General features: G+C 36.7%; 1 protein-coding gene and 1 pseudogene across 4 annotated transcripts; both read left to right on the forward strand.

The window, feature by feature from the left end:
* Positions 1 to 2859: 2859 nt before the first annotated feature.
* Positions 2860 to 10829, forward strand: Slitrk2 (SLIT and NTRK like family member 2). Of its 4 annotated transcripts, XM_036174214.1 has the most exons (4): positions 2860 to 3273; positions 6896 to 6946; positions 7045 to 7206; positions 7445 to 10829. In XM_036174214.1, the coding sequence occupies exon 4, from the start codon at positions 7476 to 7478 to the stop codon at positions 10014 to 10016; it is 2541 nt and encodes an 846-aa protein (XP_036030107.1). In that variant the 5' UTR covers positions 2860 to 3273; positions 6896 to 6946; positions 7045 to 7206; positions 7445 to 7475; the 3' UTR covers positions 10017 to 10829. The 4 variants fall into 4 exon arrangements, with proteins under 4 accessions (XP_036030107.1, XP_036030108.1, XP_036030106.1 ...); XM_036174215.1 differs by lacking the exon at positions 2860 to 3273 and having other exon boundaries at positions 6449 to 6946; positions 7045 to 7216; XM_036174213.1 differs by lacking the exon at positions 2860 to 3273 and having other exon boundaries at positions 6449 to 6946.
* A 64-nt stretch (positions 10830 to 10893) lies between these two features.
* LOC118573816 lies at positions 10894 to 60364 on the forward strand (annotated as a pseudogene).
* The last annotated feature ends 11725 nt before the right edge of the window (positions 60365 to 72089 follow it).

Here is a 72089-nt window from a genome sequence, read left to right on the forward strand (position 1 = left end):
TATTCATCCTGTCCTGATATCATAAGATGGTATCAATAGTTTTACACATGGAGAAACTGAAAGAGGTGCAGATCTTCCTATGGATCTATGATGAAGAAGTAATGAGGTGGGAAGTGAGCCCAGATCTTTGAGTTAAAGTACTTAGACATGTGCTTAATTAAAAGAAAAACTGCTTTGGGTGCTGGCACACTATTCAAAAAAGACAAAACCCATGCCAAAATAATTAGAATAATTGAACTGAGTTTTTAAAAATCTATACCTTCAAAAAAATCAGAAACCAAAGTCTAAAATAACCTTTAAATTTTAATCATTGGTATTAAGGGCATGCCCTCTTTATGTCACATTTCTTTATTTAGTAATTTGTCCTTTGGATCTCTTTTTTAAATGTTTGCTTCAAGGGAACAGTTTTCTCTGAAAAGGCAGTAATCTTAGAATTCATACTCTTCTTTCATTCTGTTTGTTTACCTGATGCTTTCTGGTTCTAGTGAAAAGATGGAGAAATAACATTCTCAGGTGAACTATATACTACACAGTAACTTGGTAGCATTTGCATACCTTAGAAACATGCTTTTTATCCATCGTAAATGAAATTTCTGCTTTTCTTCTAATACTCTTAAATTTATAAAAGTAGAGGCAAAATTTTATAGTATCTCTCCATTTTCTCACTTGATTTGCAAACAAGGATCTCTAATCCTTCAGTAAAATAAATCATCCAATAGGGAAAAAAACACACAAACATCAAGATACATTCATATTGCTTCTATATAGAAGCATTGATAATAATGTCATTTGTGTTAGTAAAATATCCATGTATGTTTTGTATTCTATTTTACTTAGAAACTTTCCACTAAAACAGAAACTTTTTAGAAAAGTCAGTATAAAGTAGCTTTTAAATAAATTTAAATTAATTTTTTCAAATGCTTCAATCTCTCTTCTATTATTATTTGTACAACTTTGACAAAATTTGGTATTGTTCATCATTTAGTGTGTATGTGCACATTCAGAGAAAACACTTCAAAATGGTACCTATCTACTTGAAAGTTTTCTGATGACAGTAAGTATAGTGTATTCTTTTTAATTTTATCTTACTGTCACTGTGGTCCCATGTGGAAAGGCAGGTTGTTAAATGCTTTCTGAAGGCTGGTAAGCATGTGAGAGTTGCTTATAGGGCTAATTAAAATAGATGCACTCCATCCATTACTTAGGCTTGCTAGATCCAATAAACATCAGTTTGTTTTTATTACTGGTACTATGTACTTCTCTAAATTTGAAGACTAGTTATAGCTTGTTTGTTTGCTTGCTTGCTTGCCTGCATGCGTATGTACGTGTGTGTGTGTGTGTGTGTGTGTGTGTGTGTGTGTGTGTGTGTTCCCTTTAACTAGAGACACACCACCCTTCTCAGAATAATCTCCCTTTTCTCTGATGGACTGTCTCATTATTTTACATCTGAAAATGGTCTCTTAGCTTAATATTTTGTAGTTGTTTAAGCACCCATTAAATAACTACAAGAAAGAGAGCAAGACAGAAAAGTAACAAAATAACTGCCCTCAATAATAATACAGTGTGCACCTACTTCCACTACAATCTTTAGCAAATACAACATTGAACTTTATATATATGGCATTTAAAAGAGGAATGTGTCCATGTAGCTTAAAACAGCATGTCCACATGCTATGTTCAAACATACGAAATTCCAAAATTGCTTATATGAATGACATGGAAATTTCAAAATATACTTTCTTAAAATTGGAATAAAAGGAACATTAATGATCCTTAGATCCAAGAGATAAAATTAGACAATTTGAACTATTACTAAAGTAAACTTTTCCTGTTCACACTATAAGATATTTAGTGATATTCTTTTTTGAAAGCCCAGCATTCTTAGGCAACCATTATAAAAAGAAAGCCAAAGAGAAGAGAAAGGAAAAAAGCACAAAAGAATTTCAAGAGGCAAGAGGTGGAAGTCAGTGCTATGTGAACCTGCTTTAAATGTATGGGCAATAACCTTGAAAGCAGATTAACCCTAAAGCAGATTCATTAGCTTCCTAGCTAGCTTTTGTTCTAATATTGCACCTCTCTCCTGGCATAATTTTCTGATTTTGACTTATTTTTCTGCTGTTCCCCACCAACCGTCTGGGTATTCTGACAGACTCTGAGAGAGTTTATGAAAAAGTCAGGAAGCTATGGGGATTTCATTTAGGGCCATCTCTTCTAGGATGAGGTGGCCACTGTTTTGGCACCAGCAAATTAACTCTATATTCTTTGATTAGAGGAAGTAATTGCAACTTTATCCAGAATGCTCTGGGAGAATTGAGAAGCAGCTGCAAGGAAGGTGGGTCTACAGGGAACTGTAGTGCTCCTTGTAAAATTCTCACCACCTTCTTGAACGATACTGACTCTTTGAACGAGTGTCTCCCTTTAATAGAATCAGCCCAGACTACCAATAAAGAGGAAGAAGAAATGAGGTAGGGGGGAAGCAAAGGAGAGGGCAAGAAAGAGGGCTGTGACAACCTCCTGAAGCATAAAAATAATCACTGTTAAGGCTGATCTGAAACAGTGCTAAGTCTTGCTTTTGTTCAAACATTTGCAGGAGTTTTCCTGAGCACTATATAATATGAAAATGCGTTGTTTACCAGCCTGAGAGGAGGTCCTTAAATATATGCAAGCGAACTCCAGTGATTGGGTGTTTACTAGTTAAGGGAGGCAGCAGCTAAGTGTCCAAATCAGATTGCTCACTGCTTTTTTTACTTGTCCATAACTTCCACCTAGGAGTCTTAGGGTCTTCTCAGATATGATATCAAGAAATCAAGCAAGTGTTATCCTTATTTCACTTGCAGCACAAGGTAGAGGCTGCAAGAGCTGGGCAGAGTTCCAGTAAAGAGGGCCGACAGGCAAGAGCGGTGCTCTGCAGAGCTTGTCAGATAATTGGAGCAGGCTCCTTTGTGGGCTGGTACATTCCCCCTCCGGAGTGCACAGCAGGGACATTTGATCTGCAGGGTGATTGATAAGTGCAGGAGAGGGGCGGCCATCCTTTTCTCCCTCCCTCTAATCTCTCCTTCCCTCCCTCCTTCCTGCCAGAAGTGCTGCTGTGTAGAGAGCTGCTCCAGCAAGGATCTGCCTGCCCTGGGGTGGGGGTGGAGGGCCACCGCCTGCTCTCCTCGCTGCTGTGCCACCGCACAGCCAGCCCGACTGGTACCCAGGGAGTGCTGGCTCCTGAGTCACAGATGCTGCGGGAGCCTCCGGAGAAGATCGCGGCAGCGCACTCTGCTCTCGGTAAGTTCAGAACACTCGGGAATACCATGACAAGGGGACCCGTGAGCAGGATTACTTTGGCCCAAAAGTGGGAAGGACCATGGAGTGGATAGACTCTACCCACCGTGGTCATCCTTTGCGAATCTCCCTCTCTCCTCGGTACCCTCTTGTTTTTTGCTCCTGACCTTCTGCGGGTGTGGTAGGGATCTGGGAATCTCATAACCAGGTGACCATCGCTGCAAGGGATGACCCATGCAAGATCTTCTGCTAGTAACATGCTCCATTTATTCGCAGTGCCCAAGCCCCATGGCAAGGGTAGGGTAAGTGGCCTTCGGAGTGGGGGTGGGGGGGTACGAGGTCACCCTCTCTCTGACATCTAGATGTTAGCCGCTAGGATGTATGAAAGATAAGACTACTCTAGGGGCTGGTGTGTAGTCCCTTTCCTTGCAAAGGGGAACTCCCTTAGAGCCTGAGTGTCTCCAGACCAGAGAACAGCATGGGTCAGACAGGAGGCTGGAGAAGAAGGCTGCCTGGCCTGCTGGACTTCTAAGCTGGCTCTGGCCATAAGGATTACAGGGATGAAGGTGGGCTCTGTGTTGCAGCCTGGCCCCTCCATGATCTGTGGAAAAAGCTTGGGCGATCCCAGCTCTAGCTGGTTAGTGACAAAGGAGGATGAGGCAGTGGAGTATGCACTTCAACTTTCCTCTCTTCAAGGAAGAGAACAAGCATTTTGCTTACTTAAGCATCTGCCCCTCCTGCTCCTGGATTTCCCAGTTCACCCCAACCTTTCCAGCTCCTTAAAAGCCCATCATTTTAGAGGTTCTTAGAGATATGCAGGACCAAATGAAACTTACTTAAAAGTGTCCATTAAGTTTGAGGCTCATTCACTTCCAGAAACAACTATGTTTCTGAAAGTGGCTCAGATACAGGCAGAAAATACAGTAACAGAGTAAATTAACTCTTGCAGAAAGGGAACCATGGAATGAAAACCAGGCACCTCAGGGTCCTTGGTATGGCTCACTACAGCTAGACTACCACCAGATTTCTTTTACTATGTAATAGTTAATAATTTCAAGACCCCCAAATCCCTCTACTTTCCCCTCCCCTCTCCTCTCCCCTTCTTTGCCTTTCCCTCTCCTCTCTCCTCTCCTGTCCTCTTGCTTCCCCTCCCCTCTCCTCTCCTCTTCTTTGCCTTTCCCTCTCCTCTCTCCTCTCCTGTCCTCTTGCTTCCCCTCCCCTCTCCTCTCCTCTATTCCCCTCTCCCCCTTTCCTCTCTTTCTCTTTCATTTCTAGCAAAACAATCCTGGTCTTCAAAGAGTCTATAGAGCATTATCTATATCTTTAAGATTTTACTGTATTTGAACACTAAAGCTAGTGATATTTATTATAGCAGTAAAATTGAGCACATTCCCTGTAAATGCCCCACTAAGTTTAGGTATGCAATTCTCTAATTCATATTAAGCAATATTGGGCTCTGAAGAATACACTGTTACTCGGAATCCCTAAGTTCTGTTTCTAATTTTAGTTTCTTGAAGTTAACCAAGTCAGCAGGTCACCTGGTCAAGGAAGGTCCTGATCTGTAAAATAAACCTGGTTTGTTAGGTTTTGTACAGCTTTGATATTAGCTTTTAAGTCAGTGAAATATCAACCAAATTAGTAAATGTTTGTTAAATGAAAGGCTGAGTGAATAAATCATATCTTCCTAGGAACAATGTACTTTAATATTTAGAAATGCACAGAAAAGTTTCCCTTTCTTATGAAAGGAGCCTAATTTTGCTCATAAGGAATCACTCTGCTTGAAAGTAATGATCCACCTGCAATAGAATGAGAGGCAATCCACATCTGCATTCCCCACTCCCAGGACAGCTATGCTAGTCCCATGATTGCTCTATGGCCCAGGGAAAGAAAATTAAGGCCCCAGCATGAATAAATCTTGCTAAAGTCCAAAGAGCATGAAGAGGGATCTTGAGGCATGGTCAAAGGCTTTTCCTGAAAGGAGGAAGAGAGCAGACAGAAAACCAGACAGAATGGGGCAGGAGATCATAGTGCCACAGGTGGCCTTATTGCTGAAGTTTATAAACTACCCCGATCATTCTGAGGGAGAAACTTGTATAAGCTACAGTCTTAAGACTTTAACTTAATAGGGAGACAAAAGGAGTAAAATGGGTGGGTTTCCACCCTCAGATCATTTATTTTGCCTGTGGCATTGCCTACCTTACATTTTGGCTAGGTAATGAGACTCTGGGTGAACTCTGCAGCAGATCTGAAGAGGCAGAGAAAGAAAGGTGAATTGTTTTGTGGAATAGACACATTTAATCAGTCCCTTTCATCACTGTTATTCTGGGTCCCAGCTCATGATTTCTTTTAGCCCTTTCTTCATTAGGAGTCAGTTCTCTGGCCCTGCATTCTTCCCTGCATTTTTGGTTTTGGTTTTGGTGGGTTTTTGTTTGGTTGGTTGGTTGGTTTTGTTTTTTTGTGGGAGGGTGGGGCAGCCTGGAGGGCTCAACATCTCTTGCCTTGGCTCCACTCCTAGCTGAGTCTCAGCCTGGCAATACTTTTCTGACACCCACTCCACTTCACTTTCCTCCAGGCAAAAAGCACACGTTTAAGCTTCATTATCTGGCTAAGTATAAACCTCAGGGGGAGAAGCATTTTATTTTTGTTTGGCTCAGTCTACCAGTTAACTTTTAGCTAGCTGGCTTTCCAGAGTCCAGGCAAATAGCTGTTTGGCTGGTCACCACCAAGAATGTAATTCCCTAAGCACTGAAACAGAGCTCTGTATATAAAGTATTGATCCCCTAGGAGAACTCTTCTCACTCCTCCTACACAGACACACTAGCGCAGGAACACTCCACTTTGCACTGAAAGCATCTCAGCTAGCAGTCTGTCTAGCTGGCATAAGTCCTGTAGCAAGAGGTACCACACACATACACACATTTAATTTCCTAGGCAGGTCTGGATCCCTCCTTGGGTATTTGCATGAGATCAGTCTTAATGGTCAGGTCACTGTCCTTAAGCAATGTGTAGGCAAGGAAGGGCAAGTGAAAGAGATCACTCTGACTGGTTTGGATTAGGGGAGTTTCAGTAAGGCCACCACTAATCAGAGCTGGGCCGCCTGCTTGAGAAACAAACTCCTGTTCAGAAGGAGCTTCTCTTGCCGCCAGCCCAGCTGGAGATAGACTAATTCTGAAACAACTGACGCAGCTGGGAATTGAGCTGTGCAAAGCCACTCTCTGGGAAGGGAAGCGTCTGCCCCACCCTCCCCCACCAAGCGCCCTGGATATTCTGCCCACATTCCTCTCTCCCGTGACGTCACCCTTAGTCCTGTCCTGGGGAGCCTGCAAAACCTCTCAAATTCAAACAGCTAGACGCACTGCTGCTGCTGCCACTGGACTGAAAGCGCGCGCCCAGGCTCCGCTGTGGCAACCACGGAAGCGACCCAGTCCACAAGACCTCCCTATGCAATCACATCCCCGGTTCCCTGCAGCGCAGCTCCTTTCTGCTCCAATCCTCCTCTTCCTCTCTGGCTGTCAGCGGGTGTCTGCGTACCCGCCCCCCATCAAATTAAATCAAGCAACAACAAGCAGAGCATCCCCCTGCAAGCGGCATCTCCTTTTACTTTGTTCTCCCTCTCTTCCTGAAGATGCAAAACTACTGGTGGACTGAAGAGGAGGGGAGTCCTATCTTCTGATGTGTGAGTACCCCCAACCCAGAGCTATCTTTGCCCTCCCACTCTATTCCCTCCGCCAGTCCCCTGGCTCTTAATTTTCCCACCCCCCTCTTTTAATGCAGTTTAAAAATAAAAGTAAAGCAATTTCTGCTGCAAGCCCAAGACGGGCAATCTGCCTGAAATTTCTTCAAAATACCCCAGGGGAAGAGGAGATGGGCCGGATTTAGTAGGACAACTGGATTACTAATGACTCTGTGGCTGGCTGTGACCCACCAGGAAATCAGGTGCAAGCATGTGTGTTCCAGGACGCGTTGTGTGGGTGGGCTTGGGGGAGTGGGTAGAGAAAAAAGAGTAGAAACTGCTTTGAAATACACAGTGATTTCGTTCTTCCTTGCTGCCCACCCCCTCACTCTCCCCCTCCCACCCGCCTCCTAGCTTTGCCATTTTAATCTAGCTTCCTTGTTTCTTTCTTCCCTGCATCCTGCTTTCTTCCCCTGTCCCTCACTCAATGTTTGCCTGTAGGTACCTGAGCTGACATCGAAGGTGCCTAAAGATGCTGAGCAGCATTTGGTTCCTCAGTGTGTTAACCATGGCCGGGATCTTACAGTCAGAGAGCCGCAAAACTGCCAAAGACATTTGCAAGATCCGTTGCCTGTGCGAAGAGAAGGAAAACGTACTGAATATTAACTGTGAAAACAAAGGATTTACAACTGTCAGCTTGCTCCAACCCCCCCAGTATCGCATCTATCAGCTGTTTCTCAATGGAAACCTCTTGACTAGACTGTATCCAAACGAATTTGTCAACTACTCAAATGCTGTGACTCTTCATCTAGGTAACAATGGGTTGCAGGAGATCCGACCTGGGGCATTTAGTGGTCTGAAGACTCTGAAGAGACTGCACCTCAATAACAACAAACTGGAGGTATTGAGAGAGGACACTTTTCTAGGCCTAGAGAGCCTGGAGTACCTCCAAGCTGACTACAATTACATCAGCACCATTGAGGCAGGGGCATTTAGCAAATTGAATAAGCTCAAAGTGCTCATCTTGAATGACAACCTTTTGCTGTCTCTGCCTAGTAATGTGTTTCGGTTTGTCCTGCTAACTCACTTAGACCTGCGGGGAAACAGGTTGAAAGTAATGCCTTTTGCTGGTGTCCTTGAACATATTGGAGGAATCATGGAAATTCAGCTGGAAGAAAACCCATGGAATTGCACCTGTGACCTACTTCCTCTCAAGGCATGGCTGGACACCATTACTGTTTTTGTCGGAGAGATTGTCTGTGAGACTCCTTTCAGGTTACATGGGAAAGATGTGACCCAGCTGACCAGACAAGACCTCTGTCCCAGAAAAAGCGCAAGTGGTGATTCTAGTCAGAGGAGCGGTCATCCAGACACTCAGGTTCAAAGGCTGTTCCCCACAGTGAACCCTGCTCTTAATCCCACCAAGGCCCCCAAAGCAAGCCGGCCACCCAAAATGAGAAATCGTCCAACTCCACGAGTGACTGTGTCAAAAGACCGGCAGAGCTTTGGCCCAATCATGGTGTACCAGACCAAGTCCCCTGTGGCCCTCACCTGTCCCAGCAGCTGTGTGTGTACCTCTCAGAGCTCAGACAATGGTTTAAATGTTAATTGCCAAGAAAGGAAGTTCACTAACATCTCTGACCTGCAGCCCAAACCTACTAGTCCAAAGAAACTCTACCTAACAGGCAACTATCTCCAAACAGTATATAAAAATGACCTCTTAGAATACAGTTCGCTGGATTTGTTGCATTTAGGAAACAACAGAATTGCAGTCATTCAGGAAGGTGCCTTTACAAACCTGACCAGTTTACGCAGACTTTATCTAAATGGCAATTACCTTGAAGTGCTGTATCCTTCTATGTTTGATGGACTGCAGAGCTTGCAGTATCTCTATTTAGAGTATAATGTCATTAAGGAGATTAAGCCACTGACCTTTGATGCTTTAATTAACCTCCAGCTCCTGTTTCTGAATAACAACCTGCTGAGGTCCTTACCTGATAATATATTTGGGGGCACAGCCCTCACCAGGCTGAATCTGAGAAACAATCATTTTTCACACCTGCCTGTAAAAGGGGTTCTGGATCAGCTTCCTGCTTTTATTCAGATAGATCTTCAAGAGAACCCATGGGACTGTACCTGTGACATCATGGGACTAAAGGACTGGACTGAACATGCCAATTCTCCTGTCATCATCAATGAGGTGACTTGTGAATCTCCCGCTAAGCATGCAGGGGAGATACTGAAATTCCTGGGAAGGGAGGCTATTTGTCCAGATAATCCTAACTTGTCAGGTGGGACTATTTTATCAATGAATCACAACACAGACACACCAAGGTCACTTAGTGTGTCTCCTAGTTCTTACCCTGAACTACACACTGAAGTTCCACTTTCTGTCTTAATTTTAGGATTGCTTGTTGTTTTTATCCTGTCTGTCTGTTTTGGGGCGGGGTTATTCGTCTTTGTTCTGAAACGTCGAAAGGGAGTGCCAACTGTTCCCAGGAGTGCCAACAATTTAGATGTAAGTTCTTTCCAGTTACAATATGGGTCTTACAATACCGAAACAAATGATAAAACTGATGGTCATGTCTATAATTACATCCCCCCACCTGTGGGTCAGATGTGCCAAAACCCTATCTACATGCAAAAAGAAGGAGACCCAGTAGCCTATTACAGAAACCTGCAGGACTTCAGCTATGGCAACCTGGAGGAGAAAAAAGAAGAGCCAGCAACACTTGCTTACACAATAAGTGCCACTGAGTTACTAGAAAAGCAGGCCACACCAAGAGAGCCTGAGCTACTGTATCAGAATATTGCTGAGCGAGTTAAGGAACTCCCCAGTGCAGGCCTACTCCACTATAACTTTTGTACCTTACCTAAAAGGCAGTTTGCCCCCTCATATGAATCTCGACGCCAAAACCAAGACAGAATCAATAAAACCGTTTTATATGGGACTCCCAGAAAATGCTTTGTGGGGCAGTCAAAGCCAGACCACCCTTCACTGCAAGCTAAGCCACAATCAGAACCAGACTACCTCGAAGTTCTGGAAAAACAAACTGCAATCAGTCAGCTGTGAAGGGAAATCACTTACTGCCCTATAGCATCAAAGGATGCGATCCAAACTGCTGGAAGCACTGCATTTGCTTTTGTTGTGTCCTTCCTACCCCAGTGCTAATGGGACACTGAAAGCGCTTGGGAAAAGGGGTGAAGCAATGATATTCCTTTAAATTATTTTTCTCTTCATCTCCCACCTCCACCCACACTTCTTAGGAACCATCAGTGAACATGAATGTTTCTACATTGCATTTTTTCATGTATATTATTTAGGTTTTGCGTCTGTTTTCTTTCTTTTCTTTTTCCCGTGTGGGTAGTTGAAAGAAACGGTAGTGAATGAAGGAATAGTAAGTAAAGTTTTCAAATAATAATATTTTGTAGAAGATCTCCAAAGATCTTTTGGGACTACAATTTCTTTTGTAAATAATGATCTATGTTATCGTCATCTTCAGTTACCAAGTATAGGCCTGGGCATTGCTACTTTGTGTTAAAGTGCCTTTGCACTTAAGTATATTACTTAAATGTTTCTTTTAGCTTTGAAAATTAAAAGTATTTTAATGTGTTGTATTTTTAAAATAGAAATCAATGTAAAATAGATCTATTTGTCAGCTATATTAAGCCAACATACAATTTGCTTGAGTTATAGAAACCAGCCTGTCATCAGATGATTCTAGCTTAGGACATTATAGACTTAAATGTAAAATATTTCCTTTCTTCTGGGTTCGTTATAAGTGATTTTATTTAAGTCAAGAAAGATGGATTTAACAGTGGACTAGAGGTAATAATCCACCTCTGTCGGGATCAGCAATTCATTAATAAAATATATTTAACCCAATATCAGAGTGAATTGAACAATTAATAACCTTCTGTAAATCATTATTTTACACTAACATGTTCAATGTTTTAGATTATTTTCCTAATTAAGAGTACATTACACAACTTGTAGTATATTTTTTCTGCATCAAATTAGATATTTTTATATATTTAAATGAAAATCTGTATTTCTAACTTTTTAATTGAAATTAATATTTTTTCTGCCTATTGCAACATTTTCTATAAACACATACCAGTAGAGGCCGCCACACACCTCATTTAACCAAGACACAAGAGCCATTAAATACCTTGAAGGAAGACTTCAAAGGTAAGATGAAAACTTTCCACATCACTTCTCTGCAAATTCAAGACAGCAGAGATAAAACTGCATATGTTACATTTTATTTCTTTGAATATCAAAAATTAGACCTAAAATTCTTTTCAATTTTCACATTTTCTGACAAAGCTAGATTTTCCTCTTGATTTTAATTGAAGCGTTAATGAGGTGCTATCAAATCATGTCCTATTTGCATCTCCAAATCCATTAATAGTTACATAAACCACAGCTTTAAGCGTCTTTTTTTCCTTCTGCCTTCTTGGGGCATGCTTTACTTGAAAATTTTCTTGTTAGCCTGAGCAAATCTTTCATTTTGGTTTTAGCAGTCAATTATTTTAACTAACCAACTCTACATAACATTTATGAAGTCTTATTAGACTGTAAGTAATTTTTAGATGCAAACATTATTGTATGATTTAAACAAACAGCCTTTCTTTACAACAAAAAATAGTTTTGTTTTGTCTATTGTAAATCCTTATGCAACTGGGATGGTGATCTGCATATAAAGTAGTCCAGCTTTTCAATTCCTTATTAAAGCAAGTGATGGTGTCTGAAAGAAGCACACTGTTTCCTTTTCATAAATAGGTTACTGCACATAATAATCCTTTATTATCATGTGGAGATTGAAGTGGATAACTTACTTTTAAAGCTTTTAAATGACTAATAGTACATTACTACTATTAACAAATCATGTTATAGCCTTTCAATTAGAAATTACTTAAATTCAAATCATTTGGATTAATAATTAATGGTGCAAAGTGGACTTTTTAAATAACAGAAGATAATTGTGTCCACATATAAAAGTAAAGGACACTGACTGACTTGTATGTTCACTGTTGGCTTAAAAGTCAAAATTGCCATTTAAATCTATTAACTCACAATTGAAAATGATGGGTCAATGTGATCTACACATACGCTAATCATGAAATTTTACATTTCATACCAAAGGAGCTAGAGTACTTGAATTAATTGGACATGGAGATAGCTCCTGGAAAAACCACCTCATCTTTGAGTGATTATATATATATAATATATATAATATATATATATATATATATATATATATATATATATATATATATATATAGTTTTTAAAGTTGCTTTTATTTGGTATAATGCTCAATACATAATACCAAGGCAGATATTTGGCAAAGTCATTATGAAGGTAAATCAGCATCTATCATATTAAGGATAGTTTTTAGGCTTTAACTGTGAATTGATCTGTTAATGACATGATAGTACTTCAGTGTTTGTTCTTATTCTCCTGAAAGAAAAACACCCATATTAGTAACAAAATCAGTTTATTAATTTTAATGAAATAAACTTTACTTCTCATTCATTTTCATGATTTTTAAAGAGGCCTCCTGGAAGAACTCAAATCCATAAACTTTTAGCTCAATAATTACTATTTACTTCAATATTTTCATGTTTCTAGATTTTTCTTTATTTATATTGATTTTTAAACTCAAGTCTTTCAGGTGCGATCCAAATGGTTTCATTTAAATGTACAATAGCACACCTTGTGTTTTAATCTTTCTGTCAAATGCAAGCATAAACACTTCAAGTTTAATTAACTTATTGGCATTTCCACTGGTTATATTCTGATTTTCTTTATAATCTCAAGCACTTTCAAACCAATTTCACTTTAAGATTTTTATTTTTAACTCCTCCAGATTGATTTTTAAAAAATTTCCCTTACTATTTTATAATCACCTTGTAATGAGTGTGAGCCTAGCAAGAATGGTTCCAGACAAGGTAATGACATTCTTAGGATACTGGCTGGAACAAAACTAGATGCCTGGCCCTACAAATATCAAACAGCAATTACTCAAGATTGCATTGCTTAATTAGTTGCTTTCATGGATTCTGCATATACCAGTGGGTAAATTTGTACAAAATTCTCAAAAATTGTGTTCCTCAACCTTGACACCATTGCCAAGAATATTTGGTATGGACATATCCCAACCTGTGTGCCTTCTTTCCTCAGGCATTTGGTGAGTAAGAAAAAGACTCTTCAATGTCCTCTTTGTCCTCTGACTTATAAGGTGACTTAATTTTTCTAAATAATTCTGTATCATAAAGGGCTCAACATTTTACAAATTTTTAAAATACATGTAATGAATCAGAGAGATTCTGCCATTTCTCAAATCCTTAAAACTTTATGATAGTATACATTCCAGAAGAATACTAGATTGAATGCTAGAGTGAACAATTCCTTCCAGATGTTTCTCTTACACAATTTGTTTCATCATTCATTCATTCATATATTCATTCATTCAGGCACTCATCATCTTGAGTATTCTCTTCCCTGGTGCCTGAATCTAGTGTGTGCTGAGGGGCCACAGATACATATTAGACAGGATCTCTAAATGCCTCACTCCAAGCCTTCACTCCTTCTCCCACTGTTACTAAATGCCCTTCTCCCCACAGATCTCCCAAATTTGGCAAGGAGCTTAGTACACAATAAAAGAGAGCTTTATCTTATTGAAAATCACCCCCAGGTAAGCAGTGGGGACAGTAATGCAACACAGGTTTAGTAAAATATTGGACTGATAAATCATAAATAGACTGGTTACAATGTAAGTGCTATTAACATATCTTTGAATGATGTACTTAAAAGGGGAAAAATCCCACTAACATAAAATAAATCACAGCAGATTTAGGCCCAGTGTTATTGCCTAATATAGCTATATATTTGTGCTATCTACATCTACTTTGTAAAGTTGAATACCAAAATTGTAAATGTAAAAACACGGATACACTTCAATTTTATAGAACATTCATGTTTTACAGGCAATATTTATTTTCTATTTTAGTGGCTTAAAGGATAATGTTTCAGCTCACATGCCTTTTTGCAACACAATGATAAGAGAATTATGTAAGAGAGATTGAAGTACTTTGTATAGGTCTACTTTACTCCTTATAATGGTTGTGTAAAAAGTAGTGTGTAAATTGAAGTTTTATAAACCAAATTTTATTTTAAGTGCATCAAGGGAGCTTCCATTTAAATGAAAGGTGGGAATTCCCTTATGAGGCAAAAAAAAAAAAAAAACAAAACAACGTTTTATAATGCAAACAATCACTCTGTTTTATATGTTTGGATTTTCAATATCAACTTTGCTTAAAACCAAGCTCACATGCATAATAAGAGTATGTTTTGTCAGTGTTACTTGTGCTATCCATTTCTTGGTTGCTAAGGGCATATACTTGAAAGTCTGCTGCACTTTACTGTTAATAAGCTATCTACAATTTTGTGATGGCACAATAGCATTCATGAACATCTGGACTAGCAAGCCCATTTCAATTGAATTGAACACAGGACTTTTGCTCAGCAGCATCTCCCCTCCCAAGACCTTATTTCCTTAGAGGGTAGATTAACTCTTGTATTCACATCCTATAAAGTGCTTAGAGATACAAGTTTTATAAAAAAAAATATGTTACTATGTAAACATACTGAATTGCATGTGTGTTAGAAATTTTTAGCAGTATTTTAGCTTGACAGTATCTGTACAAATTCTGTTAGACTTAGCTGCAAATAATTGTCCTCAAGTTACTGTAATAAATGGCAAATGAAACAACTTATTATGTAAATAGACTCTAGTGCCAAATAGTGACATTGGTTAAGAAAATAAATGACATATTTTGGGCTGTTAATAGGCAAAATGAAATACTGAAAGTGTGATGAAATGATATTGTATTTTATTTGATAAGCTAAATAAGCTGTGTTTAGTTATTTTATGCTGTAGTTAGCTTTCAGTTAATAAATAAATATTCACTATTCACTAAAAACACACATTTTGAATTAGTAAGAAAAGTTTTTGAAATCTCTTCTTTTTTCTTTTCTTTTCTTTTCTTTTTTTTTTTTTTTTTTGAGACAAGGTTCTAGTTGACCTGGAACTTGCTTTTAGACATAGCTGGCCTCAAATTCACAGAGATCTACCTGCCTATTCCTCCTGAGTACCGGAATTAAAAGGCTTGCACCACCACACCCAGCCCTAGTTTTTTGGAATCTTGAGAAGAATTAATGACAAATGAGTGAGCTGTCCTCTTTGCCTTGGTATATTATATGCTGTCCCAGTGCTGGGAAATGAACATTTTTATTCTTTAAGTGATAATGTGTTTCATGTTCGATATAATATTTCTCCATGAGTATTTGTTAGTATCATACTTGAAAAGTAAAAGCAAACAATAATAACAAAACAATTCAGATACATGTCTCTCTAGGAGCTTAAACACTATTTACTGACTTTCCAGTCCCCATATCCAACACATACACTTCTACATTGAAATCTATTTTTTGCTGTATTTTTTCTAATGCTATACATGATCTGACAAATTCATATTTTATAAAATAAAAGAATGAGTGACATACACATAGAAATGCTATTAATTGTATTCCTTAAAATGAGATGAAGATAAATGAGGAGATAGGAAGAGAGATATTAATTTGTTCCGGTGATTATGGTGCTATTTTGAAAGTGGCTACCTTGGCTAAAGTCTCAGCATATCTTCCATATATTCTTCATCAACAACTGTATAACAGCCAAGAATTTGAGTTTGCTGTGCAGGGTATGACGACTTAAAGACAGATTAATTACCTTCTGTTGAGGTTGTTAATATATGTACATTATAGCCTGATTATACATATACCATTTACAGGGTAGCTGAAACAATTGAAACATCCACATTTGAAAGTTTTTTGTTAAAGGATGAAAACTGGTGTTAGCACAGATTATCCAGTCACTGGTAAATATCAGGAAAAATATGTAAGTATCCATTAACAAGTCCATATGTGACAGTTGAAACAGAAGTAAGGTTATCAAGATAGATTTAGTTATTTCTGAATCTGGGCTGAAGTGTATTTGATTTATGTTTTCCTGGGAAACAGCTCTGTAAACAGTTCACATCATTTTTATTAATTTCATGTTAAAATATTATTTTACATTTGCAATAATATTTGACATATAAAGCAACTTTGTCCTGGTTATCTGTCAGATTATTAACTGGAATTTTGGGACATTTTATTCATGACAGAATGTTGATAAAAACTAGTAATCTAAGGTAGCTTCTAGCTCACAAACTGACTACCAGACAGGAAGCATTAGATAAATGAATTCTTAATGAATTCCCTCTGAAGTTAAGCCTCTTTTTCTTTTATATTGTTATGACTTGATGATAAAAATTGATTTATTAGCCAGGCAGTGGTGGCGCACTCCTTTAATCCCAGCGCTCGAGAGACAGAGGCAGGAGGATCTCTGTGAGTTCGAGGCCAGCCTGGTCTACCAATTGAGTTCCAGGAAAAGTGCAAAGCTACACAGAGAAACCCTGTCTTGAAAAAAAACTTGATTTATTAAATGGTTGGCATGCTGCTTCTCATATGGAGACTGAAAAAAAAAAGGTTGACACTCAAAGAATCTGATTTCATAGTTTAGTAACAATGGATGATTGGCTGTTTTAGGAACTTGTAGATATTCAGTTGTAACATGTAACACACTCACATACACATACACATGCCCTACATGAGTATAGAAGAATAGCTAGGCAAATAGGCAGCAAAAATTTTCAAACATTTATATAAAGAGAGGTTTTAGTAATGTATGATTTTGTCCATTGAATCCAGTGATACCATTCTAGAGAGCAAAGTAACTTTAATGATCATAGGGCTGCTCTGTTACTGCCTGTTGGAAATGAGTGATTATGAGTTGAGTAAAAATCCACTCTATGAGATTGAATGATAAAGTTTTCCAAAGTTTGACTGACTACCTTCTTAAGTCTTCCAGATAGGCAAGGGACTATTTGGAGTCAAGCCTGTATCAAATACCAATTCTTTCAGAATAAGGTGGTTTCACAAAATGTTATTTATATAGAATAATAACCTACAGGGAAATCATTTCCCAGAAATGATTCCTATGATTTGAGATCCTAATGATGAATTGCTAAACAGTCTTATTAATAAAAAACCCAGAGCCAAATATTGGGGTGAAAACTGAGACATCAGAGGAATAGAACAAGCCACAGCCAACCTCATTTTACCAACTCCTCAGCATCTAGAGAGAGCTACTTCCTGTATACTCACCCCTATATACCTTCTTGTGCCCTGCCACCTTACTTACTCTCTCCTCCCAGATACATCACTTCCTTTTTCTGCCCTGTTCTATCACTTCCTGTCTGTTTGTACAGACCTACAGACTTCTATGGTTTAACTAGCACTGGAATTAAAGGCTTGTACCACCATGCCTGGCTCTGTTCCCAGTGTGGCCTTGAACTCACTGATAGATCTCTGTCTCTCAAATGCTAGGATTAAAGGCATGTGCTACCACTGCCAAACCTCTACATTTAATATAGTGGCTGGCTTTTTCCTCTGATCCCCAGATAAGCTTCACTGGGGTGAACAAATAAAATATCACCACATCCTAATCTTAAAAAGACCATATAGTTGCCAGGACAAATCATAGTTCTCATTGGATCTCAACTTTCCAGTCAGAAGAATAATGGATTGGACAAATTTAATGAATATCTTATACTTTGTTATTTTATGATCTAGGCCACCAGAAAATGTTTGATACAGTTGAAATAAGGAAGGACATTCAGACAATTACTATGAAAATCTCTTACCTTACTTTCTTTTTTCAGTACTCCTTTTGGATATAATCCTAATCTTATTTTGTCTCTTCAGGACTGAAATGCATAATTTACATGGAATTGTTCCCCTAAATTTGATTTAAAAAGTTTAAACACTTTTTAAAACGTCTTTATTTGGGGGTTGGGTATTATGAGTTTTCCACATACCTATTTTTTAAGGGGATTATCTTTTCTGTTGAATGATTTTAGCTATTCTATGTGGTGACTAAGCAAATTAAAATTTGAATCCATCTAGGAAGACCACATATCACATATAAGGGAAAACAGTATTTTATCCACTGACTTGTTCATCATCTCACACTTTTAGTCAACACTGTCAAATTTCTTATCAAGAAAGAAACTGATGGACCTTTGGATAAATCAGTTGAGCTTGAGAAATTCATTGATTCATTCCAATGAGCAAAGCGCTTTTGATAAGAACTGGTATAGGGCTTATTGATCATAAATTTCAGTCATAGTTTTAATGCTAGGCCAGTGTGCGCCTATCTTGCCAAATAGATTTTAATGGAAACAAACAAACAAACAAACAAAAAACACCTCAACTTTGTAATGTCCTGCTGTCATATGTTTTGCAAGAGAAGAAAAAGAAAAAAAATCCCTTCAGAATGTTCTATTTTCCAGAGGTGATTGAGAGTCTGATTGAAAACATTAGTTAATCAAAGAAAAATACAATACTTGGCTCAAAATTTCCTTCTGCCTTTCTAAAGAATGTTAATAAAAGGAAGTAAAGTTTCTTTGTCCCCTCCAAATTCAACTTCCAAACTAAAATGAAAAGAATACAACTTAGATATTAACTATTTAATCTCAGTATGATTACATTTAAAGTATCTAACTTTCACATTTACAACCATTATTTTAACACTGTATTATTTAGATTTTGTTTTTAGGAAGTTCAGTTCTACTGTACAAACATGAAATATGAAGATTTAAGATAAGTTAATAATTCTTCCCTTTACAGATTAAAGTGGGACAAAGCCTTGTCTGTCTTTTTCTTCCTGTCAGATTTCCTGAGTTTCTCACCAGAAGAAACTTACCAGAGTATAAAAATAATTCATAATACAGTCACAAGTTTCTCCTGTCACCTGTGCAAGAGAAAACTTTTGGACCCCTGGCCTGGAGACAAGTATTTTCAATATATTAAGACAAGATTCTGTCTTGATTTCTCTTTTAAATCATGCTGAGAAGAATGTGATGACAGTAAGAGGTCCATTCAGCTTCCTATTCTTAAAGCCCCCAATGATAATCAGATTAAGCCATTTAAAATTACTCATTAGGCAAAATTGGAATATATTTTAATTCATTAAGGTATTAAATTATTCTCAAGGCTGAAACATTATATTTAATAAAAAATGTTTTAATAAATTTAAATTTAATTTAATTTAATTAATAATCAAATATCACACCTGTTCTACAATACAAAAAAAGTTAAATGCCCTAAAAATTTTAATTCTCCTTTTGTTTTTAATAACCTTTAAAGATTCTCTTTTGTATATGCTTATTGCAGCTCTTACATATTCTAACTGGGATAAATTTATTTACATGAAGAGTATATGTAATTGCTGGTAGCCCTTATGTGGTACCAGATTGTCTCTAAAAATAAGATTTATGGAGCACTTACTATGTGCTGAACACTCAAAGAAATGTTGGTGCACATCTTAAACAAATCTACAGGTGTTTCTGAAGGCCAAGTGTGTACACCGGGACAAAAGATGCTGGATCTAATGGAAAAGTCATAAGCTACCAAATCTGCTTTAAGGTCACCAAGATATCAGGAAAAAAACAAGATATATGTTTGAAATAAGACTTAATGCTTAATACCATCAGGGAATTTATAACAAAATAGGACAGGTGATTTATGTATCTTCAAGAAGAATATAAGAGGTTAGGATCAAAACAGAAAAAGATTAATAAGGACTGGACTAGTATTTTTTTTGGGGGGGGAAGACTTTTGGAACAGAGGGATACTTGAAAGAGTTTAAAGTTTAAAAGGCTTGGAGAATTATTAAGCTTGAAAATGAAGACATCAGGGAACATATATCAAAAAGTGAAAATAATGGTAAGAAAGGCCTAATTTATCTTTTGATGGTTCTGAAAGGAAGAGGAGATTTGAACTCAATTCCATAAATCGTGGAAAGCATATTAAATAAAAACAAAGATTATGGATTGATTAATATTTTCATGAGGCCTGATAAAGTATTTCATGTGTATTTCTAAAATTAACTTTTGTAATTACTGAATAAGATTTATGGCATTATAGCACTGACCACAGTGACGTAATGAGTATGGATAAAGGCCAACTAGTTGAGTGAGAGTCAGCACAAGGATGATATATGTTAAAGATTAGGCACTGAAGAGGCAGTACATAGAAATTTAAAATTCAGCTCTGTCACTCACCAGTTCTGTGTTCTTGAACAGGTCACTTAGCCTCTCTGGACCCAATTTTCTTCATCTGAAACAAGTAACAATGATCATCTTCCCCTTAGAGAATCATTATATGGATCATTAAGTTACTATTTGGAAAATAAAATATTTGTAATACAAAATTAAATGTGACAAAAGTGTCACTTGAAACCATTTTTAATTGGATTTCAACTATTTTCTAATTTACTACTGTGTCTTACTGCTTTAATGGAGAATTAGTGAATCATCCGGAGGAAAAGAGTGGGCTACACATTTGAGTAGAGAGGACACTGTGGGCCAGGAATTGTTGTGACCATTTAGAACTAAGGGAGTGAGTCTCTGCAATTAGCGTGTAGAAAGAAGGTGAAGGTGAGAGATCCTACTTGTACATTCAACCATTGGCTGGGCTGTCTACAAACTGAGCACACAGATTTATCTTTTAGAGTACCATATTTAGTAACATGTTCATCAGTGTTATCATCAGAACATATTTAGCATGATAATATTCAGACTCCAAGGGAAAGGCATAAGGTAATATGTTTAAAGAGAAATTTGTAACATGTTAGCTCTGAGAATAGTAATCTAAGGCCATCTGGAGAGGAATTACAGGCTTCTCTGATATTCACAAAGACCAGCTGGGTCTGAGATGGTTTAATGCTGACTTCCTTAATATGCAACTTATACATACCACACACAAGGGCTCAAATTTAGATGTTTTCTGCACCTAGTTTAATGTACTGCGGCCCTGGTAGTCAGTAGGATTATCATTATTTTAATAAAACAGAAACTCATCATATAGCCCAGGTTAGCATTGAACTTATGGCAATCCTCTTGACTCTGCTTTGTAAATGATGGGATTATAAGTTTATGCTACCTCTATGAATCATTTTTGAAGAAGGGATTCTGTTTTGTTTTTGTTTTCAATCTTGAACCAAGAATTCTATGTTATATAACCCCTGCTGGGTCCATGGCACCAGTGACTCAACTGACCTGAAACACATTATTACCTAAGGCAGAACTATTTCTAATAGTTCAACTATTTCATGACTACCCTGCAACCCTTATTTATGTGACTACCTGTATCTTAGTACATTGTCCTCTCCTATGAGATATTGAAGAAAATGGAATTGTGGATGCTTTGGCTTTTAGGCAGTTTTAATTTACATTTTACACAGCCTTTTTCAGGAATTCAGAGTGTATATACATAAGGAAAACCAAAGTCTCCAGTGCTAAATCTGTGAGAGTCGGAAAGGTGACACATGTCTATTTGGTTCATAGCCTGTTGTCATCTCTACTGTACATTGCTGATGAAAGTAGCGAGGCACTTTTGCAATGTGAGAAGAGTAATTAGGTTTCTGTAGGGTAGGGGAAATGACTTGGAATGGCTTGAGCATATTTCTTAAGGGGACACTTATGGACTTAAAACAAAGCAAAACAACCTGTCTACCCTCCCTACTCCCTAAGAACAATGTCAAGCTATTTCACTTACAAGTACTTCCATAGAAAGAAAGGAAAAAGGGGTATTTTTTAAAACATTAATATTATGAATAAAGAGAAACCTTTTAAAAAGAAGGGAGCTTAGAAAAGTTGACACAGTAATTTAGAGCAGGGGTGGAAATGATGAAATCTTGATTCACAGGATTAGTATATTTTAATTACATTCTATTGCATAATTGTAAATGAAATTATTTCAAAAAGCCTTTGAGAATTTCTATTGAATGGCACCTAGATAAGCTTTCATAGTTATTCATAGCAAAGCTCCTTAAATAGTAAATTAGAAAGGTCACATCATGACACTTTGTACAAGCAAAAACTCCCCTGACACCCATGCAGAGATTTTGATCGAGCATGTGTCAGCCATATAGGAGTTCATTGTCAAACATCATAGCTGCCTTTGAAGCCCAGAGCATTCAGTACCTAGAAGCCCTAGACTATATTAGTCTCTTTTTTATATCTGACCCACTGACTAAAGGCCTCACTCAGAATGCAAACAAATGAGTTATACTGAGAACATTGTTTTTATTGGTATATTTGGTCTTTTAGGTCTAAAAACACATCAGTTATTGAAGGTCTATGAAAATACTGGTGGGACCAAAAAGTTTAGACTTTCTTTGGCTCAACACCAGGGCTTATGTTCATATTTTAAAATAAAAATACTTAGCACACTGCCTACTGATTATTAACCTAATAAAATCACAATAATATCAAGAAGCACAAAAGCCCTAAGACTATGGGAGAGGAGGACCCTGACACTCACTGGGCTGGCTGCTTTGTTACCAGAAGCAGGAAAGGTGTGGGGAGTTGAACACCAGATTTCTCATTCTGTTTGAAAACTGGTCAGATGGCTACAGATTTAGAAACTCTTGTTCAATAACAACTAAATGATGCTGAATCACAATAGAGAGCCACTTCATGACTTGAAAATTTGTAGCATTACTTTTTTGTACCATGTTAATTATTATAATAACTCTAATATTATTGAACTGTATTTATTAGACAATCAAACCTACTGATTTTAGACATAACATTTACAAACTTTAAATAATGACTTAGGCCTCAGGGATAATCCTTTTTATAGACAAAGAATTTTTATACTTTTAGTTATCCCAAGGACTGGTAGATTAAAACATATATATATATATATATCCGGAGACCCACATCTAAGTACCAGACCGAACTCTTGGAGTTCAGATGAAGAGAGGGAACAGGGATTATATGAGCAAGAGGGATCAAGATCATGATGGTGAAATCTACAGAAACAACTAAACCAAACTTGTAGGAACTCATGAACTTCAGACCAACAGTGGTGGAACCTACATGGGACCAGACTAGGCCCTCAGCATAAGGGAGACAGCTGTATAGCTTGGTCTGTTTGAGGGGCCTCTGGCAGTGGGATCAGGAGCTATCCCTGGTGCATGAACTGGCTTTTTAGAGCCCATTACCTATGGCAGAATGTCTTGCTCAGCCTTGATGCAGGGGGAGGGGCTTGGTTTTGCCTCAACTAAATGTATCAGGCTTTGTTAACTCCCCATGGCAGGGCTTATTCTTTTGGAGGAGTGTACAGGGGTTGGGGGTAAGAGAAAAGGGAGGAGCTTGAAGAGGGATGGGAGGGGAAACTGTGGTTGGTATGCAAAATGAATAAAACATTAAAAAAACCCAAAAAACAAAATACAAAAAAGAACAAACAAAACAACAAAAAAGAGAGTATGTCCTTAGATCAGAACTGTATAACATGCTGTTTATATATGTATCTTTGATATGAGTATATTTATAAATATATACATATATAAATCTTTTATATATCTTATATATTTTTTGCACACAAATACACACATACATGTATTATATCTTTGACTCATTCATTTTCTTGATTTGTTTTATCCTTGAATCCCCTTTTTCTTTCAGAATCCCACACTTCAAATAAGACCAGAGGTATTATCTCTGCTGTCTCTGGTCCCTATGTAAGAAAGATACTTTCTTGTTTGCTTTCCTATATGACAGTATGTCCTTGGACCAGCAAATAGAGACCATTACAGAAGACCACAACTGGACAAAATACAGAGAACAATGGATCATGGGATGCCCAGCTCCAGTGAATAAATGTGGAGCGTAGCTCCTTCATCTATGGCTCAAGGAACATCCCTGAAAATGAGAATGAATGAATTTTGGGACATTTGCAGTGAAAGTCTCTCATAGAAATATGCATAGGGGCTGGAGAAATGGCTCAGTGGTTAACAACAATGGTTGCTCTTCCAGAGGACTTCGGTTCAAAGCCCAGCACCCATGGAAGTTTATAACAATCAGTAACTCCAGTTCCAGAGGTTCTGACATGGTCTTCTGGCCTCTGCAGAGCATCAGAAATGTGTTTGGTGTACAAACATACATGCATAGAAAATGTCCAAACCTATAGCATAAAAAAATGAATAAATAAAATGGACATAAGCAAGACCAGAACAATGACAATAACACCAGGCTAACACATAATGGGAAAAAAAAAACAACTGTACAAGGTCCCATCCCAAGAGAGAGTACAGCGGGCATATAATGACAAAAAGCAAGGATAAAGAAGATAATACATAAGGCACAGAAGCAAAAAAAAAATATGAAGAATCATATCAAACAAATAAAAATTACAGTAAATATGTATGTATTAAACTCAATCCTTTGAAAATAGGGGCTCTGTGAGTTCAAGGCCAGCCTGGTCTACAAAGGGAGTTCCAGCACAGCTAGGGCTGTTTCACAGAGAAACCCTGTCTCAAACAACAAACAAACCAGAAAATAGGAGCTTTCAGGTGTGTGTGTGTGTATGTGTGTGTGTGTGTGTGTGTGTGTGTGTGTGTGTGTGTGTGTATTTTAATAATAATCCAGCTGTATTTTATTGAAAAACACATTTCCATGCCAGTAAGGCACTCTAAGATTCAAACTTATGGGAGACAATGAGAAAATAATGAATGTTACAGTAAAAGACATAGGAAAAAGGCAGGTGTGTTGACAGTGATACAACGGAAAACTTAAAATGAAAGAACTAAACTAGAGAGTGTTTCTTTTATTTTTAATTAATTTTTTTAAATTTCAACTTTTAATTCTGATGAAGTAAACTAGCCAAAATGCTAAAGCATGTATAACTCATTCTTACAAGTTTTTTGTTTAAAAAAATTTTGTTTTCATTTTACATACTATTGCCAGTCTCCCTCCCTCCCCTTCTTCCACCCCCACATCCCCCATTATATCCCCCATTCACTCCTCAGAGGGATTAAGGCCTCCCTTGGTTAGTCAACAAAGTCTGGTATACCAAGTTGAGGCAAGGCCTAGCCCCACCTGGCTGCATCAAGGTTAAGCAAGATATCCCACCATAGGGAATGGGCTCCAAAAAGCCAGTTAATGTACCTGTGATAAATCCTAATCTCACTACCTGGGGCCCTACAAACAGATCAAGCCACACCACTGTCACCCACATTCAGATGACCAGGTTCGTCTCATGCAGGTTCCCCAGGTGTCAGTCCAGAGTCCATGAGCTTCCACTAGCATGGGTCGGCTGTCTCTGTGGTTTTCCCCATCATGATCTTGACCACCCCCCTCTACACCTGCCTTGCCCATATGATCCCTCCTACCTCTCTTCAACTGCTCTCCAGGAGCTCAGCCCAGTCCTTGGCTGTTGATCACTGCATCTGCTTCCATCAGTTACTAGATGTAGGTTCTATGATGACAATGAGGGTAGCCACTAATCTGATTACAGGGAAAGGCCAGTTCAGGCACCCTCTCCACTATTGTTAGGAGTCTTAGCAGGTGTCATCTTTGTGGAATCCCGGGAATTTCCATAACATCAGGTTTATCCCTTGCCCATAATTGCTCCCTCTATCAAGATATCTCTTTCATTGCTCTTCCTCTCTGTCCCTCCCTCAGCTCTACCATCCCATTCCCTCATGTTCTCATCCTCCATCCACTTCTGTTGGCCCCCCCATCCACAGTTTTCTCATGGAGATCTCTTTTGTTTCCCTTTCCTGGGGCTCTCCATGCATGTCCCTCCTTCTTAGAGTCCTCCTTTTTACCTAGCTTCTCTGTGGTTGTGGATTGTATCCTATATAACCTTCTCTTAATCTACAGATATTTTAAAAATGTAAATAAAATATTTTTATTTAATTAATTAATTTATTTTTGCCTATGGTAAACACTAGCAAGACCAGATGGGGAAAAGATAATTAAAATATGGATTATCACTTTATTGTCCTTAGGGATAAAGAAAAGGCCTTTTCACTCATAGCTATTATACACAGTGACATTTTCTCAACATTTCCATTCATAATGTTTTCTGTAGTGTAACATTTGTTTTCCAAAGGTTTAAGTTAATGCCCACTGATAGAAAATTACATGTCCACACGGTTGGACTTGCCCGGCGGACCGCCTAACTATTTCTGGTGTAGAATAGCCATCTCCGGGTCAGACATCTCGCGGGACCGGGACTCTGTGGCCTTATGTGGTTGCGTAAAGCACGCACACAGCCATTTAATCTACGCGCATGCGTGGAGTACACACAGGAGTCCCTGTATGCATGCGTGGCCCAACCTTTAAAAAGCTGGTGCCATCTTACATGAGTCCCCTTCTCTCCTCACCCACATGAGTGTTTCACGCAGGCCTGTCACCTCTGTCCTCTAATAAAACTCTTCCTTGGTCTTGTTGTGTTTGGGATGTGTTCCTAGCGCCGCATAACTAACAACGTGTGTGTGTGTGTGTGTGTGTGTGTGTGTGTGTGTGTGTGTGTGTGATACTTTCTCACTTACTATATTTTTTTTCACCCAGGCCTCTGGTAAACTTAAGAGGCCTCATTATACTATATGAAAATAAAGTGAATCCCAAATGTAAAAGAACTGTTTTGAATGCTGACTTAATTCTACAGATTAAAATAACTAACTCATTAACTAATTCATTCATTTATATAACAAACACTTGTTAAACACTATGTGAAACTCTGACTCTACTCCTCATAGAGTTCAGACTCCAGGTGTGCAGAAAGTCATGCATGAAACAAATCTTAATGAAGAGCTGTAAATGTTATAAAAGAAAGCTATGCAGGGTTCACTGAAAATAGAAAAAAAGTGGTCACTAGTTCCATTGAAAGATCTAGTAAAATGCATACAATGTTAGACCTAGAAGTGTGAGTAGAATTGTATTAACTGTAAATATTGGATAAAATAATAGATTGAAAGCAATTTATAGGGCAGACTTGAAGTCAATAATGGATAACAGGGCTTCAAATGTCATACTCAGGAAACATGGTAATGTAGCTTTAAAAAGGGTAAGAACATGTTCAAGTTTATATCCAGAAATTGCACTATCTTGCAATTGGTAGACTAAGATGGAGAGAAATTAGAGGTAAGAATAATCACTTAAACGAAGAACTGGAACTCTGAAAATTCAGGGATGGAAGCTCTGATGAGCAAGAGAGGCAAAGAATGAGAGAACCGGTTAGTGATTTTTGCAACATTAGAAAAGGATAGAGTTAAAATCCTTCTGGAACCTTGTATGTGATCATCATATAGGATATTCACATACATTTAACTGAATCTTTATGTAATTGATGAAAGCTTGTCAAGAAAAGTATTAACTAAGTTGATAGCCTTATTTGTATGGAATTCCAAAATACCCATGAAAAACAGATATTTTTTCTTCTTCATATACAGTGAAGGCTTTTTTTTTTTAGGTAAAAATATTGCTTCAGAATGACTATATTAAGAATAGAAACAAAAAAAAAAAAGAATAGAAACAAAAGTGCTAATTAGGAAGTGCACTAACTGTTCTTCCACATCATGATTATTAGCTAATGTTGTGTCTTGTAATAGGAACCTGTACTTGGTAAGTGTATGAAAAATATAAATCTTTATGGAATATGGAAAACATAAAACATGCAAATTTATTGTAAAACGCAGGTAATTTAGTGAGGATGAACAATATAGTTTCGAAGTTAGTGATATATTACACCTATCAATTGTTAGTAAACATTTAAGTACAGATTTATAATTTAGTTACAACTTACCCTTAATTCTTAATTTTGTTAAAGATATACATACATTTCATATTGAATTGAGTATTCCATAAGCCTCTGAGTCCATTATGCTTTACTAAATAATTTCTATAATGTAGTCATTATATATACTAAACCAATATCTAACTGTCTATACTTTGGTAAATCATGTGAATCCTGCATGCATGAGCCAGATGGAATTGTGATCCTAATGAAGGTTGTGGTTAAGGGAGGGGAGGGTGATCAGTGCCTAGGACTATGTTATTCTCAGTTTGGTTTTCAATCACAGCTGCAGAGCTCCGTAAGATGTCATAACAATCTGCTTATTTATTCAAATGGTATTTATTAGGTGCTTCATCTTTGGTGGGTATTATGCTTGACACTGGGCACATGATGGTAAATTAAAAAAATTGTTCTCTTAGAGCTTTCTGTATTTTCTACATTAAGCACAATGTGTAGAATGCTAGGGTATGGTTAACTAGGGACAGGAAGTTCTCAAGATGTGATGGGTACTTCAAATTTAAATATGGACATGTGTGGGGTGTGCATGGAGTAGGGAAGAGAGTTGAAGACAAAGTCAGGCAAAGACAGAGACTGAGAAAGAAGCAAAATATGCTGATCTAGGTTTTTTCTAAATATTATCACATCCTCTTAGTCATCTATGAAAAGAAACAAATAATGAAGGAGCAGAGAAATGAAATATAGAAGTCACACCTGTTTTTGGATGCCTTCCTAATTTCTACACACAGGAAGTGACTCAAATAATTACAGCTCTCAACTGTGGATGATTTCTTCCAATTTATGAGTATATTCTTTTCTGATCCTTAAATATAAAGAAAATCTCACACAATAAAATGTCACCTCCTACTTTTGGATAAACTCAAGAAAAAATCTTTATTTGTTCTGCTTAAACACTCTAACAAAATAGATTCACCAGAACACTATGTGTAGACTAGGGTGGGGGCTGGGTGGGATGATGACAGTAACCTGTTCAAACTTCCTTTTGTGTTATTATTTATGCTTCTTTTTCTTCGAATTTGCTGTATTGAGCCAGAAAGATGCTGATTACATACAAGTCACAGAGTAATTTACCCTTTTGACCTTCTTTGAGCTCTTATAAATCTCTCCACTGCTGGGAGACCAGGGCTTTGTTCTTCCTTCATCAACCAAGAGCCATTGCTTTATATGCTGCCTCCCATAGCAGCAGAAAGGAAAGAGTGAACACTGTGAATGAAGCAGGCTTGGGGAGAGTGACTGTGACCTTGATCTCTCTGCTCCCATTTTCCCAGTGATAGTTGCAGTAACCATGCCAAAAGAAACATTGATGACAAATTGGAACGTAATTATCTTTTGAGTATAAAATTAGGAGGAAGAACCAGTTGATGGTGAAGGCTCCTTCCAGCTCTCACATACCAGGATTAAATATGTCTCAAACATAGTGAATTTAAAAGAAAGTTGAATAAGGTGGTGAATTAGGCCAATGTATAAGAAGCACTTTGGTAGATACAACCATTCACAAATCACAAAGATGGAAGGTCTTTTCCAAATTCACTTTCTAACAAGGAGGATTATACCTAGGTTATGTTAAATAAAAATGAAAAGCCCATCTACCATATTAGCCAAAGTTGGAGTGTTTTGTTCTCCAGAAGAAGGTTAGAAGACACGCAAACCATTTATGCATTCTCTTTTGGTGCTACAGGTTGAACACAAGGCCTTGTACTTGCTACATAAGCATTCTACTACCGAACTGCATACCATTCCTTCAGTATTCGGATTCTATAAGCCCAGTAACATTTTACTTTGTAATTACACAACTGTTTACCAGAGTCCTTATATTCAAGATGTAGGAGAAAAGGTTTCCTGAAGTATCTATGATTTTCTTATGCTGCTACGTGCTTCCACAGTCTGCTTAGGATAACATTAGACAGAGTCCATTTTATCTTGTCTGTTATTCATAAGTATCACCTCACTTATTTCCATTATTTCTTTTTTCTCTTCCTGTATGAATTTTAACATGTAAAGATGAATTTTTTTTATAACTAAATTGATTTTTATTATGATTTGACCATGGAGAAAACATTTTGAGCAACTCTATATGTTTCATTCTTTTAATGAATCCAATATGGACATAGGCCATAGTTAAATCAATAAATAATAATCACTACATAATATTTAGTTTGTACAACAAAATATTATAATTGTTTTGTTTGCATTAATTCATGCTGCCCTCAGAATCACATGAGTAAGAATGTGTGTATAACTCTGGCCTACGTGGGACATTTCATTAAATCTCTTTCCTCAGGGCTCAGGGAACTCTGAGGAAGAGGAGGCAGAAAGAGTGTAAGAGATAGAGGGGATGGAGAACACCAGGAAAACAAGGCCATCTAAATTAGCATGATCATTGCACATATGAACACCCAGAGAATGAGGCAGCATGCACAGGGCCTACAGGGATCTTCACTAGATGGGGTCCTAGAGCTAAAAGGAAAATTAGACATATGTTCCCATCCCTATCCCAGAGGCAATCTTCACTTGATAACTAATTGTAAATAAAAATTTAGGATCCTCCAAGGAAATCTCACTGTGGAAACAAAGTATTTTTAAGGGTCCATTGCATATATATTATGGCTTCTACTTTAATGTTCTTATGAGATCCCTGAGTGTGAGAATAAGTAGTTCTGTTTATTGTTCCTTCTCTTGGGATCTTTCCTTTTGTTTTGTTAAATTCTGATGTGTTAGTTTTTGTTTCATCATATATTTTACTATAGAAAAAGAATTGAATAAGAGAGCTAACCTGGTGGGAGATTTGGGAGAAGTCTCAATTGTAGTGACACAGTTTCTTATATCAATAAACTATCAACCCACTCTCTCAAAAAGAATGTATGTATGAGTATACATGTATGTTGCATGAGTGTGGACTCCATTTTGTTCTATTTTTTTTTTTTGTTAAAACTGTTGTTTGGTTATTTTGTTACAACTTCATGTTGTTGTATCTGTGGTAACCATAGTGTCCTGTATTGCATTATTTGTTTATTTTTTAAATCTTTTTACCTGTTTATCAACTTATTTAAGCATTTTATATATGAATACATTGTATTTGTTTTATTCCTCCACTACCTCTTCCCCATCTCCTCCTCCAACACATTATTTCTTCTATAATTAATTTTGTGTTAGATAATACACACTTATAGAGTGGTAGATAGAAATTACTGAGTTCAATTAGTGTCCTGATTTGCATATTCAGGGATGACCACTTAAGATTTGGAACTCTTACCAAAAAAAAAAAAAAAAATGGTTATTGGTTATCTATCCCTCAGCAGTCATTAACTAATGGTAGTTCTTCCTTTAGGGGTGGAGCTTTGTGAAATTTTCCTTCGTCCATATTTCCAAGAATATTTAGTTTGAAACTCTAAAAAAGAGATAAATTCCACTAATTATTTGATCTTTTTTATCTTTAATCAAGGCACTCAGACTTGGCTTTTATGTCTTAACCATTTATGTCAAGAATTCAGTTACAAACCCCTCAAAGTACTACTTTGTTCCACATTCTAGGAATAAGATTCTGGGAGTTTTAACTGGCACAGGAATTTTTCTGTTTCCATTTTCAACTCAAGGAGATAGATGACTCAACATGAGATTCACTTTAGAGACAATATGGAAAACTTCCCTCCCTCCATTGCCTGATCGCTATCTCTGAAAGCTTTGCATTTGTCCAGATATTTATCCAGAATATGTGAAGGAAGAACTGTAGGGATATAGTGTTTCAGGGTCATCAGAGATCTGTAAGATCCTGCAATAAAGGAACCATCTTTTCATTTTCTGGGAAGGACTTTTGGTGTCCTAAATGCTCCCTTTCTTATGGTTTTACTGACATCCATAACAAACAAAGAAACCCAAACAAAAAATAAAATAAAATAAAACATTTACAGAGTCTTGAGAAATGGCTCATCAATACAGAGCACTTTTTAGTCTTGCAGAAGACCTGGGTTTGATACTATATCTCTGAGGGAAAGCACTGTCAGCCTAAGTTGTGCCCTTCATCTTGATAAAGACTGTTATATTTTCATGTTCTTCTGACAGAGGCAATAAGTGTATAGAAAGGAGGATACTTAAGTGAAATACTAAGGCTTAGCAAGTGATCATTTTTTGTAGGTTAAAAGAAGCCTCAGTGGAGAAGCACTCAGTCATGGTGGTTTATAACCATTCATAACACCAGTTCTGGGGATTCCATACTCTCTTCTGAGTTTCATGGGCAATAAGCACATACATAGTAATATACATACATGTAGGTACACTATTCACACATTAAAAAATAAGATTAATAACTAAGAAAATTATGTAAAAACAACATTTGTAAAATCTCATGCTTGATGATGTTTGGTATTTATGGACAAACTACTGAAATGAAGCCTGTGGGCAAAGTGAGATAAAACCGAATATTATTTTGTGAGATACAAATGACCTCTACTATCTTCTCAGACACTTGAACATTTCACAAGATGGATTTGACTCTCTAATTTACTTGAGCAAACAGAGCCTGAATGTCCTGCCTTTTTATCAAATAGTATTATGAAATGATCATGATTGCTATAACAAATGAGATTTTTTTCAAATATGATTATATTCTTCCTAGCCTACCCTTTGCCTGAGAATAAATGATTTTGTAATCTATGTCAGATTTACATCTGCCACTGTTCTACAAAGTCAGAAATTCAGGACAATCTGTAGGTATTTACTCTTTGTTTATAAGCTAACTTGTGTGTGAATGTGTCTCTATTCCAAAAAGCTCCCCATGCAGTGGCACTAAACTTTGGTGAGAAGCCACACTAGAATGGGAAGCTGGCAGTGTAAAGTGGTAGCATCTTGCAGGCAGCATTGTGACATTTGCTTTTCTTTAACAGTACCCATAAAAATACTGAGATTAAATTTGGTTTGCCTTTTATTGCTTCTGACACCCTGTGCTAGCTTTTCATTGCAGAAATTTTATATGAGCACATTGGACGTGGGAATGGGCTGCCAACAGATGAAATAAAAATACTTTCATCAGTCTTACTGCCACCTCCAAGAAGCAGATGAAAATACTTGCAGGCCAGGGCTCAAATCTACATAGTATGTCAACTGGGGTGCTTTGCTTAAATACAGCCAAAACAGACAGGCACAGTATAGTCTGAAATTTTTAGTTGCTTTAGAAGAAAGTAAATACATATTTTAGCTTTCCATAACAAGAAAGCAGAAATGTATTCAACATTATCTTGTTAATTTCAAGTTATTTTAGAGAAGTGTTTGTTTATGTTTTCTAATGCTCAGTATAGACAGAAACACAGCATGCTTGGAATCAGTACCATACAAGTCATTAGAAGGCATGCTGAGAATATGTGCTAAGAATAAGCCACAATTCTTTTTGCCTGTTCTCTGGCAAAATTCATTACAGGAAATTAATTCAAAGTTAAAGATATGACATCCTCAGTCCTCCAGGAAAGAGAGAGATGATTGGCAAGGGTATTTCTTATTCCTGTCTCTGATGATTGTACCTTGGTACAATGGGAAGAGGACATATTAGAAGCAGGGTGGTACAATGAGAGATAATAGAATCAGGGGTAGGAAATGATAGTTTCACAGTCTATTGGCCATCATTACTATACATTTTAAATAACCCATGACAAGACTATATAGTTTGGGTTTTTGCTTTTTTATGTTTTTCGTTTGCAACCTGATACAATGGAAAATGTTTCTGCTATCAGAAGATATATTAGAATTTTAGTTTTACAACTTCCTCTGTGATATTGATCATGTTTGTTTCTGTATTAGGTTATTTAGGTTCACAATAGACATAATAATAGTATCTCATTGTGTTAAAAGGGTTAAATTAATTAATATAGAAGTTCTTCCTATAAGGCTTCAAACCCTACAGGTGATTTATAAACCATAAAAGAAAACCTCTCAACATACAGAGTGAGAAATCATTGGATACCGTATAATGTATCATTACCTACTCCCAAGTATACTAGGCTAAAATAATAATAAAAAAGACATTTTTTAAAAAGTTAAGAATTAGCTAGTTGCCTCACCCATCTTCTACTATAAATGATGATGAGTTGTTTAAGCTAACCACAACCATTTGTTTATATCTCATCACTGTAGGACTTTATACAGTGTCTGGTACATGATAAATGCTCAGTAAATAACTATTGAATAACTGAATGAATGACTCACCAGTGGTTCATACTTACAAGTTTGGTGACTGATATTAATCAGCAAGAAAGTAGAAAAAATGTCACACCGACAGAGCTTGACATTTTGCTTAGATTTAGCCTTAAGATAGGTGATATTTCCTAGTTAAATCACTTGTCTACTCTGAACCTCGGTTTCCCTGCATAAATGGAAAAGAATAGATCAGGGGATGCCTAAGAGCCTTTGCAGCTCTAACATTGTGATTCTGTGAGTTCCTATTAAAATGCATGACACTAATAGCTATATTTTGCCACCCTCATAAAATGGCATATTCACTGGAAAAAGGAGTTTAATGAGTCTTGTAAAAAGTATTTTCTGTTACTAGAGAAGCCATTTTTGTAATTGAGAAAATTTAACAGACTTAGCTTGTAAAGATTCAATTTAGTAGCTCCTGTCCATTTGGAATTGTTGCTCCTGGTAAGTAGAATGGGAGAAGAGAACAAGCAATTCTTGAGCATCACCTTATCTCTGAGACTAAATGTGGCTCTGCAATTAGACAAGCTGGATCCACACCAAGACACTTACTGAGTGTCTTGAATACATTGTTACGAGTGTGGGAAAAAGGAAATAACATAACAAATCTAAAGCTTACAATAGTCCTTTCAAATAAAAATGACAGAGTAGATATCTAGAAAGAATGAGAGCAAACAAAACCTCCACAAAATTGAAAATATATTTTTCATATTCCATTTAACAAAAATGAGTGCTAATGAAAGTAAATACATTTGCCTTAGGTTACACAGTTAGTCTATGAGGAAAGCTGGAATTGATGTCACTGCATGAGCCTTCAAAGTCAATAACCTTGCTTATAGACCTTACTGCTCTATTGGGATTCTTAACGCGGCTAGATCTGCTTGTGAACTCCCTATTGCTATGCATGTTTGGTCTTTTCTAGTAGTCAGATTGATGTTTTGTTCATTTCAACATCCTGTCTTGAGTCCTTATAGGTTTGTTTTTACAGTTGTTTATTAGATTCTCCCCATGACCTTTTCCCAAGTGCCATTTATTCGGATAGACTGACAGTATTGCTGCTATTTTAGATGCAGCTGGATTCAGATGTATACCTCAAGCTTTTAGCAAAGTGAAAACTCATTCATAGGCAGAGCTATTCCTTTTTATATGAGGTCATAAAATTCTTCTCAGATCAGAAGCTTATCTTTGAAAATATAACTCTACATCTGTGGTGATATTGTGTTCCCCAATATATCGTGCACCCTAATAAATTTATCTGGGGTCAGAGAAAAGAACAGCACTAGACAGACATAGAGGCCAGAAAATGGTGGCACTCACACCTTTAATCCTAGCCTTCCAGATGGATCTCTGTGAGTTCAAAGCCACACTGGAAATAGCCAGGCATGGTGACTCACACCTTTAATCCCAGGAAGTAATGGCAGAAAGCAGAAAGGTATACAAGACATGAAAATCAGGAACTAGTCTAGTTAAGCTTTTAGGCTTTTGAGCAACAGTTCAGCTGAGATTCATTCTGGATGAGGACTCAGAGGCTTCCAGTTTGAGGAAATGAAATCAGCTGAGGACTTGGTAAGGTGAGGTTAACTGTGGCTTGTTCTGCTTCTCTGATCTTCTAGAATTCATCCCAATACCTGGCTCCAGGTTTATTTTCATTAATAAGACCTTCTAAGATTCATGCTCCATACATTTTCTATAGTACCAAACCCACAATAAGAATTCAGTAAGTTGAAAGCTGGCTCTAACATATGTACTTTGAATATCTTCTGAGTAATTTGGGATTACTCAGTTTATAGTTCAAAACTCAGTGTACAATTGGGAAAATTGGGATGAAGAGAGGTAGAAATGTACGCAAAGTTGCACAGAATAACTCAGAGATATGTCTCTTGATTTCATCTGTGGACTTCTTTCCTGATTGACAGGCCAAAGTATTTAACACTTTAAGAGTATCAGCATTATTTTGCATGTATAATTCAAACTGAGTATCATAGCTGACTTGTCTTTATAAAATTATCTGCAGTTACTGACCCTCTATCTGCTTGTTTTAGGCAGAGTATCATTTTAGGGTAGCTAGGAACACTCTCTTACAAGGATGCAATCTATTATACCAGATAATGTAGAATCTTGAGCTATACTAGCTAGTTTTAAATCCTTATTGCATCACTTCAAAGTTGTAGAAAACTGGGTAAGTTTCTTAGTCTCTCTGATCTCTGTTCTCCCCACTGAGGAAAATGGATAAAACAATGGTTGGTGTGACATATAAAGTGATTGGTTGCATTAATGCACTTTAAATAATGCAGGGCACTAGCAACTGTGAAATTAAACTTCAATATTAATATTTTCTTTCATTTTATACTTTTGTGTAATTGTTAATCAAATTTCAAGAACAGTGTGTGTTATTCCCCTTATTCTATTGCATATAAAAATGTGAATTTTTGTGTATATATATGTATATATATACATACACACACATACATATATATATATATATATATATATATATATATATATATATATATATAAATTTAATTGCAACACAGATCAACATAGCTGTTACTGTTTACCAGGGAGAATAATCATAAGATTTGTGCCATTCAATACTGTCAAAAATATAAGTGGAAAAGAAAAGTCATTTATGTGGAATGAAAGAAATTAAAAGGAAAGCCATTTAGAGGTAGACATGGCACACTCTTCCAATAGTTCCTAGAACTCAGGCATGCCATCAAACAGCTAGAAACAGATGTGATGACACAGGCCTTCCAAAAGAAAGTTATTCGTGAAATTATGTTTTGGTGTATTTCCCCATTAAGAGTCATGTTAAAAATTAGTACACAGCAACTCATTATCTCATATAAGAATAGTGCTTGAGACTCAGACCTTAGACCACCACTACTGCTGTTCACATGGATGCCTGAATAAACAGAATTTTCTCTTTTCCTAGTGTCTTCCAGGCAGTTTGGAGAAAAGGGAGTAGACACATCTACTTAGTAGATGTCTAGAAAATCAAGGTCTGTAATTTTATTTCAGGTCCAGCTCCTTTTTCATATTTTTCTCCTTTATGTCTCATCTATTTTTATCCAACTTTGCAAATAATGTTCTTACTTCCTTTCAATATTTAATATACAATAACATAAGAGAAGAAGTAAAAGTATGTAGATACATACATAAAGAAGTTTTTCAAATCCTTAAAAACACAATCCATTGAGGTTACAAACATGAGGATTTACTTATAAGCCTGGGTTTTACAACAGAGGGGCATTTTGAAAATGCTTGTGTAGGCTTTTTATTTTGAAATCAAGAACAACATCATGACCTACAAGGGAAGCCAGTCAGCACTCTACTGTGTTATCTGAGACACATAACTCTGGCTCAGTTACCAGTGCAGTTCTTTTTTTGAGGATTTATACCATTTGAGACAACAAAGTGAGAACCATCCCCAATTACAGTGACTTTCTTTCACAGTATATATAGAGCTAGCCATGATTTCCAGTTTCTGTGATAAAGAGAAGTTTAAGGAGAAAGAGATAATTTAGCATACCTTTTACTACATTGCATTTCATTTGTTTACTCTTGCTCATACTCAGATTTTTTGTAGATAAAATCATAATTATGGCGTGTTTTCTCAGATCAATAGTTTAATGCCTTGGTTATACATAGATAATCCTACCATTATTTCCATTCTGCATATAAAACTACAGGTCATATTTGATGTAGTAGATAAATAAATATGCTTTTCATTGGTTTGGTCTCAGGAAGACAAACATATTTTTAGATGTGCTTTATTTCATTTAAATAAATCCCTTCTGCTCATAAATATAATTTTATGTCACACTTTGAAAGCACGTTAAACTTTTAGATAGCTTTTGTGGTATGTTTACTACATACAGATATATGACATTTTAAATTTAAACACATTGGCTAGAGTCCTATATCTCAACTCAATTCATAATTCACCTTTAAGTTTTTATCTACACAAGAGAAATCCAGTCCATTAATGGAACACTCTACATTATGTTTCAGAACTTACCAATATGCAGTGGGTATTATAAATGGCCATAAATGTTAACCATTAATTTGCTTATTGTCATGATAATCTTCAATTTTTCAACTAGTCAAGTAAATTGCACCTTTATAAGTTAGGTACGTGAAATTACATTCATTATGAAAATGGCTCATCTAATTTCCAGGAAGTGATTTTTACATTCATCAACCCCTCTTTCCCAGCAAATAGGTCATTTTAAAAAGAATGTAGCAATGTGTATATTAATGTCATAGTTATTCATATTTGCCAGGGAGGGATTTCAAGATCATTTAGTCTAGTTTCATTTAATATAGAGGAAAAGTAAGTGCAGGGCAAAGGGATGCATTTGCCTAAGATCCCACAGCTCAAGCATAAAGAAATATTTCTTTCTCTCTGGTCCATTTTTTCCCTCTCTACACTTCCTCCTTCTCCTCCCCTCATTCCTTCTTTCTCTGTTATTTTTTTCTACTTCTGTTTCCTGTGTGTGTGTGTGTGTGTGTGTGTGTGTGTGTGTGTGTTAAGAGAGAGAGAGAGAATAGGAGAGAGAGAGAGAAAATTGGATGGGAATAGTGGTGAGGGTAGGACAGAAAATATGAGGGATACTGCAATGAACACACACACACACAGAGAGAGAGAGAGAGAGAGAGAGAGAGAGAGAGAGAGAGAGAGAGAGAGAGAGAAAGACTAAAGAAGAAACAAGAGGGAAGTTGAAGACAGAGCAGAGACAGGGATAGAGATAGCAAAAGAATGAGTGTAAGAATGAGAGGAAGCAGGATAAATAACAACCTTTTTTTCCCATCTAAACAGTCACTGTTTGGGTGACTTGGTGTGCACATTTATCTGTATAGAATAGAATTTATATCACAACTAACTGTTTTTTTTGTTTAATATAATAAATGCCGTAACATTCCAAACCAGCAACAAATCTTAAGGACAAAATAACTACATGAAATTTGCTTTTATTAATAAGAATATTCCATTTGAGTGTTCTTTGTCTCTAATTCTTCATAGCAACCTAATATGTTTTAGAGCAATTCTGATGTATCAAAGGATCTTTGATCTGGGTGTCATATTTCACTCACATTTATTCCTCTTGTCAGTAAGGGCACTGTATATACAGATATGCTGATGTTCAGATTAGTATGAACATGTTGTGGAAGGAGAAAGAAAGAAAGAAAGAAAGAAAGAAAGAAAGAAAGAAAGAAAGAAAGAAAGAAAGAAAGAAAGAGAAAGAAAGAGAGAGAAGAAAGAGAGAGAGGCGGGGAGGGAGGGAGGGAGGGAGGGAGGGAGGGAGGGAGGGAGGAAGGAAGGAAAGGAAGGAATTAATTGCAAAAATATACTTAGAAATATACAGGAGTGGATTAGGAATGTAACTCAGTAGTAGAGTACTTGCCTAGCATGCACAAGGGCCTAGATTTCATCTCCAGCTCTGAAAAAAAAAACATATAGGTTAAAAGATAAACAAACAAGGTAATAAAGGGAAAGTGTCATGCTGTTACACCAAGCTGAAAAAAAAAACTTGCTCTGGTTTGTTATAAACTTTAAAAAAATTGGTTTGATATTATAGCGTTCAGCCCTAAGTGGGACATCTATATCAAACACCCTTCCCCCAAGGCTCAGGGATCATCAAGAAAGAATGGGCAGAAAGATTGAAAAAAGTCAAAAGTAGTGAAGAACTGCTGTAAAATGGAGCTTTCTGGATATGCCAGGAACATTGTGCACATGAACTCACAGCAGCTATGGCTACTTGCACAAGACCAAGAAAAAGAAAAAAAAGGGAAGAAAAGAAAAAAGGAAAGAAAAGAAAATTTTTGTCTGCCTGGAGAAAGAGACTCAGTGTCCATTTGATGAGGCACCTGATAGGGTACTCATGATCCAGTGGATGACCTTACACCTATTCATATACTGATAAGCAGTATGTAAACTTAATGGTTTAAAAAAGAGAGTAAGAACACATGAAATTGTGCAAGAATACTGCTGGTAGATGACAGAAAAGGAACTGAAGAGAGTATAGGTTGGATTTACGAAAAACACATTATATACATGAAAACATTCTCAAATAATGAAGAATTAGAAAGCATAAAATTGGCATTTATTTATATAAAGCACCATCAGAAGTACAGATTACTAAGTGTGTAATGTGGTGGTGGTGGTGGTGATGGTGGTGGTGGTGGTGGTGGTGGTGGTGGTGGTGGTGGTGGTGGTGGTGTGTGTGTGTGTTTTAGAAGGGAGTCTCAATATGATGTGAAGACTAATTTCAATTTTCTGGTCTCATGTAATCCTCCTTCCTCAACATCCTATGTAGTTGTGACCACAGGCATATGCCACCATGCCAGTTCTGCCAATGATTTTAAGAGTGAAAATAGTCTTTTGAATTTCAGCTAGTGATTATTTTTCTATTAAAACAGATACTATTGGGGTAGAGGCATAGCCCAGTAATAGAGAACATGCCTCACACATACAAGATTGTGGGTTTGATCAACAGCATCACACATCACACACACACACACACACACACACACACACACACACACACACACACATTTTCAAGCTATCAAATAAGTTAAATAGGTACTGCATCCTTGTTACCTAATGAGTAGGAGCTCTGCTGTATGAATTTTTGTCCAATTCTTTATTTTCTTAGAGGACTGTGGAACTTTCTATAAATGTTTGCAGCAGCCTAATTACAGAAAATGTCCTGTAATCAACTACTTTTAATTCAGCTATTATAATCCAAGTATCTGTGGACTGATAAAATAATAAAGAAAGTGTGGTGTGGTACATATATGCAATTAAAAATTATTCTATTTTTAAAAAATGAAGGAAATTCTGAAATGCTAAAACAGGAATAGACCTCGAGGGTGTTGTGTTAAATAAAATAAGCCAGTAACAAAAGGGTGAAAACTACAAAATTCCCTTATATGAGCTATCTGTAGCAGTTATATTTCTAGGGATAGAAAGCAGAAAAGTGTGTGCTAAGGATTGTGTGGGAGGGTGAATGGGGATTTTTTGTTTAATGGGTACTGTTTTTGTCTTGCAAGATGAAAAAGTTCTGTAGATGAACAGTGGTGATTACAGAAGATTAATAGGAATGCAATTTGTCACTGAGCTTTGAATTTAAATCATGATTTTTTGCTTTTGTTTGTTTTTTATTTGTTTGTTTTTTTTTTTTTTGAGACAGGGTTTCTCTGTGTAGCTTTGGAGCCTGGCCTAGAACTCCCTCTGTAGACTAGTTTGGCCTTGAACTCACAGAGTTACATTTGCCTCTGCCTTCTGAGTGATGGGATTAAAGGCATGTACCACCATCTCCCGGCTATGCAATAAAATTTTAAGCTGGTCAATTTTTGTTGTATATACACACACAGGCACACACATGCAGCACCTCCATGACTAATTACGACATATCTGCCGTCTTGGGTCCCTTGAGGTCCCTTTAAGATGTTATGTATTTTAAAGCATAGCCTCTAAACTCTTTAGACATGAGTACACCTTCACCACCACTTCTAGTGCTCTCTTTCTATAATGTGTTCTCCCCTGAAGAATAATCATGAAAATTGAGGCTATTAGAGCCCTCTACAAGTCATACCTCTCTCAACTAACATCCCCTTGTAATTATATATTCTCTCACGTTGGAGACCTTTTTTGCTGAGGCATTAATGGGTGATGTGGGTGGAGTGACAGTTCTTCAAACATAAGAACAGTGTGACTCTGAGTCATTTGGTATTTGATTGCTTAATGGAGTTCAGTGGATGGCACCTAACCTTTGGGAATACTTGTTCATCTTCTTTGTTTCTGTCAGTAGAGCACATTAGTCACTGACCTTGATTTGGTAGGTCAGTCCCTTAAACATTTGCATTTAGAGAAATAGTTAACTTGCCTTCTGACAAGACTTTAGGTCATGAGAATATGACATTCTTGATACTGGATCTGTTTATAGATAAGCTACCTTAGCACACAGGCTAGAGTCTGGACTATTTTGGCCTTGATGGGCTCATATCAGCCAATATCTGGAGAGGACCCATTTGTCAGTCAACGACACAATTATCAATCATTTTTTTAATTTATTTAATGCATAAGAGATTTTCGAATGCTTTTTCTTTTCAATAAAATGTGTGACTAAGATAAAAAGAAGTATTATTAAGCTAATAAAACAGATCTCCATTGAAAGTAATTAGGCAAGCTAGAGAAAGTAACAAGAAATATAAAACTAATTAATTCCTTGTTAGACCTAGTTAAGAATTGTTTAGATTAGGAAAAGGGAGCTATCTATTTTTTTAATAAGTCTGCTTTTTTTGTTGTTGTTGTTTTGAGACAAGGTTTCTCTGTGTAGTTTTGGTGCCTGTCCTGGATCTTGCTCTTTAGGCCAGGCTGGCCTTGAACTCACAGAGATCCTCCTGGCTCTGCCTCCCAAGTGCTGGGATTAAAGCCTTGTGCCACCACCACCCAGCATAAGCCTGCATTTTATATTAGTATAACATAATGAGGAAATTATGACTTAGATAATGGGGTATACTAGGGATAATACATTTACAGATTTGTAAATGACCTCAAGATCTCATGGTAATTATCATATGAAAGAGATAATAAGATCATTTGGCAAAAAGAAGTAAGAACAAAGTAATCACAAAAAAAGGACCAATTAAGGATTTGTAATCATATCTCTTAAAAGTTTTCTCTTTTTTTTTCTTATGAATTGTAGTTGGCAAGAATTGTGGGTAGGGGTTGGGGATTTAGCTCAGTGGTAGAGCATTTGCCTAGCAAGCGCAAAGCCCTGGGTTTGGTCCTCGGCTCTGAAAAAAAATTGTAGGTAACTATTTTTATTGAAAATATTTTTCCATACAGTATATTCTGATCATACTTTCCCCTCCTCCATCTTCTCCCACATCCTCCCCACCTGCTACCCATATAAATGCACATCTTCTTAATCTCTCTCTTTAGAAAGCAGGTAAAAGAACAAATAAACCAGAATAAAGAAAAAAATCACAAGAAATACACATACATCATCAAAGCACATAAAAATATAAAATCAGAATTCATAATATGCAAATAGAACAGTAAGATTAAAAATGCTTAAACAAAGCAATATGAGACAAAGTACCATTAAATTTGCTTTGTGTTGGTCATCTACTGCTGGGCATGGGGCCTACCTTTAAGTATGGTTAATATGGTAGGTAGCCATTTTAAAACTGTTAGCTTTATAGTTTGTTTGGTTTTTTTTTTTTGCTATCTTATAATTTCACATAAAAATGGAACATTACTGAGCTTCCTTTTCTGAAACATTATTTCTGTCACATGTTATATATGTTCATATTTAAACTAAGAGGAGCTAATGTACTATGTTCACAAATGTGATACTATGCAAATATTAGTTTTAATTTGGGGCTAAGAAGAGTAAGACGGCATGATGTCTAATATAATACATTACAGAAATTGTACCCTTCCATGTTGCTAGAGTCATTGGTTCAGAAATTAAACTAATTATAATTACCAAATTGATCTAAAGGATGAAATGTGATATACCAAAATGACTGCCATCCATCAAGTAGAGAAGTCACTGTGGTCATCATCAGGGAATAATCTAGATGCAAATACATTTTACATCTAAGTTCCTGCATTCTTCTCTCTACACAGTGCATGCAGCCTACTGGTTTGAAATAAAATCTCTTAGCTATATAAAATTAGATTACTTTATATCACAGGAAAAAATAAAACTAAAAAGAAAACATTTGGCAAAGAAATATTGGGATTGTATCATCTCTGTATTTCATGTATTGTGGAGTTTTCAAAATAATTGTGAACCTTTAACAATTCTCAGTGGAGTAAACCATTTCTTCCTACCTCATACCTACTAACAAACAGTTTTACTCATATTCCATCTGGATGGTTTAGTCTATGTTAATGCAGTAGCAAAAATTTTAGTCCTGGAATTTTACAACATAACGTAGTGTTGTATATTATTTGAACATGATGAAATATATATATATATATATATGTAATTATTTGATTAAGGTTATATAACTGATTAGCAGCAAAATTCTCTTCTGTTAAACCATGGCTAATGTGCAACACATCAAAATTGTTTTAATTTTTACAATAGTCTCAGTATTCCTGAACTTATTTTTATGTGTATATGGTTGGATGGGGAGTGTACTTTTGCCAGGGAACACATGTGGAGGTTAGAGGATATCTCTTCGGAAGTAGTTCTCTCCTGTCTCTCTGTGGCATCCAGAAATTTAACTCAAGTAATCAGGTTTGTGTCTTTACTCCTTGAGCTATCTCATAGACACAGAAATGATTTGTCTCAGTAAAAGCTGTGAAAGCTCTAAGAGAAGCTCTTTGCTTTGTGCTTTGTATGTGTTCCCTTTCCTCTTAAGAGCAATTATTAAACCTAATTGGAAAAATTTAACACCAAATAGAAAGAACCGAAATAATTTCCAATTATTCTTCTAGAGTTCAATCACAGAAATGTTCTAGTCTACCCTTTCTACACGTTAATGTTCAAATTGTATGCCCTAAAAATTATTTTTACATAGTTTAAAATGTGTAGTTTCTTTAAAAATATACTTTAAAGTATGTATTTAGTAATACTTTTTCAGAGACTTCTAACACAAATGAGATATATGTCAAAAATACTTGTATAATCAGGTAAATTGAAACAGATGTGTAAAAGGTTTGGAGTTTCAGTTAAGTTTTTAAATTTATTTTCAAAGATTAGCACTATCACATATTTGGAGGAAAAAAATGTTTCTCAATAATGAAATAGAATATAAATTAATCTGTAACACTACATTCCTGAGATAACAGCATCCTTTTTGGGTTAGTCTATCTGTATATCTCTCCACAAATATATACAGTGACACAGTAAACTACTTTTGCCAATATTAGATGTAGTGATTTTCTGGCAGAGACTATATTTGATTAGGGATATGCCTTACAAACACTGTGAATGAGGGTGATGAGGAGACATGAATGTGAAGAAAGAAGGAAGCAAATAATTAAATTGTCCTGGACAGAGGGGGGAAAAGGAGAGATTTTATGATAGGAACTGAAAAGAGAGGGACAGAGACAAAGAGAATGAAATTAAAAGTCATGCATTCCAGCAGAAGAATGGAACCTTTGAGGAAAAATGCTTCTAAGGAGTTCCCAATGGTAGAGTAGCCAGAGAAGCTTAAAAAAAAAAAACAAGAATCTCAGCCAGTAACAAGTAACATGCTGCAAAGCCTTGAGGGTAAACATAATTTCATGATGATCAATTGAAATTTTCTTAACAATAATTCAACTATCTTTACTAGGGTTTGTTGAATGGATAAAGAAATGGTTTTCCATAAATTAATAGAAGTTATTTGGGGGTCAAATGAAGTAAAGATTCAGATTCTGAAAGAAACAGAGATTAAAAATCAGAAGTGAAAATAAGAAAAACAAGAGAGTCAGAATTAACAGAAATATTTGAGATACAAAATATAGGAAAAGGGATGAGAGAGCAATATTTTGTTTTCTAAAAACCTTAAGTTCTTTCAGTTTTTCTCTCATTTCCATACATCTGAACACATTTTAAATGTTCATTTTAAGTAATACATGACTATTGTAGTCTACCCTTTTTGTACAAATAAATTTCTTTTCAAAGTTTATTTCACATTTACATTAAAATTTTTCTATTTGAGCCTTCATATATTTTAAAATATACATGTGAATAAATTCCTATTGTGGGATACTTTTTAATGTTTTAAAACTTATTTATTTTTAATAAAATAATTTGCTGGGCGGTGGTGGCACACGCCTTTAATCCCAGCACTCTAGAGGCAGAGGCAGGCAGATCTCTGTGAGTTCAAGGCCAGCCTGGTCTCCAAAGCCAAGTTCCAGGAAAGGCACAAAGCTACACAGAGAAACCCTGTCTCAAAAAACAAAACAAAACAAAACAAACGAACAAACAAAAAAACAAAAAACAAAATTATTCTAATTAACTCATAATTAAAAACAGCACAGCTAGATTAAGAAAGCCACTCATATCAGTAAACTTCTAAATAGTTAGAATGGCAATTTTGAAACGACAGAGATTCACTTAGTATTTTATACATTAAGTATCAATTACATTTCTATGGACTTATCCACCACAAATACACACATAAACAAACACACACACACACACACACACACACACACACACACACACACACACACTAAAAAAGAAATCCAATGTTTTATATTACCATCAAGCCTTTTGTCCTTTCTCATCACCATGTATACTGAACATAGATAGCATGGCCTCTTGTAGCCTCCTTTCTAAATTTTATACTGTACACAAACACACACACACACAAACACACACATACTTGTGGGAATTTCATCCACTTGGCCAAATGGTATTGGGGTGACAAGCCCTAGGGTGTGATTTTGTATGCATACATGACCACATAAGAAATGAGGAGAAGGGTCTGGCTCTCTATCTTGGGTGGTTTGAGCAGAAGCAAGCAGCAGAAGAGCACGGATTGCTGGTGGTTCTCATTGCCCTTGGGCAGAACAGCAGGACAATGACAGCTGGATTAGTAGTGGCATCTACTCTGTTCTGTTTTGTGAGTGTACCTTGATTTTTTTCCCTAATAAGTTTACCTGGTCCATGTTTATGCGAGACACTACTTGTTTACATGTATGCGCATATGCCTTTTTGTATGTGGGGTGGCAAAACGCTTGACCACACAACTGCCATGACAGGCTTAGAAGCCCAGACACAGATTTTTGTGACAGGCTTACTGGTAGGCAACACCCAGATCCAGGAAAAGTCATAAGCTAACAGCACTGAGGGATCCACCCAGGGATGGGCCAACATCTAAGGGGAAGTACCAGATATCTTAAAACCCTAAAACATCCCAACCCTTAGATAAGATTAGATATGAACACCAGATGTCTCTGAGCCTTGCACACAACTATTTCCCTTTTATAGATACTCCTAGACAAATGTCATCCAACCAGGGCCCTGAACCCTAGAAATTCCCTTACCCCAACCTCTGCTATGATAAAAACCCTACCCCATCTGGGCTTGGAGCTTTCTGTTTTCACCACTAGGTCAGACAGAGAGTCCAAGTTCTGAGCTGAAAAATAAAGCTCTTTGTTTTTACATATGGTATTTGATCTCTGTGGTGGTCTTTTGTGGGTCCCGGTGATCTGGGGCATAACATTTTCACTTAGAATACATATACATTTACATTCATCTCAGTGGTTTGGTATTTAGGATACAACTAACCCTTTGCTTGTTTGCAATGGTTTGCTATGAAAAAGTAATTCTATGGCTAAGATCAAAAACGCTAATTACATCTTATGTTGGAGAGGATGTAGAGTAAGGGGAACACTCCTCCACTGAAGGTGGGAGTACAAATATGTACATCCACTTTGGAGATCAATATGACACCTTTTCAGAAAATTGGGAATCAATGTACTTCAAGACCTAACTATACCAATCTTGAGCATATACCTAAAGGATGCACAATCATACCACAAGGACACTTGCTCAACTATGTTCACAGCAGCATTATTTGTAATAGCCAGAACCTGGAACAACCTAGATACCCCTCAACTGAAGAATGGATAAGGAAAATGTGGTACATTTACACAATAGAATATTACTCAACAGTAAAAAGCAGTGACCTTATGAAACTTGCAAGCTAATGGATGGAACTAAAAAAAAAATCATTCTGAGTGAGGTAATCCAGACCCCCCCAAAACGAACATGGAATGTATTCACTAATAAGTGGATATTACGAGTTAAAGTACAGGATAACCAATCTACAATTCACAGCCCCAGAGAGGTTAGACAACAAAGAGGGATTTGTGGATTTTCCTGGGAAAGGGAAATAGATACAGTCCCTGGGTAAACTGGGGGTAGGGGTGAGAGGACAGGAGGGATGTGAACATGAGAGAGTGGGCTGGGTAGGCTTGATGAGGGATTAGGGTTAGGAGTCAGAATGGAGAGGGAGCGAAACAAAAGGGATGTCTTGATAAGGGGGAGCATTTTGGAGTTGGGAGAAACCTGGTACCAGGAAAACTACCAGGAATCCACAAGGATGACCCCAGCTAAGGCTCCTAGCAACAGTGGAGAGGGTGCCTGAACTGGTCATCTACTATAATCAGATTGGTGACTTACATAATTATCATCAGAGAGCCTACATCCAGTAACTGTGGATACAGAGATCTACAGCTAAGCACTGGGCTGAGGTCTGGGAGTTCTCCTGAAGAACAGAAGGAGGGATTATATGGGGGATCAAAGTCATGATGGGAGTACCCACAGAGGCAGCTGACCTGAGCTTGTGAAAGCACATGGACTCTGGTCCAACAGTTATTGAGCCTCCATAGGACCAACCTAGGCCCTCTACATGTGCGTGACAGTTGTGTAGCTTGGTCTGTTTGTAAGACTCCTAGCAGTGAGATCAGAACCTATCACTGGCACTTAGCTGACTTTTGGGAACCTATTCCCCATGCTGGATTACTTCCTCTAGCCTTGATGCAGAGGGAAAAACTTGGTCCTGCCTCAACTTGCTGTGCCATGCTTTGTTCAAGTCCATGGGAGGCCTGCCCCTTTATGAATGGAGACAGAGGAGGAGTGGATGGGGAGGGAACTGGAGGAGTGGAGGGGAAACTGTGGTCAGTATGTAAAATAAATGAAAAAAATGTTAATAAAATACAATTGAATTTAAAAAAAGAAAGCAGGCTGAGTAAGCCGTGGGAAGCAAGCCAGTAAGCAGAGCTCCTCCATGGTTTCTTCATCATCTCCTGCCTCCAGATTTTGGCCCTGTGTGAGTTCTGTCCTCACAGCTTTTCATGATGAACTGTTATTTGGAACTGTGAGTGAAATCCTTTCCTCCTCAAAAAAGAAAGAAAGAAAAGAAAAGAAAAAAGAAAGATAAAGCAGCTTTTATTTTGGTGGTATTGGAGATTGAACCTATGACCTCCCATATGCTAGGCCAAGTGCCATAAAACTGAGCAATAGTCCCATCCTGAACATTCTTGATTAAAAAACAATCTTATACCTATAAAATAGGAAAGGTTCATAAAGCTCAAATCTTCAACCCATGGGCTGAATATAGCTGTATACTGCCAAGTATAGCTATGAATGTAGCACAACACAAAAATGTAAAATTATAAATTTAAAACCTTATGAGATTCTCTACTTTTTTTCCCAACTGGATTCTATGGTTTTAAAGTATGAACTGTGTATATGACAACAATATGTTACAATGTCAAAGTTTAGATATAGCTTCCATAATTGGAAAACAAATTATAATAGACAAATCTGGAGATATTTTGGAAGGAGTGATGTAAAGAGTCACAATAAAAATTATTCTATTTATCATATATACTTGAATGGCATACTCATCTAAAAATATATCCAGTAAGTAGATGGCACCACTGAGCAGATGTTCTTCAAGTACCCATTGCTGGAGTATATGGGAATGCAGAAGTGGTTCTCTATAAAAAGTGAACTACTCCTGAGCCAAGGTATCAAATGGAGGCAATCCACTTACTTTCCTACTTAGTCCATCAATAGGGGTGATGCATTAAGTGAAGAGATTACAGTTACATAAATTGTATCATTTAATGAAAAAGTAAGAAGTGGAATGTCCTCAAGATAGCTATACACTATCACTAAAAACAGAGAAAACATTGGGCCCAGTATAGTCATCAAACTGATTAAATGAAACTGTAAAAATATAAAACTCTAATAGCCATAAGCAATTCAAAATTATGCCATTTGCAGAAAAATAGTTGGAAATGAACAACAAAGACCATCATGTTAAGCAAAATAAGCCATACTAAAATATACAAGTACCATTTTTCTTATATGCATACATTAGATAGTGTGTGTGTGTGTGTGTGTGTGTGTGTGTGTGTGTGTGTGTGTGTTGACAAGGAGTGGTATTTGCAAATAGGAAGGGGATCCACAGAAGAAAATTAAAAGTAATGGGGAATGAATATGAGTAACATATGTTTACACACACACATAAACATGGCATAATGAAATCCATTGCAAATACTAAAGATAATATAAACAATGCAATTTCTAACAAAACTCATCCCAGTTAGTAAAACTTAGTAAATATTTTTCTATTAGGAGTGAAAATAGAAACTCTTAGCAGATAATTTAAAGAATTTGAAGTCTAATGGAAATGAACTAGTTCTTAGAAAAAGAACAGAGCCTCTCCCCCATTGTGATGGTTAATGCTATCCTGTCACCTTGATAGGATCTGTTAATTAATATGGAAAGTAATTGATATGTTAACCATTATAAGAAGTACCATCTTAATTGTGGATGAAATGACTCTCTTGACAGGGGTTCTATATATAGGAATACAGGATACAGAAACTATAAGATATAGAAGTCAAGCTGAGCACTAGCTTACATTCATCAATCTCTATTTCTTGACCATTGATGCAGTGTGAACAGATGTTTTAAGTTCCTTCTACCTTCACTTACTCACTGATGTATGGTACCCTGAACTATGAACCACATCAAATCTGTTCTCTATTGAATTGCTTTTATCTAGGTATTTTATCACAGTAATAGAAAAACAAAAACAGATATAAAAACAAAATAATATAAAATAAAATAATACATTTTGTATAAAAATACAATTTTTGAATGAAAAAAATATTAATATTTTGGCAGCAAATAGTAGGTAGGTTACTCAGGAAAATCATATGTATAAAGAGTTGAAAAAGTTCTCCCAAGAATGTAAAGTATATGGATAAGGATAAGCATCATATGCAAAGATATAAAGTGGAATTATTAAGAGGATTCAAAATTCTTTAAAGAGTAAAAAAAAAAAAAAACTAAAATAAAGAGAAAAATGAATAAATGTACCATGAATCTTAAAATTTCTTATTAATAAAATCAAACCTGAGGCCAGTTATTGGGGTGAATGATGGAAGATCAGAGAAGCAGAACAAGCCACACGTACCTCACCTTGCCAGTTCCTCAGCTGATCCTGTTTCCTCTGACTGGAAGCTTCTGAATCCTCATCTAGAATGAATCTCAGCTGAACTTTGCTGCTCAAAAGCCTAAAAATTTAACCAGTCAAATGCTTGTAGTTTCTGGTCTTTACACCTTATATATCTTCCTATTTTCTGCCATCACTTCCAGGGATTAAAGACTTACTTGTTGGAATTAAAGGCATGTGTCACCATGTATGGCTGTTTCTAATGTGGCTTTGAACTCAGAGATCCAGAGGAATTTCAGCCTCTGGTATGCTAGGATTAAAGGTGTGAGTGCCACCATTTTCTGACCTCTACGTCTGTCTAGTGGCTGTTCAATTCTCTGACCCCAGATAAATTTATTAGGGTGCACAATATTTTGGGGAACACAATATCACCACAAATAAATAATAAGAAAACATCATCTGAGGCTAGGCTAATTAAGTTTTAGGTAATCTCTGTGACTAGGAAAAATAATGTTCATTCATGCCAGTCTATTTCTTTTGACATTTGCCAAATAGCAAAGAGGAAATCAGCATTTTTCCCTTGGGCAAAAAGACAAGAAGCTGAAAAATATCTGCTGGCACTTGGATAGACAACTTTTATGACTCTTTGGATTGGGTATAAGAAGAATGATAAAAAAAATCTGAAAGGATATTAAAAGCCTAAATGAAAGATTAGTAGTTTCCTAACAAAAGCATTTATGTCAAAGATCAGACAAGCTATTTGAATTGTAGGGATATCCTAAGAAATAAATAATAACACAACTGTTATCTTCTCAAACTAAGTTAATGTCAAACTGATAACAGACGTCAAAAATTTCTGATTACATGCATACATGCTCATACATAAACACACACACATGCACACACATATTTGTGTTGATGATATATTAAATAATTTAAGTGATAATTAATGAACTATAGTCTCCTGTAGAAATGCATACTTTATATTGTGTTCCTTGCCTTTCTGAGTTATATATTATCTGTTATGTGACAATGTCTAAATTCCTTTTGAATTAAATTTAACAGAGGACCAGTATGCTTACAATATGCTGAACATATGCATCAATTCTGTGTTTTATACTTATTTTCCCTGTTGACAGGATAATAACCTGGAAATAAAATCTTCTTATTGTAATTATCACATATTTCTTCATCCTATGAAAAAGATTTACATAGCTGGAAATCAGTTGCCTAAAAACAATGATAAAGTATCTTAAATACGAAAGAATGGTTTTTTAGATCAAAGGTATACACTGTGATACCAACTAAGGCCTTGTTTCACTTTAAGTATTAGATAAGACTGGCTTAGAACTTAATTTTGCATCCTGTCCAATAATTCACCAATAATTTTATGATTTTCAAAGTATAGGTAAATAATGGAAATATCTCAAATTTCCACGGTGACTAAAGGTCCCTTTCCCATCTTGCATTTGTTTGGATGATGAATTGCTCTAACAATAACAATACATGTGGGATCATTTAGCCTCTTCTCTCAAAAAAGAAAAATAAAGGAAAAAACTCAAACAAAGTCTGCTGTAATACAGCTCTTACAAGAAAAAGGGGGTTGGCAAGTGTTTTCTGTAGAAATCACAGAAAGAGTAGTAGGTCACTTTGTCCTTGTGGAAGAGGTACAAACAAGATCAGAGGGAGAAGGAAAGTTGAGAGTCTTCAATCAACCCAATTCCTGGTGCTCAGGAAAGCAAAAGTAGGGTTAATTTTCAGCAGCCTGCAAGGCTCTGGGTTTACTTTACAGTAAGAGCTGGGCGGTGGTGGTGCACGCCTTTAATCCCAGCACTCGGGAGGCAGAGCCAGGCGGATCTCTGTGAGTTCGAGGCCAGCTTGGGCTACCAAGTGAGTTCCAGGAAAGGCGCAAAGCTACACAGAGAAGCTACCCTGTCTCAAAGAAAAAAAAAACTAATTTAAAAGATACACTTATGATTAATATTTTTGACAATGACATCTGAAGATCTAAGAGATTTCAGTTCATCCTTATGTAGTCCTTATCACTATGATAAGTAACTGAGATTTTAAGTTTTAAGGTTTTCTGAAAAATTCTTTTCTTTAATTATACATGGGCCACAAAATGGTGTACTTACTGAACATAGCTGTTGCTTTCTTTTATTTACTTAAAATTTTAAATGTTCCCTTAGGCCATTAAAATTACCTCATACATTCTTTCCTCCCAAAATGTGGAATTTCTATTACTTACATTACTAGGTATTAAATACGTACTGACAATGTTTAATTAAGATTGAGACAAATATTCCTGCTGTGCAATGCCTCAGCTTATAGAAACTAGAGAGCTATTTATTTCCATTTTTCTGAGGTTCTGTTCAGCTGATAGATTTAGGTACTGAGTGTTTATGTAAGAGTCAGTCACCAGTTTTGTTGTTTGAGCTGCTCTAATGTGGCAACATTTGCTATGTCTGCAAAGTATTTATGGTAAAGCATAGCCTTTCCCTCACTTTACCTCCTGAATCAAATTGATTTTGTTTCCACATCAATTCTAGATAAAGGGTTGGGTTTCCTCATTATTGATGGAGTTTTGTCATTCAAACACATCTACCAAGTACCCCAAAGTAGCCCCAACTGTACTAATTTGTCTTGAAGCTAAATATGAACCCATACAACTGCCAATCAGCTTTGAATGTACAGGCATGAAGGCCTCTGGGACACTCAGGAATTCTGCTATATATTTTGCCAATCTGCTTTCTTGGAAAACATTAAGATCTTTAGGGTTAGACTTTGTAGCCTCTTCAACATATAATTGTCAGACCTGTGTCTTAGCCAGAATTCTGAATCCATGATTTAATAAGGATTACCTTCTAAAATGATCTCAACATTTGGTGATAGTTTCTTGTTAAATTGGAAAAATAATTTTCCTAAGACCATGAAAAATGATTACCTGTACTCTTCAGAATGATTACAAATAATTTAAAATACCTCCAATAAATTAGACAAATAAACTATTCACAGTTTTTTCAACACCTTTCTGTCTCTGTCTCTATCCTTTCTGTGGTTTGGATATAGCATGGATATACTCACAAAGTTCTATATGCCTAAGTTGAGAGGGCAATGGTTCTTATAGAGGTAGGGCCTATTAGAAAGTGATTAGGTCATAAGCACACAACTATTAGAAGATATTAATATATTGGGAGAAAGTGAGAAGGTGGCTACAACACATCTTAGTATCAGAAGATAAATACTCCATGCATGTGCATCTATATCATCATGCCCTTATATTTACAATGACAGTATTTTATGAGCATTACATTTACAGTGAGTGTAAGTATATTATTTACAATAACAGTATTTAGTTATTCATGTAGCCAAATCATACTGAGGGAGGTTGCAGTTACTCATATTAGAAAGTGACTAGTACCCCCTGTAAGTATCACAGTGCACACATCATATTGAATGGAGACATCTTGCCTCATCTGACTCTTGTATTGCTGAGAACTTTCATGAATTCTCCCCAGTAGGGAACAAATATACCATCCTATTGAGAGCCGCTGGTAGCAAAAGACAATGAGAATATACAGCAGGTGACAAGTAGTGTTCAGAAGGTCAACCTATCAGAACTATGGGTTCCGTTAGAGAAAATCATCACACAAGGCGTTGTAAAATTACTGCCTTTTGAATGAATTGGCTGTCTCTTGTCGTAAACTTCTTATTCAATAATAGCTATGATTCTCTCCATTTACCATGCATTTCCATGTTATGTGTCCATGTGCCAGCTTTGTTTATTTTTTCATTATCATAAATCTGGCCAGGGCCATTCTCTGGACAATAATATTTCAGCTAAGATACCCTTTTTTTCTAAGGGCAAATGTATAGAAATAAACATTAGCTCATCTCACTCACAGATAGAGAAAATAGCCACTGGCAATTAAATCCTCAACTCCTTACCTTCACCCTGGGTTATTTACACAAGACCCTAACTTAAGAGAATTTTCCTCACATTCTTGGGATGATGTTTTACCCACTTGCTAGTTACTGAGTTAAGGCAGTTACTTCCCACTCACCCAAGGAGACTACTTTCAAGGCCAGGCAGATGATAAGTGCTAAGCTTTGTTTGTTGTGTAAAATAAGTTTTAATTCCTGATAAGCCCAGTGCTATTTCTAGATTTTCTCTTTAGCAATTACTACAAATGAAGGTGCTTTTACTAAACAAATACTAAATGCTCTGACATAGGTTGCTTAGCCACCAAGCATATGTCCCCCTCCTACCAGAAAGCAGCTGAAGCCAGGACAAGCAGTGAAAAGCGGCACCAAAGACAGTTTACTTTCTAGTGACTTACTGACCCCTAACATTCTACCTAGCCACTTCTAGATTATAGTTTGAACACATAAATTCCCTAATTAATATTAGCCTTTAGTTGACCCGACCAGAGAACTCTCCTTTAGTCACTCCCCTTTTGGGTTGCTTAGCTGAAAATTCCTGATTTATGTGTGGATCCTTATCACCTCTCTCTGCAACCCTGAGAATTTCAAATCACACAATGCATTGTGAAAGAATGACTGTTCATGTATATATACTGTTTTCCTCACAGTCCTTGGGGAATGGATTCAGAAGAACAAAGGTGAGGACAGAGATGGAAAGAACTAGATAGAAATGAGACAACAGCAGAAGGGACTGAGAAGAGCTAAGAATGAGAGCAGAAAAGAAGCTGTGTAGATAGAATTGACTTACAAGAATAAAGTGAATGGACTAGAGAACTCAGTGTGCTTAGATTCATTTGATATCCCTCAGATTAGAATCCTCAGCTGGTTGTTAGACTCTTCCACAGCCCCTGGGAGCAAATAATATAGGCTGGACCTATTATTGTTTGTGTTACTGTCCTTCACTTTCCATCTCTACTTCTGGATCTACTGAGACAATAGTCCTTTAACTTTATTTAATCTAACCACTGAGAAATTGCTTTTTTCTTTTGTCTTCTTCCTTTACATTCTCTATCTTTTAGGTACCCATGAGGTGAGACATGGACAAACCAAAAAATCTTAAGAAAGCCAGGGTATGAGGCAACAAAGGCTAATATTTATCTAAGACTCAAAGCATTGCGAGTTTTATCCTTTCGTTCTGAAGACAGCACAGTGTAACTCAGTCCTTTTTTCTGAAAGCATAATTCTTATTTTATTTTAGCACACTATCCTCCTTGTCATAACCTAACAAATATGCATGAATATTGTCCAACAAAAGTGATTTTAAAAGATGAGTACATACATACATGACAAGGCATTGCTATTATCAAGGAACACATTGTCAGGGTTCTCACATGGAAAGCACCATAGCTACCTAGAAGTTATCATAATCATTGAATTTATGAGCAATACTTCAAGAAGGTCTGTAGGCACTCCATTTGTCTAACAACTCTGAGACAATACATAAAGCATGAAGATGTGGGGGTATTATCCATGTAGCTTAATAATATTAAGCAGTTTTCATCACTTCACCAATTACAGCATGACATATTAACACTGATTTATTTACTCTTAACTGTTAGGGAATACAAAATACATTTTGTCACCTTACATGATAAAGGAAGACATATTGACTTACACCTAGAAAATCTAGGTAATTCTAAGGATCAGTGACATATTTTTCATATGAATTTTTTTATAAAGCATCCTTTTCATTCTTGTTACTTAAACTATGTCTGCTAAGAACAGTCATGAAATTCTTCTAAATGAAGCAGAATATTGGAAGCATGGAATGAGAATACAAGACATTACAATACAACCATCCAAATACTGGTAAAACTAACAGAATACTAAGAAAGGAACTTGCTACATTTAGTTCAAATCACTGGTACCATTATAGTATGGTATACCACACAAGATCTTTGAATACAGTTCATGTCCGACCCAGTATATCACATTATAGTTTATTTTGTTTTGGTTTTTTACTTTCTGTTGTTATTGTTGTTTTTGTTTTTGAGACAAGTTTTTCTCTGTGTAACAGTACTGGTTGTCCTGGAATTCACTTTGTAGACCAGGTTGGCCTTGAACACAGATATCTGTCTCTCTCTGCTTCCCTGAGTCCTTGTATTAAAGATCTGCTCCACCATGCTTAGCATACAATGTAATTTTTATCATTCACGCCAAAAAAATGGTGTGAAACCTGAACCCTGATTGTGTTTATCTACAGTTTCTTGGACTTTATCTAATATTTCCTACCCAAATACTATAAACTGTTTTTCATCTAGATTATTAATGCTAGAGATAAGCATGTAGCAATTTTATTTATTTACATAAACATTAATTTTATTCTCTTAGTTGTATGTTCCTCCATATATACGTGTTCCTGAAGTGAATGCTGGAGAAAAGAAACATTCCTTAGAGACCACAGTTTACACAGGTATAAGCAAACAGATTGTAAAGCCATAGTAAGGATAATTGCAGTTCCTTCAACTTTAATATCAAAGGTCACAACAAATGAGCAACATGATGAGCTCTACTCTACCCAACGTGGTGGCTTTCACTGGTATTTCATGTGATTAGCACCCATCTGAGTAAAGCACTTCCCAGGAACTCCAGAACTACCATATCTGTAGCCTTCTTTTCAGCATTCAGAATAAAGAAGATAACTTTTTTTTTTTAATAAGTCAGAAACAATAGTTACTTTCCTTTACCACACATTCCTCTCAGAAGCTGTCCTCTCATGTTCCATCATTACCGTTTTTCTTTCTTGGTGTGCTTTTAAGGGTTCTCCAACTTTTTCTTCTATAACCCATAGAACTGAAACCATCATGAAAAAGTCACATGTGAAGATGGATGAAATGTATTCTAGAATCAGTAAATTCATCTTCTGTATGGAGGTATATTATGACTATGTCCATGTGGCTAACCCTCTGCATTTTTAGAACCTTACAATACAGAGAGAGGTTGCAGTTACTCATAATACAAAGTGACTGCTACTTCTCTCAGCATTATAGTGGACACAACTTACAGTGGACCTGGTGTCTCAGTTAACTCCAAAAATATACAATTTTCATAATTCCTCCCAGAATAACATGTACAAATGTACTACATTTCTTTACTCATAGTTCCTATGGAAGGACAGTCATTGTCCTTTGTCATCCACCTATATTTTAAGGTATCAGACTTGTTTCTTCTTTCTTTACACTCTCAAAACTATGTATTCATGAAGTGAAGAATTAACAAACCAAATTATCTTACAAAAATGTAAGTCAGGTGACAACAAAAACTAACAAATGGGTAAGGCAGGACTTCAATATGTCTGTAATGATCATCATCATCCAGAGGACATATCTGCTGTGGATATCGCTCTGTGTAAATAAAGTTCTGATTGGCCAGTGGCCAGGCAGGAAGTACAGGCGGGACAAGAGAGAAGAGAATTCTGGGAAGTAGAAGGCTGGGAGAGACACTGCCAGCTGCTGCCATGAGAAGCAACATGTAAAGACACCGGTAAGACACAAGCCATGTGGCAAAGTATAGACTAACAGAAATGGGTTAATTTACGATAGAAAAAGTAGATAACAAGAAGCCTGCCACGGCCATACAGTTTATAAGCAATGTAAGTTTCTGTGTGTTTACTTGGTTGGGTCTGAGTGACTGTGGGACTGACGGGTAAGAGAGATTTGTCCTGACTGTGGGCCAGGCAGGAAAACTCTAACTACACGTATCAAATGAAGACTTTGGTGTGTTTTAATCTACACTATGAAGTATTGCTCCGTTATACTTCATCTTACCAACAACAATTTGATTCAGGATTGGTATCCAACAGGTTTTGTAGCTAAATGGCTATAGAAGCCTTCATCATACTTTTCACATTTTATCATACCTCCCATTAATATATAATGTCTACATATGTTTGATTTTATACTGAATATCACTATACTGAATATCCCATAGACCATCTCTATGTGTTTCACACCAAGTGGAACCTGTTGCTACCCTGACTTAAGGGGAATAATGATCACAAAGAAAAAAAATATGCTCTTACTATACTTGATTATAAATATGACCAAAACTCTAACAGGTTTTCCTCCAATAAGAACAACTCTGCCAGTGGAGTGAGGGCAGCATTCCTGGAAACCTTGATTGTTGTCTGAGTGTTTTCTCGAAGTTCTTTAATTTTAGCACCTTTGACAACAATAATTCCTCCTGCCAGACTTTGATGAATCGACAGCCTCAACTCACAGTCAAAGTCACTTCCTTTATAGTGCTGGTAATTTAAGCATTCCACAGCATCAGATTCGAGCTGGAGCTGGCTCAAATGATGGCAACTGCAGGCCCTCTTCCAAGGTAGGGATGATTTTCTTCAGAATTTCTCCAATAGTTTCAATATCAGCACTGATACTCAGTATGTGCTCAGGGCCACTGCTGTCTGGGACTGAAACACTTTCATTGTAGTCTGTATAGAGAGCCTTAATATTCTTGCCTCCTTTTCCAATCACTGCCCCAGCGTTCTTGCTCTGAAGCAAAATGCGCAGTTCAATCACCTCATCAGTATTTCTAGTATTTCTTCCATATCTTCTGCAGGGCGTTTACCAAATTCACCATTGGTTTCAATGATGGGGAAGGTTTCTTCTGGCTGCTTGGTCTCCATTTCCTTGGATTAAATGGATACACCAATCATGCAAGTCCACCATAGGTTTGTAGAATGCATCAAGATCATCTGTGACCTTATATCTGAGTCTCCTATCAAAGGACGTGCACAACTTTATGATCCTAACTTTTATGATGAAACCTATGACTATGGTGGTTTTACAATGATGTCTGATGACCACCGTGGATGTCCTGTGGAATTATCTATGTGCGGAAGAGGTGGTTTTGACAGAATACCTCCTTGGAGTGGGTGTTTCCTGTCTCCTTCTAGAAGATATTAAGATGATATGAGCCCTTGTCGAGGACCTCCTTCACCTCCTCCTGATCAAGGTGGCCTTGTTAGCAGCAGAGCATGGAATTTTCCTCTTCCTCCATCACTACTACCCAGGGGGGTAGATCTAATGGCTTATGACAGAAGAGGAAGGCCAGGAGACTGCTATGATGGCATCGTTGGATTTAGTTGCTGACAAAACGTGGAACTCTGGAACTCTGCAGTTGACACAAGGAGTCCATCAGAGTGGCAGATGGCTTATGAACCACAAGGTAGTTCTGGATAGGTTATTCCTATGCAGTAGGTCATGGCTTATATGGTGATCTTGGTGGAGCTCTTATTACCACAAAAGTTACTATTCCCAAAGATTTGGCTGGATCTATTATTGGAAAAGGTGGTCAGTGAATTAAACAAATTTGTCATGATTCTGCAGCATCGATAAAAATTGATGAGCCTTTAGAAGGATTTGAAGATCATATCATTAACATTACAGGAACACAGGACCATATATATATATACACACACACACATATACAGAACACACAGTATTTGTTGCAGAACAGTGTAAAGCATTATGCAGATGTTCAAGGATTTTAATGCAAGATTTCTTTTTCCTTTTTCATGGTGTGAAACATTATTCTGGAAAGTTTTTCTAAGACTAGTGAAGAACTGAAGGAGTCCTGCATCTTTTTTTTTTTAATCTGCTTCTGATTAAAAAGCCAACATTCCTCTGCTTCATAGGTGTTCTCCCACTTCTGTCCCCCAAGTAAACACATAGAGGCTTATATTAATTGTAACTGCTTGGCCATTATCCTAGGCCCACTACTCACCATAATTCCTATCTATGTTTAGCCAAATGGCTTGGTACCTTTTCTCAGTTCTGCCTTCACATCTTGCTTCTTCTGTGACTAGCTGGTGACTCCTGACTCAGCCTTCCTCTTCCCAGAATTCTCCTTGTCTGCTTAACCTGCCTATACTTCCTGCCTGGCAAATGGCCAATCAGCATTTTATTTATCAACCAATCAAAGCAACACCTTCACAGCATACAGACCATCATTGAAATGGGTTTATTTAAGATATAAGAACTAGATAACAAGAAATCTGCTATGTTCATACTTTAAAAATAGTAGATCTCATCCTTTTATCTGTCATTGGGCAATCCCTGTGTCTTTCCTAGGGTCCCGTTTTCTAGGTAGCATCCCTGGAGTTGGGTAGTAGTCTAGTCATCTTTGTTTTACATCTAGTATTGTACTATGAGTGAGTACATACCATGTTTGTCTTTCTGAGTCTGGGTTACCTCACTCTGGATGATTTTTTCTAGATCCATCCATTTGCCTGCAAACCTTATTGCATGAGCTGGCTGTTTGGAACCTTGGGCTTACACAGGAACACTTTGCTCAGCCTGGAAGGAGGGGACTGGACCTGCCTGTACTGAATCCACCAGGTTGAAATGAATCCCCAGGGGAGTCTTGGCCCTGGAGGAGATGGGAATGGAGGGGAGGGGCTGGGGGTAAGATGGGGTGGGGGCAGGAGGTGAGAGGACAGGGGAACCCATGGCTGATGTGTAAAATTAAAACACAAATATAATAAATAAAAAAGGAGAAAAAATAGTATTAGTCTATGTGTTTATTTGGGTCTGAGTGGCTGCAGGACCATTGGGTGAGAGAGATTTGTCCTGACCAAGGGCCAGGTGGAACACAGGAAAACTTTTAGCTAGATTCTGCTATACTCAGAGATCACTGCCTTGCTTAGCTATCATCAGAGAAGCTTCCTCCTGCAGCAGATGGGGACAAATGCAGAGAGTCACAGCCAGAAATGTGTGTGTGTGTGTGTGTGTGTGTGTGTGAGAGAGAGAGAGAGAGAGAGAGAGAGACAGACAGACAGACAGACAGACAGATATCTCTGAAAAAGCTATCTCCATTAAATGCCCCCTGCCCTCAGAATTCAGGGAATCCCCAGGAAGAGGAGGCAGAAAGAGAGTAACAGCCAGAGGGGCTGGAGAACAAGGCCCTCTGAATCAATTGAGCAAGGCTCATATAAACTCACAAAGACTGAAGCAGCATGAATCAAGCCTACATGGGTCTGTACCATGTCTTCTGAGTAAATATTGTAGCTTTTAGCTTAGTGATTTTATGAGACTCCTGAGTATGTTAATGAGTAGGTCTCTGATTCTTGTGCCTGCCCTTGGGGCTGTTTCTCCTTTGTTGAAGAGGAAAAAAGAAAAAAAGAAAAGAAAAGAAAGCCAAAATCAAACTCCTTTGCCTTACCACTCTTATACCATAGTCCTTATCCCAATTTAATCTCATCCAGATTGATACTAACTTTATTGTATGTGAGTTAAATAATAGACAAACACAATTGTCTAAAGTAAACATTTCCTAGATGCATTAAGTACTCATGTAGGATCTTAAAAGCACTAAAATTTAAGTCCAGAAATATAATCTTCACTTTTATAAGGCAAAAGTAAGTGAGGAATATGATGACCCTTCCTCTACATAAAGAGATACCACTTAACATTTACTGCACTTGAATGACGTCTGTCTAGTTGAAATACTATGCATGAGGAACTTCATATTAATAGGAAATATCATTCTCAATCTTTACCTTCTTTCTTTTAATTTTTAATTTTTCTTCCAATTTTAAATTTTGCAGACTATCCAAACTACAGTCTTTCTTCACAGTACTTCCTCATTTGTCTACTCTTTGGATTAACATTTATTTAATTCTCAGTTTTTCCAGAATTAGAACTATGTCTTGTCTTCTTTATTCTAATTGAAAATATATTTACAAAGAGTAAAGGAACCTAGATGTCTATCAATTGAAAAATGGGTGATGAAATAATGCACATAAATGATGTAAATGTATCTAAATAAAAATGAAATTATGGAATTTTGTGGAAAATGGTTGGATTTAGAAAATATAGCTCCAACCCAGAACGCCCATTTGGACCAGAGGTGAGTGCCTGGGGTTCTAATCAGAGAGGCAGCCACCCCTAGGTCCCACCCCTTGGCACCAGCCATCCAGGGAGGACCTGACCAACTTGTCCCCAGTCTCCTGCTAATTGGCAGGCCCTGCGGGAAGGCTCCCCTTTTCCAAGACTGCAGGCAGACCCTGCAGTCTCCATACCCTGCCCCCACACCCATTTGCCTGAGACCCCAGCCACTTCCTGAGACTCGGAGACCAGCCCCCAGCTCCCATCCGCCCTGGAACTCCCATCTGGACCAGAGCCCCCAGCTCCCATCTGTCCCAGAATTCCCATCTGGACCAGAGAGACCCTCCAGTGGACACTACAACCTCAACGCCTTGCCCCCACACCCATCTGCCGGAGACCCCAGCCACTTCCAGAGACTTAGAGACCAGTCCAGCATTCCATCCTGCCCCGGAACTCCCATCTGGATAAGAGGAGCTCCCATCTGGACAAGATAAGGAGACCCCAGGGACTTCCTGAGACTCTGAGTCCAGCCCCCCAGCTCCTATCTGGCCAGCACTCTCATCTGGACCAGAGCTCACATCTGGACCAGAGCTTCCATCTGGACCAGAGAGAGGCTCCCTAAATCTGTCAGCTCTGTCTGGACCAAGTACACTGATAAGAACAAGAACGAATCCACAAGGAGATGGGCAGATGCCAAGGCAGAAGTACATACAACAAAATAAAGAGCAATACAGCATCACCAGAACATATCCCTTCTCCAACAGCTAGACCCTAACATCACAGAATGGAAGAAGCAGAAGAAAACAACCTTGTAAGTAACATCATGAAGAAGATTTAGAATATATATTGAGGTACCACAGGCACAGATACAAAAATAACACACAAAGATCTTGAGTTTAACATGTTTATTTGAAAAGGATGTAATAAAATGTAGTACACTGTATGCTAATTAAAACTGAAATTAAAATAGTAATAAAAAGATAGGAATAGCAAAAAAGAACACTCATGAAAGTTACCATAAAGCTAAAGGCTGTATGGTACTTAAAAATTAATGCTAATGTCACAGAAACTACATATACAAGAATTTTAGTCAGGGTTCTCTAAAGGAACAGAACTGTAGAATTAATATATATTAAAAGATGACTTACTAGACTGACTTACATAATATGTTCTGGGGAGTCCACCAAAGGCTGTCACATTAGAAATGATGAGAGTCTAGTAGTTGTTGAGTTCGTGAGGCTAGAAGCTTTAGCATTCTTAGTCTGATGTAGGCCCAGAAAATTGAAGCAGTGACATTGGTTATCAGCACATGTAAAAGCCATGGTTGGGTCCTAAGATTAGTGAAACAATGCAACAGCAACGACAATAAAGTAGTTGAAGTCAATTATGTTGAAGGCAAGCAGGCAACAAGAAAAAAATATACATACATACATAAACATACATGTTAGCTACAATTAAGAGTGGACATAAATGTTGAAAAGACCAAGAAAGGGCATACATGGAAAGGTTTACAGGAAGGGTAAAATGGTGTGATTACATAATAATTTCAAAAATAAAAAAAAAAGTAATTGAAAAACAACTTTTATCTTGACTGTCCCTGGAAGTTACTACCCATATTTAGCATGGCTCTTCTCATTTCAAATAATCTCATCATGTGTCCAGTGGCCCATCCTTTAGTTGATTCCAAAGGCAGTCAAGCCAACAGCAATTAATAATCACACCTTAACAACCTAGAAGTGGTTAAAATCATTTGGCTTCTTGAGTCCTGAATTACTCATTGAGGAAACATGCATAGCCAATTGAATTCTCTAAGCAAAGCACTACAGAGTTTGTGAAATGTAAGGAGCTAACCCTGTTACTAACCATACATACACTGAAATCTTGATTATTCTTCAACATATAACTAGACAACTGAACACTGAAGTTATTTCTTCTTAGCTCCTAGAGAATGTCAAATAAAATGAATGCCCTTTATTTTACATGTAAATTCAGATATTCTGACTTACATTCTGTGAACCTGGAAGAGTGATATGATCAAGTAATACAAGCATGGTCTCATTTTAACTTGTTTTGGGGTTTTTTGTTTGTTTGTTTGGTGGTGGTGGTGGGGTTTTTTTTTTTTGTTTGTTTGTTTTTGTTTCTCGAGGCAGGGTTTTTCCGTGTAGCTTTGATGCCATTCCCGTAACTCACTCTGTAGCGCAGACTGGCCTGGAACTCACAGAGATCTGCCTACCTTTGCTTCCTGAGTGCTGAGATTAAAGGCGTGCACCACCACTGCCTGGCTCATATTTTAATTTGTAATGATGTATGCATTTAATCCTTTCCGAATTTATTTTCTATAAATTCTGTTAGTTAATTAAGAATAGAATTAGGTTTGCAGGAAATGATGTGGCACTTTGCTTGTGATACCTCAAGAATATGACTGCCTAACCAAGACCAAAACAAACACAATAACAATAGACAGCTAATATGGAAGAGAGAAATTTCACAATGCCCCATCCTTAGATAAAAACAAACAAAAACAAAAAACAAAAAAACCCTTACAGGTAATTAAGGAAGTTAATGGTGGAAGAAGTAGCTTTCCTAGGAACAAGCCTGAAAATTAGGTATTCAGTAACAGGTAGTCAGCCATGAAATTATATACATACAAGTAACACTTAACAGACTGGATAGGTTGAAAGGATATGTTTATATGAGTGTATATGTTTGTGTGTATAACAATAACAACTAATAAATTTAAAAGAAAGTGAGGGGTTCATATAAGAGGTTGCAGGGTGGGAAGGAAAAGGAGTAATAATGTAATTATATTTTAGTTAAAATGAAAAGAATAAAAATTAAAATATTTTTAATAAATTCTGCATCCTGGAAGAATTCAAGGAATAGTTAACCTCATGGAAGGCAACTCAAGTATGTATAATGAATCAAAATATCACCATTTAAAAACTAATGTGAGATATAGGTTGAAACTTACCATGTAGTATGTAACTGTTCCCATTTAATTCAAGTCATCATCAAGATCAAAACACAAGGCAAGCACACAAGAACTTCATGGAACATTTCCTCTTACTTGGATGTCATGACCTCCTGCTTATCTGGATGGTTGGTAACTCAAACAGATAAGACTATATTCATTTTATTTGTTCATATTATGAAATTAATAACTTCTATATTATATTGACACATCTAAATGTGTTCCTGAGGTTAAAATGAATTACCCCTTAGAGATCATAGTTTATAAAGGTACAAAATCCCAAGGAAGATCAGAAAGTATGTCAGATGTAACCACCATGACCACCCGAGGCCACAAAACATGAGGTATGTGATGAGCCTTAATCTACACAGCACAGTGTCTTTCACACATATTTTACATGATAGCTACCAATCTGCATAGACCAATGCACAAGAAACAGTTAATATATTTCTAACAGAATGTCAGTCTATCACTATTTCACCCTTGATAAGGAATCCTAACTGCAGGACTCTTGCATCCTTACCTCATTTATTCATAAGTCTTTGAGAATTCCTACCAATTTTACTTTAACATGAATTTCTTTCACATAATTAATGTTCTCTAACATCCACCATTTCTGAAAATAATTTCAACTACCAATACAAAAAGCCAAACACCAGTTTTTTTTAATTAGTGTGCCCAGTATTTTTTATTTACTAAAAATACTTTTTCTTACAATATAATCTGTTCATTGTTTCACCTCCCCCAGCTCTTTTCAGATCCTCCTCTATTTCCCCAGACCTACCCAACTCCAGGCTTCTTTCTCTCTCTCTTTAGAAAGATAAACAGGCTAACAAACAGAAATTAATCAGAATGAAAAGAAGGTAGGACACACACAGAAATACACAAAAAAACTATTAAAAATACAAAATTGAAAACTATAATACACAAGCAAAAGACCAGTAAGTCCAAAAAACTGTCCAAAAAAAACAAGATAAAACAAAAAGTCTACAAAAATACCACTGAATTAATTAATTTTCATTATATCTCCTCTAAATTGTTAACATTTAAAAATAAAGATTCTTTGCTGATTTCATCTTGAGAATGTCTGTTATGAGGGAGACTACAATACATCCTTGAATTAGGAAACACTTCTCCTGTGTGGGTGTGTCTACAAAAATTTGAATATTACCATCACAAGCATGCATGAACCACATACTTTCTAAATACTAAGGATTATAAAATACACCTTACAAACTCTATTCTGTAGCCTATATCGTAGCCTATGATTAACACCATGGAGGAAAAGACATACATATGAAATCTACTTAAATTTATTTTTATTATGAAATAATTTAACAGCACGATTCACATATTCTGTAAATTCAGTGTTTGTGAACTGAATGATAGTAAATTATCATGTAAAATAATAATATATCCAATGAGCATCAAATGCCCATCTAGAATTCTGAAAGCACAGAAACTATAAGTTTAGGAACACCATTTTCATATTCATGAGGCCACAATAAGTAAGCAAAGTAGTACACTTTCTTCCATGTAGAGGTAAAACTCACATTTATTTTCAATGATTGGAGAAGTTATATCTTAGTTATAAACATTAAGAACTTTCTAAGAATAAAACTAGATTAACTTATGATTAAAAATGAAACCAAAACTTGTTGAAACCCTATCTAAAATTTTCTATCATCATTCAGCATTTATCAATCCACCCAACAGCACAAAATATGAACCCTGATTGTATTTATGTTTACTCCTTTTGAAACATATCTATAATATTCTTTGCTGAATATTTCCATCATGTTTTGTGAGAAGTTTGCAGGGGTGATTATCAAAACTGAGATGGCATCAATGAACATGTCAAATCAGGCAGATAAAAGCCATAAAAAAAAACCTACAGGCAACTGAGGAAAGCTGAAAATGGGAGAGGTGGTCCTCTCCAGGGAAGAGCACACCAATTCTTGTCCAGTGCCAAATATTCACCCTTGAAAACATATATATGTGTGGTGTATGTATTTAATCCTGTCAACCCTTGTTTTCTATAGTCTATGCTAATTAATGAAGTAAAGAATAGGAATCAAAATAATCATAATGAAGTCTGTATCCTGTAAGTATATCATTGTATTAAAATTTTGGATGATTGTGTTCCTGAAGCCACAGGAACTACAGAGTTATTATCTATGGCCACATGTGGTGATATTGTGTGCCCCAAAATATTGTGCACCTTAATAAACTTATCTGGGGTCAGAGAACAGAACACCCACTAGACAGACATAGAGGCCAGAAAATGGTGGCACTCATACTTTTAATCCTAGCCTTCTGGAAGCGGATATCTATCAAGATCTCTGTGAGTTCAAGGCCACACTGCTAACAGCCAGGCATGGTGACTCATGTCTTTAATCCTAGGAAGTTATGGCAGAAAGCAGAAAGGTATATAAGGCGTGAGGGCCAGGAACTAGGGCTAGTTAATCTTTTAGACTTAATATATTTAGACCTGTATGTGTAGTTACACTAAGTATTAATGTAATAAATTAGAGAAAAAAGATTTATTTAGCCTTCTGTATATCTTTTTAAGGTATACCCTAAAGTAAATAACTAAAATCAAGCCAGGGTTACTTAGATCAGAGATTCTTAATAGATAATGGTCCTCAAACTTGTCAGAGATCTGATGAATACATCATTTAAGATGCTGAATTTAAAAAGCTTACTGTGATAGACAGAGACTCCCATTTCCTAGGAGTGACTCCCAAGATCTCCAAGAAGATGATAAGGTATGGCAACAACTCCACTTGGATTATGATAATGCTAACTACTGGGGAAAATTGTTCCAATGCCTTGCCTGCCACTGGGACCTGGCTAAGACTGGACAAGCAGGGCACTGGAGAGTTGATTGCCCCACTTTGTCTAGACAAAGTAAAATCAGTCACCACATGTTCTTCCTCCACAGGATCCTAGAATGACTGAGTTGGTAATGAATTATGGACTAGTTTCTGTCATTTGAATTAATACATAGGTCATTTGGATTATATTCCCTGCTATAATTTATTCTTCTCATATCTCTGATGCACTGATGGCTTGGCTAACTGTAGCTTAGTCAGCTTGGCAGCAGCACACAACCAGCTCCTTCCCCCAGGCTACAGCCACCTTCTTAGTTCGTCTAGAGATACTAGGTCTCTTATTAAAAAATGGTAGACAGGTTTGCCTTGCCAATAGGCTTCATATTGAAGGGCAAACATACTAAAGGTTTCAGATGTAACTTTTCACTAAAGGAACATGCCTTTCAATGACTGATCTCAATAATAACTACTTATGTCACTGCTAAATGATTAGATGAAAAGAAAAAGTTCTAAAGTCTATAATAAAGTTATAAAGATATAAGAAAATTATTTAAGGTACATAAATGGATGATGATTATTTCATATTTCTTCCCCCAAAACCTGCAATTGTTATATTGAGATTTCTTACTGATACCAGTTAGCTGCTGTTTCTACAATATGGATCTCAGTACAGACTACAAACAAAAAGTTTATGTCTTTTTGTAAACTAAAAATTTCATGCAAACTTCAGTGAGTAAAGGGAGTTATAATACTTGAGTTCACCTGGATCACATGTCAAAGGACTTCAGATAAGTACAGCTTATGGTCACCCATCTGTGTATTCCTGAGGATGGAATCTCTTTCCCCTGGTCTTCAGACTCTTCACATCCTCCAATTATTAGGACTATGGGCCAAAACTTTCCAAATGTAAGATTTTCCTTTAGTTCCTAAACTTCTTAGTCTATGTTTTTCTCAGCATATTTCTTTGTGGCTGACAGACACCAACCAGGAACCAGTTGTGGACTGTAAGGTGCTGAGCCTTGGACCTGCTAAAAGCCAATGTGAACTAGTCCATCCAATATGATTACTCTTTGTCTCTTTGAGTCAGATAACCAAATGCTTCTGATGAATGCCCAGCTGTCCAGCCTCTGACTGGCCTTTCAGTCTTCCTTGGCTCTGACAACTATGTCTTAGTTTCAGTCAGAAGGAATAATAGTAGAGAAGACATTGCCCCTTGCTCCCCAACAGGCTGAAATGCTAAATCAAAATGAAACTCCCTGGCATAGGGAGAAAAATGGTTAGCTATAGTGTCAGTTGGCACACCAGGAAAGTGGACCCGGATTTATCAACAGGTAAATTCATTAACTAAAATAGTTGCACAGTATGCTATAACACATGGCCTGCTTTATTTGTAAGATAAACAGGTATTACATGACTTAAACAAATTGTTTCTATACAAACCAGGCTCCTTCTAGATAGTAACTTTGCTGTTGCTGTCAACTATCAAAAGGCCTTTGACCCTTCTGTTTCCTGTCTGAGTAACATTACGCTGATGGTTATTGTATTGCAATATAAGCAGGTATCCATCACAGAGTCAACAGATGATATGGACATTTATTTGCCATTTTCTTCCTTATATAAGGAAGTATTTTATTGTATTTTATCATTATTCTTGATAATGTTAAAATATTTAATATTATAGGCATGTATCAAAGTATTTTGAGGATACCTAATTTATAAGGGTCTGACTATCTCATCTTATATGTTTTATAAATTATTATTTATGGGGCTAAGATACGACAATTGAAATATTTTAGAAGTAAACATAGGTTCTAGAGCCATGTAATGCTCATTCTAAATATCCAAGAAGGAATGTCAAGGGTAATTTCATCTACATATGTATTAAGATCCAAAGGCTACAAAACAATAGGACAAGGATAAGCCTTCTTCTACCCAGGGAGCTACTGTACACTTGTAGTTCATGTGTATGGCCCCAATGTGGATAAAGACCTGAACACAAGACAATGTGGATTTGGTGTCCTGGGAATTTCTATCATTCTGATTTCTTTTGTCACAGCCATAACAAAACAATAAACTTGCACCAACAACTGGTTTATTTATAATTTAAGAGGAAAAAAACAAGCCATTTTCTCTCACCATAAATTTCAATCAATGTGTTACCCCTAACTTTCATTCTACATGTGAATTACTGTCATTACTGGGAATACAGGTATGTGTTTTCCTATAATAGTATTTTAAGTACATGAATGTTGTTTCTTCTTTATTATCCAATTTAACTTTTTCTACTTTCTAATCTAACTTGCTTTTCACTGAAGATTCCTGATAGGCAGAAAAACTGCTATAAGGTGTCAAAGAACACATTTTCAGGATACCAAATAATACACCACAGTCATCACTGAGCTGCAACTACTAACATTAGACTTCTTTATCCTTACTATGCCCAGAAAGGAATCTCATATATATTCCAACAGAATGGGAAATGTCTACATAAACATTGAAGTCAGTATATTGAATGTATGTGGAGGCACCAATCCTCCCAGATTCATCATCTCCTACAGATTTTATTACATCTTTCCACACAATACAGCATGACACTTGAACCCAGAACTGATTTATTTCTGAATCCAAGGTGAAGGCATCTATGTAGTTCTTCATCATTCATGTCTACTTTCAGATTTTGAGTCATTGTATGCTTACCTGGATTATAGTCAGGACAAATAACATAAACTTGTTTTATGTCAGTTTATTTATTAGAAAGGAAATTATTTTTTCCAATGTTATGTTCAATAACCTTTGAGAATTATAAGGTATAGAATTAACATTGAGGCTGGGCAGTGGTGAAGCAGGCCTTTAATCCTAGCCCTTGGGAGGCAGAGCCAGGAGGATCTCTGTGAGTTCCATGCCAGCCTGATCTACAGAGTAAGATCCAGGACAGGCAACTGCATGGAGAAACTCTGTATCAATAATAATAATAATAATAATAATAATAATAATAGTGAAAAGAAAAAAGAAAGAAAGAATTAACAGAGAAATAAATTGAAAAATCCTATGCCCTGTATGCATTAAAGTCCCACATAAGACAAAGGGAGACCAAATGCAGAGCATCTATAGCTTCAAAATCATAATCACTCAGGTATCAAAAGAGATGAGGAAATCTGTGAAGATAAGAACTAATTTAACTAGATTAAATCATCAGCACCCTCAGGGCTCAGGTAGTGCTCAAAGCAACATTCATTACTCCTCACATAAAAATGTCAGTATTAGTCCTAGATACTATTTATTCAAAAATCTAGGGAAACAAATCTGTAGTCCTTACATTTTATTTTTTAATCTGGGTGCTCTGGACTCCTTTTTATCTGGCTAACTGTCAAAATAAAATATATAAAATTGTACTCATTTTATTTTTTTTCACCAGTAAGGAAGGTATTTAGTGTCCTACAACTTTATCTCCTATGATCTTTCAGTGTTGCTGTGTTTTCTAGAAAAGATTTCATCTTTTGTAATTACAGATTCCACAGGCATCAAACGACCAACTAAAATCAGGGAAGGTATGTGACATGGATTTCCATTTATACTACCATGAATATCCAGGCACCAAATCACATGAAGAATATAATGTGT

Source organism: Onychomys torridus, chromosome X (assembly GCF_903995425.1).
Source record: "Onychomys torridus chromosome X, mOncTor1.1, whole genome shotgun sequence".
NCBI lineage: Eukaryota > Metazoa > Chordata > Mammalia > Rodentia > Cricetidae > Onychomys > Onychomys torridus.

Bases quoted from the DNA above. Each gene is read 5' to 3' on its own strand.
- Slitrk2 (XM_036174214.1), top strand. From the start codon at position 7,476: ATGCTGAGCAGCATTTGGTTCCTCAGTGTGTTAACCATGGCCGGGATC.